Source organism: Miscanthus floridulus, chromosome 3, assembly GCF_019320115.1.
Source record: "Miscanthus floridulus cultivar M001 chromosome 3, ASM1932011v1, whole genome shotgun sequence".
In the NCBI taxonomy this organism is placed as follows: Eukaryota; Viridiplantae; Streptophyta; class Magnoliopsida; order Poales; family Poaceae; genus Miscanthus; species Miscanthus floridulus.
In genome coordinates, this window is record NC_089582.1 from 20,215,592 (window position 1) to 20,286,461 (window position 70,870).

A 70,870-nucleotide genomic window follows, 5' to 3' on the forward strand; every position below is an offset into this window, starting at 1 on the left:
ACGCATGGACGGGTACTCTTCAGACCGGTTGTTCTGGAGTTGGATGCTGGCGCACCCCATCGTCGTGTGTAGCTTTGGTCGACCCTTCTCCCTCTTCTTCTGGAGGTTGACAGTGAAGAATTGCCTCCACAGATTGAAGTGGGGACTGATCCCCAAGAATCCTTCACACAACGTGACAAAAGCCACCATGTGTTGGATCCCATTAGGGTTGAGGTGTTATAGCTCAATGTTGTAGTAGGACAGCAGCCCCTGGAGGAATCGATGGGCGGGGGTCATGAGCCCACGCTCGTGGAAGTACACGAACAACACCGGGCAGCACCCACTCTGCTATCGCACTCCGCACGTAGAGGAGGCCATGGCGGACGAGGACCTCCATGCACCCAGATGAGATGTCAAAGCGACACCATGGATCCATTGGAGGCAGGGGCAGATGAATGCGAGCTCAACGGTGGCGGAGATGCGTAGGCAGGAAACCCTAGCATTGGCATCGGCGGCATGGCTACGGAGGTAAGGATGCAGGCATGCGTATGAAACACGGAGGGCAAACCCTTTGGTTTTATAGAGGCGACGGGTGTGAGGAAACCAACCGCTCTCCTAGATCTCCGTGCCCGTCCTATCACCACGTCTCATCACGGGGCATGCGCACGCAATCTTTGGCCGTCCCCTCAGAAAATGCGTCGGACGTTTCGCCTCCCTGAACAGGCCACGACCTATCACAGGTAAGAGGGATACAGAGTTAAAAACGCTCATACGGCCCATCTAGTCCCAAGAGTTCGAAGGTTAGCCCACCAATGGGTTCGACAACCGCTCCGGATGCCTTTAGAGTGAGGGGGTGGAAAGGAATGGGCCCACTAGCGGCCAGTACCCGGGCGCACGAGCACCATGGGCATCTCGCCCCGCGTTCGAGTCTTAGCCGGATACAATCCATGGTTTTTTCTCGAAGAAAGGCAGAGAGCCCTCGGGACAGGTCGAACGGACCCGAGAACTATTTGGATTGACCACTGAGAATCTAGAGTCGGTCACCAGCTGACCCAAGCTGGACCCCCACAAACGATATGCCAGGGCCCCACTCGGAATCAAGGTTTTTTTTATCTACCGAAATTCATGGAAATTTCCGAAATTTCCTTTCTATCCCCAAGGTCCGATAAAATTTGACATCGGCCAAATTTTTCCCTTCTTTCCTACTTCTATACAGACAACCCAAATTCAGCCGTGGGACAATCCCACACTATAATGTTTTATTCTTGTTTTTATCTGTGAACAAGTGATGTTTAATAGCTTAGGGATAGTTTCAAGTCAAATTCTACGGAATTTTTTCAAAACAATTTGAATTTTTTTTTGAATTTGGTCCGATATTTCCGATATATCTTGCTTATCCTATTTATCCATGACCTCCGATAAATTTTTATTTCTGATAATGAAAACCTTGCTCGGAATAGCCTATTAACAACCCATCGAGCACCATGATTTGTCCATAAAGAAAAATCATGGCATGGCTCTGCCCCTCCGTTTTTATCAGAAAAAATGCTTGAGGGAAGATGATCATAAAGACGAGCTGATCGTCGACCAGACCCCTGCTACATGTAGGGGCTCATGGAAATTTGGAGTCACAAGGAAAACAAACACACGGTCGTAGAACGACGGTAGGTCGATTAGACCCCCGTAGGGGTTGGAATGAGGAGAGACCTTTTCCGACCCATCAAATCTCACGGCTATACCCCCAAGAGGTCCGATCACAACGAAAGGGAATCGCCATCCCCAGGACACGCTATGGGCGACAAAAGAAGGCCATGGCCCTCAGAGTCCTCCCATCCAGAAAAGCCTCCGAAGGAGTATTCTACTCCTCCGTAGGCTCGGAGGCTACACCCACCGGGTCCGCTCGCGCGCACCCACTGGCAAGTCAAAAAATCCCCCGAACGATTCTACCCGAATCACCCGAGGGCTCGGGGGCTACTGTTGGGGACCAATACTAGGGTACCCGAAGAGAAGGAGCTAATGGTCATCAACATTGATTCACCCAAGCAGTCAAGTGCGCGACTACGGCTTCAACCGGCCCCCTAGGTGCACAAGCTCCGCCTCACCCGATCACTGGGGGATGGGCTCCACCTCGCTTGACCTCTGGGTCAGGGGCTTTGCCTCGCCTAACCTCTAGGGGGCAAGCTCCGCCTCGCCCAACCTCTAGGTCAGGGCCTTTGCCTCACCCGGCCTCTGGGTCAGGGGCTCCGCCTCACCCGACCACTAGGGGGATGGGCTCCATCTTGCCCGATCTCTGGGTCAGGGGCTCTGCCTCGCCCAACCACTGGGGGCGGGCTCCGCCTCGCCCGACCCCTTAGGCACGGCTCCCGACAAATGCCCGTACCACCGCCAACCACTACGGGCCAGAAGGTACAACCCAAGGTCAAACTTCTGGCACCATGCAGGGAGCGGGCACATCTCGACATGACCCGTGGGCATGACATGTCACTCCAAGGAATTCACATCACCAACAGTGACGGACGCGTGGTCACTAGGCTGCCTACTGCCCGTACGGCAATTGACCCGCACGCCGGTTTGCCACATCATCCGCTAGGATGGGATGGGATGCCACGATCTGCTGATGACGTTGGGGCATGGCATCAGCAGTGAATAGGAGCCCAACGTGGAGTCATCCCTGTCACCGTCTATTGTATCAGCGGACCCGCCTAAAGGAGAAGAAAGACCCGGCGGTCTGGGAAGCCTTCTTCTCCTTGGCTTGTCTCCCTCTTTCTCTCTGTAACCTGCTCTTCCCCTTTGTCTATAAAAGGTGAAGCCGGACACCCCATGAAAGACAGGGAGATATACAACTAAACACGGCTCTATACACCTTAGACGCCTGAGACATCAGAATACATCTACACGCCTTAGCAGCACACGCACACACCAGAGACTTGGTATCATTTCCCTCTCTCGCTCGTTTGTAACCCCTACTATAAACTTTCAGCGCAGGTAACATGAGCTACAGCGAACTGGATGTAGGGACATTCCGCCCGAACCAGTATAAACCCCAGTGTCTTCCGAGCACACCATTCGAGCCAGACGCGCAATCTAGAAATTTACTAGTTGGTAACTCGAAACACTGACACTTAGCCTATTCATTGATCTAAATTTTTACTTTCAAATTTTAACCTTATTAATTGCAATAGATTTTATCCTCAAGTTATATAACACCCCAGCCTATTAGTAGCCTGTAGTAGTTGGCCCATGTATATTTGAAGGATATTTTTGTTTTGTTTAATAATGATAGAAGTGGTAATTTAGATGTAAATTTAAGAGGTTATGTCAATTATCTATCATAATAACATGTGGTAACAGATGTAAACTTAGGTTTGCATAAATCATGTTTCTTAATGGTATAAGGTGGATAATTTAAATATTGATTCATGGGTAATTATTTGAGGAATAGAATAGACACTACTACATAAAACATAACCGAGGCGGGCAGAGGCAACCGCCTCCGTCAAAAGGTCACGGTTAATCCATTAACAATAGAGGCGGTTGCCTTGCCCACCTCGGTTAATCGATTAACTAAGGCGGATGCCTTGCAAATACCCACCTCGGTTAATGGATTAAAAAAACAAAAAAAACCCAGAGCTCACCCGCGAACCCGTTTCGGAGCCCACCGGCCGCCTGTTCCACGTGGCCCCATCGCCGATACGAGTTGGATTCGGTGTCCCCTTGCTGCCGGAGGGAGGTGGGAGGTGGCTCCCCGCGCCGCCACCGGATGTGGCCAGGGGTGGAGAGCGGATCCACGCCGCCGCCGGAGGGAGGAGTCAGGTGGCTCCCCCACGCTGCCACCGGATCTGGCCAGGGGAGGAGGCTGCGTCCATCGTGCCATCGACGCCGGAACCGGATCTGGGGAGGAGATAGAGGGAGAGGAGGGGGAGGGGCCGCTGGAGATCCATGCCCAAGATCCGCCGGAGAGCGCGCCCTAGATCCCCACATGCCACTGCTGCCAGTGCGGGCCACGCCACTCGCCGCGCTCCTGGGGCCACGTACCGCGCTCACCGTCGCTCCCTTCTCTGTCCGGCTTGTGATGGGCTCCAAAAATGAATTTATGGAGGCGGGCACTTAAAACGCCCGCCTCGGTTAATTTTGATTAACCGAGGCGTTTGTTTCTAGGTGACCTCCTCAGTTAATGTATTAAGCGAGGCGGTTGCGTTAGGACAACCGCCTCGATTAATCAATATTAATCGAGGCGGACGTTTTTAAGGTGTCCGCCTCCGTTAATGATTAACCGAGGCGGTTGCTGAGCCGGCTGCCGGCCACCCATTAACGGAGGCAGGCAACCGGCCGCCCACCTCGGCGACCTTTTGGCAAACGCCTTGGAAAAGTTTTATTGTAGTAGTGAGATTCGATGGCTATTATTATTAGTGGTATTAGTCTACCGAATTGATGTAGAGCAAAGTAAGTAGGCGATTGTCCTCACATCCTGGCAATAGCCTTACATTCATCGCCGATCAACACTGCAGCACCAGTAGCAACATCTCCATGATATCAACACATATAGGGATGGAATGTCGTATACCAATGTGCTAGCATCGTGCACACAACTAGGGTTTCTTGGGGAGGATGAGAGGAGGTTTTGGCTAGGGTTCTATGATGGGACAAACCTAATCTTGCCTCTAGCCCCGCCTCCTCAAACTTATAAACTATATTAATGGGCCTGAAAGACCATTAGGACTCTCACCCATCGTGGGTCAATATCCTATCCTAGCCCATGTATATATCCAATACGTAACATGTAGCGTTGCCTCTTAGTCAAATCATCAACATGATCCATACTGTGTTCACATGTTTCACAGTTCCCATGCAGATGACTGATTAAGCTTTGTTCACAGTAGATCATCACTAGATGGATTATGTCTCTGTTCTTTGGTTGTCTCTTGTTTTGCTTGAAAATCTGTACCTTTTATGTTTTTTATCATTTGTAATCTGCCCTGTATACTATGCATCCTCTGATTCTGCACTAGTGGATTGGTCATTTGCAACATTAATAACAAAGAACGTAGCAGTAGAGAATGCATACTCTGTGGTGTGAAGGGATAAGCAAGTTGATCCGTTGTGTTTCTAAGGTATACACTGCAGACAAATTTCTTTATGACCTCGCTTTCTCTTGCAGATGCAAAGCTGGTCTTGCTTCTCGACTGATGTTAGTGAGGCTTCTCAATTTATGATGGATCCGTGGCAGAATTTGTACGATGATGGCTTCTTTCCAAATCTGTTTGCATGAACTTAGTTTGACAAAAGTTTCAATTTACTGCTGCTTTGGACCTGTAATATTTATTCACATTGAACTGCTGCTGGCTTGTTAGTTTTTCACATTGAACCTGCTGTCATGTTTTCTCTCAAACATTTGCTTGTGTCAGAGTACTGTTTCCTTTTCTCTAAGCTCCCTTCGTGCACTAGTCCCTCCTCATGCCTTGTCAAACTCTCCCACTTGGAACTGCATGTGATTGACATGGATGAGCAGAGCATGCAAACCCTTGGTGGGTTGCCAGAGCTCCGTCACCTTGTGCTACTGCTGACTACGGAGTCCACGGTGGCACGGTCGGTAACAGTGACCAACATAGCCACTGATGGTTGCTTCCAGAAGTTGAGATCCTGCAAAGTTTATTTACTCAAGGGCCCTTTACTCAATGGTTCAGCTCGCGCTCAACGATGACTGCAGTGTTTCATTTACCCTATGGAATGGAAGAGACGATGTAGTGTTTGCCTGTTTGGCTCTAGAAAGGAGGATAAGTGCAGAAGAGCACCACCCGTCATGCCGAACCTTGAAGAGATCTCGTTTGAGGTCCACTCGTAGTGGTGCTTGAGGAAATGCGAAACGGACGCTGAGCTGATTCATGCAATCGATGTTCATCCCAATAACCCTGCTCTTAATTGGACGCTGCTTAATGAAGATGTCCTTAGAAGTTATACGGTACGTACCCTGTCACATGGATTCGAGTTTATAAACCGATTTCCCCTATTTTTTTTGTAACCAAATTTCCATTTCCAGTTGGGCGATACTGATGATGATTTAGCCATAGAAGAACAAGAATATGAGGTCCCCTTCTCCGGTCCAAGATGACACCATATCAACAAGTTGTGCAGGAGACCCAGTGCTTTGTAGCAACTGAATCCATTCCTCTATGCACGTACTGTCTTCCCGGCCTCTTCTCCTTTAGTGTTACACACAGATTTTTCTGTGCTTTTGATTCTTCGGTTGGCTCAGTACTCTGTTCACATGACTGACTGAGATTAAAATTAATTTGTTTCCAGCCGGTTCATGTAATCAAATCAGTTCAAAGTAGATCACTGTTGAATACCATTTCTAGCTGAATTGTATCGGATTCAGTTTCTGGGAGCATTTGCCTATGTTTCTGGGAACAATTTAGAAGGAGGGTTATGACCCAGCTTTGAAGCCCCTTTTCGTAGTAGTGTTTGCCTCCCCGTGCAAGAAAAAGGAGCCTTTTTTCCTGTGTACCATTAAAAAAGATGGCCTTTTTCTACAGGCCACTAAAAAGTTCGGACTTACCTAGGTGCCATGACACTTTATTTCTTTGCCCCCCAAGCCATTTCATCCACGTTCTGTTTGGTTTTGACAGTTTCAAAGCCCTAACAGGTGGGACCAGACAGGAAATTTGTCCATCTTACCCTTCTATGAGGGAGAGGCCATGTTGACCGACCTTGACCGCCATCGTATTCTCACTCTCGCTCTCTCTCATTCTCTTCCCCAAACCCTAGCTGAGGCGGGCGGCGGCGGACGCGGAACCCTAGCGGCGGTGGCGGGTTGAGAAGAAGATCAATCCCCCGTGCTTCTGGCGTCGAATGGGGTAGTCCTGCTTGGAGTTCACCGTGGATCCAGAGGATTGGCCGTGTATGGCGGTGAAGAAGGGTGCAGGCGAGCGACTGAACTTGCGAGCTGCCGGGTGAGTGTTATTCCCCCTAGATTGCATGCTCCTTGGTATGGATCGATTAGGTCGGGTAGTTGTGAATGTGGATGCTTAGGGTCCGTCTTGTTGATTGTGGTGTTGTTCCCCGTTGTTTGCGTTCTCCTTGATTGCGTGCTCCTTGTTGTTCATCTGTAGGATGGACGCAGACAATAGCTTCAACCTAGAAATGCGGATTGTTACTCCCAATTCGCGTGCTCGGTGGTTTTCTTTGAACAAAGTTGTGGATGCTGAGCTTACTAACTTCAAAGATCTGGTTCGTGATGTTGTTGACAAGTATCCACCCGATTTCGGTGAGGTAGCTCGACTGTTTTATTTCTGCAATCAGAGTAAGGTCAACGTTGAAGTAAGGAGTGACCAAGATATGCGTGAAATGTTTGCTAAAAGTAATGAATCAAAGTGCTGTTTCTTGACTGTTGCCTATAATAGGCCAACTAGTGAGCCTCAGATTCCTAATTGGGATTTTAGTCCCCCTGCTAACTCTGTTGAAGCCCCATTCACTCCTTCAGTCCACTGTCCTACCAGAGCAGAAGCAAGCAATGCCTCCCAGAGTGCCACCCAGAGTGAATGTGCTGAACCTGAATATCTGGCTAACCCAAACCCATCCAATGAGCATGTGGGTGTTGATGAGGAAGGGTTGTACATTGACCTTGGCCCCCAACATCCCCCACCTACCAAACCTCACAGTCAAGTTTGCAGTAAGCAAAGGCGGCCTGAAAGTTCTGATGGTTCAGACAGTGATGACTCTGACGATGAATCCTTGTCTGATGATGATAGTGAAGTAGAGGATTTAGATGATATTATTAAAGATAAAGAACCTGAACAAATGCATGATGTTTATTATGACAAGAAGGACCCTCCTATGGCTGTAGGCACTGTTTATTCAGACATTCCTTCCTTTAAGCTGGCTTTAGCTACACATTCTGTGAAACATGAGTACCATTATAACATTGAGGCAAGTGACACAGGAAGGTATAGGGCAACCTGCACTGCCTAGAATGATGGCTGCCCGTGGAGAATCCATGCATCAACTCTGAAGGATGGTGTAACTGTTAAGGTATTGTGTATGTACTTTTTGTAAATACTGATAGTAATTTGGTTCTGTTATTACTTATTGCAAATGCATGCAGTAACTGTGGAATGTATATTTGTTTTGCAGATAAAGAGGAACCCATTTTCCCATCAGTGCCAGAGCGCCAGGAGGCAAGGAGTCTGTGTAGGAGTGACTCAGTTCTGGGTCTGTCATCAAGTGGTTGATTGGCTCAAGGAAGATGGGACTGTGGGTGCCACTGAACTACAAAGGAGATTGAAGGATGAGCACAAGATTGTGGTGCCCTACAAAAGAGTATACAAAGGTAGACTACTTGCCATGGATAAGATTTATGGCCCATGGGACAAAAGTTTTGACAATCTTTTTAGATTTAAGGCCCAGATAGAGGAAACCAGTCCTGGTTCATGGGTTGTGATTGATCACCACACCATCAATAACAAGATAAGGTTTAATAGACTCTTTTTTGCACTTAAACCTTGTGTTGATGGCTTTCTTAGAGGTTGTAGACCATATCTTGCAGTAGATAGCACATTTTTAACTGAGAGGTTTAGGGGCCAGTTGTGCATTTCCTGTGCAGTTGATGGGCACAACTGGATGTACCCAGTAGCAGTAGGTGTCATAGATTCTGAAACCAATGAAAATTAGGTATGGTTCATGGGAAGGTTGAAGGAAGCAATAGGCAGTCCACCTGGGCTTACTTTCTCCACAGATTGTGGCCAGGCAGTGATGAATGGAGTTAGTGAAGTGTTTCCAGAAGCTGAACATAGGAAGTGTATGTACCATCTAGTACAGAATTTCAAGAAGAGATATAGTGGTAAAGTTTTTGATGAGCACTTGTGGGCTTCTGCATATTCTTGGAGTCCATATATGTTTGATAAGCATTATCAGGCAATGGCTGCTGCCAAAGCAGAAGCTATGAAGTACCTTCAAGACACTCACAAGAAGCTATGGACTAGGAGCCAGTTTGGCACTGCCTCAAAAGTTGATTATGTGACTAACAACTTGGTTGAGTCTTTCAATAACTGGATAAAGGGTGAGAAGCAGAAGCATCTGGATGACTTGATGGACACCATCAGACAGAAGATATTGATCAAATGGAACCATAGGAAGAGGGTGGCCAGAAAGTTTGAAGGAAAGATTTTGCCCCATATTGTGCAGAAGCTAAAGGATGACAGTTACAATCTTGATATTGAAGTGATCACAAGCTCTCCTGAAGGTGTTGCAAAAATTTGTGCTAAGGGGGGGTCTGGGTTTAGGTTTGTGGTGGACTTAAGAAATAGGACCTGTTCCTGTAGAGTCTGGCAGGGGTCAGTAATACCCTGCAAGCATGCTATTGCCTACATCACCTCAATTCCAGGTGCAAGACTAGAAGATTATGTAGATGATTTCTTCTCTGTCTAGAAGTTCAAGGATGCCTATGCAGGCTCTATCCCATGCATTCCTGACAATTCCATATGGCCCAAAGCAACACATGGCTTCTTCATGCACCCTCCATGTCTCAAGTCCACTGGTGGTAGGAGGAAGAACAGGATGAAGTCAGCTGTTGAGGGAGGCAGTAAGAAGAAGTCAAAGAAGCATGAGTGTCCTATATGCCATGAGTTAGGCCACCACTGGTACACCTGCAAGAATGGGAACCCAGAAGATATTACTGCAATGGAGACTGAAAGGTAAACATGTACTTTATTTTCATTTGTCCTATAAATTAAATACATGTACTAACTGTAAACTTGTCCTTTGCAGGGGTCTCCCAAAGAAAAGGCAGAAGAAAGTAGCAAGTTATAATACAGAGACTAGCCTTGTTGTGAAAACTCTTGCATCAGGCATGATTTTCCCACACAATGAGGCAGTGGCCAATGCTACACACCAGAAGAGGAAGAGGAAATCATCTTCTTCATCAAAGGGTCCAGCTACCAGTACATCAGCTACCAAGAAAAGTAAGGGCCCAGCTACCAGTACATCAACATGTCATACAAATTCCCAGACTAGTAGGTAAGCATGATCCAATTCTGCATTTGCACTTTTTGATGAAACTGTGTGCTTGACCTTTCCTGGTACTTGACTATAACAGGCCTGGAACTGGTTCCAATGACACTGTTTTGCCCCAGCCTGTGTATCTTGCCCTATTTCGTGAAGAGACTGTGCAGACAGAACCAATGGAGGTTGTTTTGCCCCAACCTTCACCAAGGAAGAAGATAGGGTTGAAGAAGAAGCTTACACCAAAAAAGCTTTCAATTGTGCCAGCCTGCCCAGCCAGCCCAGCCAGCCCAGCTTCTAATACCAGGAGCAAGAAGAAGGTAGGGTTTAAATGAAAACCACCTGTGTTTAGTTGTTATTTTGGTGATTTGGCTGCAAAAACTACTGCTGCTTTGCTATCACTTTATTTTGGCATGACTGTGATATAAGATGAAACTGTGATGTGAGATGAATGCCTATGAGATGGAACTCTATTGGTTAGATGAAACTTTGTGAGATGTTATTTTTTTTAGATGTCAGAATTACTATGTTATCATAAATTAGATCATAACTCTGATGAAAACCATTCATTCATGCATCACTAGTCTTCATTCAAACACACACATACACAGTCTGCATACATAGGGCCTTACTTTTTCATGATAGCATACAAAGCAAGAAAGATGCACACAAACACCAGCTTTTCAATCCACCTAAGCTGCTGAAGAACCCTATCTTCCACTACTGCATAACCTACAATTCTAGCCGACAGGGAATCTTCATGGACGATGGCCAGAGGAGCTGCTGTAGAGATAGGAGCTGGTGCTGCCACTGCCTGCAGAGGAATGGCCTGTAATGGAGCAGGTGCTTTAGGTGGGTGCACAACAGTGTCCTCCATTTCGTCCTCCCATTGATAAAACTGGCACCCTCCGGCCTATAAACAACAGCATCAACAGATTAGCACCAAACAGGGAATAAAGAACAACCTATGAATGAATGAGCAAGGAAGAAAAACGAACTGCAAAGTACGGGCACTTGTGGAAAGTACGATTGTGGTTCTTTGTAGTCATCGATATGAATCGATTAGCTAGCACACTACAGTTGGGGCACATGACCCGCCTGGGCCTCCTCCCATAGCTGCTTGACGCTTGAGACATGGCACTGGCAGCAAGGTAGCAGGAGAGACAAAAAGAAGAAGAATGAGTGGGAAGGGAGGGCTGAGGGACTATTTATAGCACCAAGCGGGGTCTCTTTGGCGCCAAGCCCAGTGCCTTTGGCGCCAAAAAACTTGCCCACGTCAGCCATCTTGGCGCTCAAACGCTTGGTCAGGGAGTGGCACACAGGGCAAACGGCAATTTCACTCATCCTTCCTAGACTGAGGGCACTTCGGTCTTTTCTCCTCGTCGTTACACACCGTTACCAGCGAAAATGGACGGAATGGCTTGGGGGCAAAAAAAATAGAGTGTCATGGCACCTAGGTAAGTCCGAACTTTTTAGTGGCCTATAGGAAAATGCTATCTTTTTTAATGATACACAGGGAAAAGGCTCAAGAAAAAGAGGCAGAACTTGACCTGATCCAACTGGATGAATTTTATATTGAAAAAAATCAAATATAAATATAAACAGGTATGGATAGAATTATCAGAAATGGAACGACGTACTTGCTAAAAATACACTGTTTTTTTTAAATCAAATGTAAATTTAGTTCTGTTCTGAAAGAGTGTGTTCATCAGATGAGCGTACAGTCTTGGACTTGCACGACTAGTGGAGACCATAACTTCTGGAATAGCAGCAGCAGCTAGCATTCGTGTATTGTTGTTGGACTCCTCCGTATCAAATTTCTGTGCAGCAGCCAAATCTGAACCAGCTTCAATATATATGCCATACTGGCTGAACCAGGCAACAAATCTGAGCCACCCTTCCCCTCCATATCTTCAAAACTAACCAATCTAGCACAAACAGAATAACTCCCAATCCCCAAACTTTCCTTAACCAAAGAAGCATCTTCAGCTTGAAGCATTTCGATCTCAACCGGAGTATTGTCCACCTCTTTTTCTTTATCCCCACATGAAGAAACAACAGTACCAGTCCGCACCTGCCTTTCCTCCACGATTTTGTCAGTCAGTTCATTTGAAACGGTGTCAACAGTGACATCCATGATTTCAGCAGCTTTCAGGTTCACTCAGATTTTGTGTAATAGCTATAAAGGATATGATGAGTTGGAAAGGGAACGATAAGCTGTTTTTGGAGACATAAAACTTGTACTAACCATTCCTCCGAACTACATCTCCCTCTCGATTGTCTTTCTGTTCTCGATCGAATCCCTTCCCCATTGCTTACACAAAAGTCCAACTCGCACAAAACCTTGCATTGGTGTTGTATGTTTGTTTGAGATTTAAAACACTTAGCTTCCACACAATCTAGTCTCATGCATGCAAACTGCTTTTTAGAATCTCTGGCTAAAATAAGCAGAGCTATGGCAGCAGTAAGATTAAAAAACCGAAACGAAGCACTATTAGTACTAAGATTTGTTAAACAAAGCAGAGCTATGTACCTGTAGAAATATATGGATGGATCCTTGCATGGAAATGGGGCTCTTCTTAGTCTTTGCTGTTCTCATGTACAATCAAAGGAACACACACATAAACAAGCATGCTCAGCCAGGCCAGGGCCTAGCTCTCTACGTACACACGGTGCGTGCAGTGCATCCCTGATGAAACCAAACCATCAAAGAAATAGTAATCCCGATCGATGCACAATTACATTATATTATGCGACGCTAAAGGAGGCGGCGGCCTTCTCGACGCCCTTCCTGGCGCCCTTGAACCACCTCTTGTCGCCGGCCTGCGCCTTGCAGATGTAGAGCTTGCCGTCGGAGACGGTGGCCGTGATGAGCTGGTGCTTGCCGCCCTCGTCTCCGTCCGCCGTCCTCGTCAGCACCGACACGCTGTAGTACTGCTTGCCGTCCACCACGGGCGTGGAGCTCTCCAGGACGTTGGCGGTGGCCACAGCGCCGGTCTCGAACCCACCCTGCAACAGCATGCGTGTAAGCTAGGCAGGCAAGCAGATCGATGACGATGGCAATAAGCACCAAGCAAGCAAGCAGAGCCAGCCACACAGAGACGACGAGCATGGCCATGGCGGCGGGCGAGGCGAACAACACAAAGTAGCTAGCTAGCAAGGTTGTTACGGACCTCGGAGTCGGTCTTGCCGCCGAAGGCCTGCTTGCCGAGCAGGAAGTCGACCTGGGAGAGGAACTCCTCGGGGGAGCCGTACTCGGTGATGGTCTTGTTGGAGGTGGGCTGGATGATGACGGACACGTTGCTGTTGGCGTCGAAGTTGTCCTCGTAGCGGAGCACCTGCCCCGCGAACTCCCGCTCCTTGCTGGGGTTCCACTTGGACGGGATCAGCAGCTTGAACCCGTCGCCGCTGTACGCGATGTACTCCGTGTTCGTCTTGACCTTGCCGAACACGTTGGCTGCCGATGCCGATCCATCGATGCACGCACGCGGATCAGTCGTCAGGCACTCATCAGGCTAATTAACTAAGGTAAGAGATGAATTAAGGACGCCGGCCGGTGGTTCCGTTAGTTACGTACCTGCTTCTCCGTAGGCGGCGGCGGCGGGGCTCACCTTGGCGCCGACGGCGGCGACGCCGGCGACGAGCGCGAGCGCGGCGCGGCGAGAGACGTCGCTCTGATCCGCGGCGGCGTCCTGCTTCTGGGCCTTGCAGACGAACAGCTGGCTGCTGCGCGGGGCTGCGACGCGCGGCGACGCGCCGAGGCGGGCGGTGGACTGGTGGAGGAAGCAGGAGGTGGACGCCATGGCTACCAAGCTGCTTTCTTTGCTTGCTTTTTGCCGCCTGCCTCCGGACTGGGAGAAGAGTGTGGATGGCACTAGCGCGGGCGGGCGCGGGTGTGTTAGGCCGCGGCGTGTTAACGAGGGGAGGCGGCGGTGGGGTCGCCGGGGCGCGCCTACTTGTGGTGCGCGGCGCCCCAGCGGATGGAGTTTGGATCAGGGGCGACGCCGCGGGATAAGGCTCCGCGACGCGCCACTGGGCCACGTCGGATCGCGATGTTTGGGCCAACACACACTACTGGCTCTCCCCGTTTGGCAGCACTGTCACGGTGTCTCTGCTCTCGTCTACGGCTACCTGCTGGTTGTACCACACGCTAGGGTGATCTAATTTGGCTTAAAATTTCATTACCCTGTCCTGAATGATAAGCAAGCAAATTCTGACTGAAAAAGGGTCACATTTTATGAATTTCGATTCACAAATAGTCAAATTATACACAAGTTTACGAAATAAAACTCGTGTCAATAGATTTGTATTCAAAGTTGCTCCAATAATATATTGATTTTAATTTTTTTTAGCAATTGTCAACAAACTATAAGAGAACTTAAGAGTTCAAATACACTCCGTACGACTTTTCCCACGTCAAAATAAGTTCATCATTCCACCGCACTAAACTATAAGAGAAGTTAAGAGTTCAAATACACTCCGTACGACTTTTCCCACGTCAAAATAAGTTCATCATTCCACTGCACTAAACTATAAGAGAACTTAAGAGTTCAAATACACTCCGTACGACTTTTCCCACGTCAAAATAAGTTCATCATTCCACCGCGCTTTCTAACGACCCATGTGTCGATCGATATGTTTCTTTCATGAAGTCCACCAAGTCAGTGGATTGTTCCATCCATGACAGGTCCAATGCCACTACACACCTAAGATGTTCCATCTTACCTTAAAGTTTTCAAATCTTTTGAATGAATGAAGTACTGAGAAAAAGGGTGGATGCTTTAGAAGGTCCTATGGTCTAGTTGAAGATCAGAAAGGTATGATGATGGACATTGCTTTAGCCTTTTATAAAGACCTGTTTAAAAAGGAAGACAAACTGAAGATTCCCCTATCTCATGATTTTTGGGAACAAGATGAGAGAGTGTTAGTTAGTGAAAATGATTTGTTGATATCTCCTCTTTCTGAGAATGAAATAAAGGATGTAGTTTGGAGTTGATATGCTAAAGGTGCTCTAGGACCAGATGGGCTTTCCTTTATGTTTTATCATAAGTTTTGGGATCTTATTAAGACGGATTTGTTAGCCATGTTTGAGGATTTCTTTAAGGGTAATTTAGACCTATGCAGATTAAATTTTGCAATGCTATCTCTTATTCCAGAGTGGAAGGAGGTTAAGTCTGTGGAGAACTTTAGACCCATTAGTCTTATTAATTGTAGTTTTAAAATCTTCTCCAAAGTTCTTACTCTTAGGTTAGGTAAGATCATAGAAAGATTAGTGTCCCCACACCAAAGTGTTTTTATTCAGGGTACAAATATTCAGGGTGCATAGTTCAAATTCTTCTAAGGAACCTGGTATTATTATAAGACCAAGTTAGCTGAGATTTCATATTTGAGATCTTAGAATTAAGAGGTTTCAGTCCTATTTGGATTAGCTGGATAAGTCAGTTAGGGATGGCTCTATTGGAGTGAACCTAAATGGTGAAGAAAGTAAGTTTTTTAAACCAGGTAAAGGATTAAGACAAGGGGATCCTACCAATACTACACAAATGATTTTGCGAGACACTGCCCTCCTATTAACGGAGGCGGGCACAATAGGGTGTCGCCTCCGTTAATGGCTGGCTGCCCTTGGGGACAAGTGGTTGCCTCCATTAATGGTTAACGGAGGCGGACACTTTATGCCTACCACCTCCAAATAATGTTCAACTGAGACAAGAATGCACTGCAAGTAGTAGCAAAATTGCAATGCTTTTCAACCTGCATATGTTTAGCAAATGAGCAAAGATATATAGACAAATGACAAGAACATAGTCCATCAGATTACACCTTTCCGGCCAGACATCACCCAAACGAAAAGAATCGCAAAATGATCACATTAGAACTCAAAAGCATGGCGAAACTTCTGTTATTAATTTGTAATTGACAGCCTAGATGGCACTGAAGCACTGACATCGAACAAAGATTGGCGTCAGTTTTGCCCGCCGCCGCCGCCGCCGCCGTCACCACCGCCATTGCCGTCGACCATCTTGCTGATGAACTTGGGGATGGGGACCTCGTACCCAAACAGCGAGAAGTTGGGCGGCAGCTGCGGCATCTTAGGCCCCGACGGCATCGGCGGGAACGAGATGTTGGCGAGGCCAGAGAAGTCGGGCATCTTGGGGATCTCCGGGATGTCGGTGGGGAGAGCCGCCGCCCCAGGCTGGCCGGCAGTCTGCTGCTGCGCCGCGACGAGGCTGGCCAGCATCTCGGGCGTGATGTTCGCCGGCAGATGGTTCTGCACCGCCGGGAGCTTGGCCAGCACCTCGGGCGGCAGGTTCGCCGGCAGCTGGCCCTGCACCGCCGGGATGGTGGCCAGGATCTCGCTCGTCTGCAGCTGCCCCTGCGACGCCTCGATGTTGGCCAGCGTCTCCGGCGGGATGCTGGTCAGCAAGTCCGGCGGCACGTTGGCCGGGAGCTTCGCCAGCACCTCCGGTGGAAGGTTGCCGTAAGCTGGGACATTGGCCGGCTTGTTGGCGGGCATGCTCACCGGGAGGTTGGCCCCGATGTTCTCCGGCGACCCGGCGGGAGGAACCGGCGCCGGTGCACCTGCTGCTGCCTGGCCATTCGGAGCCGCCGCAGGACGTTCGGCGAGATGGCGTTGGCCATTTGGAGCCGCCGCGGGACGTTCGGCAAGATGGCGTTGGCCATTTGGAGCCGCCGAGGGACGTTCGGCGAGGAGGCGTGAGGATGCACAAAGATGGAGGTGGAAAGACAAAAAAACGGCCAGGAGAGTCACGGAGCCGAGAGGCCTCATTGTGACTTTCTCCCGTGGAATCGAGATTCCAAACCCAGCAAAATGGAGGGCTGCAAACAGAGATGGAAGATTGCCCAGGATATATATAAGAATCGAAAATAAAACGATGAAGCTAAATTTAGTGATATGCATGTTTAATGGCAGCACGGCAAAATGATCAGCTTGCCGTGAGAAGCTGGGAATAGCTCTAAACAACAGAAATTCAGGCATATATATAGCCAGCTAAATATAGAATTCAAGTTCCACTCATGGTTCATTGGAACAACAGAAAACTTAGACATAGAAGACGCTAGATATATCTTTACACTACATTGGAACGACAGAAAAATGTCCGATATCCATGGCATGTCAGGAGAAACAGACTTGACTACCCCTATTCGCTTGATCGTTTCTGTGGCTTATAAGCCGGCTGATGCTGTTTTGTTGTGAGAGAAAAACACCGTATCATAGCTGATAAGCATGGCTGATACGATCAAGCGAACAGCGTGGTCCACTACTACTTGCAATTCCAGATATAAAAGACGCTAGATATATCTTTACAGTGCATTGGAACAACAGAAAACTTTCAGATATTCATGTCACGTCAGGAGAAAGGAACTCATCATCATATCTCCATGTCTTGACGCTCTGATGCATGACCACTCGTGTTAAGGGCAGCATCCTGTGCCTTGACCTTTCCTTTCAGTTGTGCAAGGCCATCCATCACTGACTCGAACAGTGCATCAGATGTCGCAGCCTTCTCTGCGACATCATAGAACGATTTGCATAACACATCAAAACGCTGTGCAATTGGTGCGTTCACATTCTCATCAGACGAGCACGCAATAGAGGTGTGCCTACGCTCCAAACCCTTTCTCCACCTCTGCAGAACATACTTGGAGGGCACTTCTTTGATCTTCATTAGAGTAAGTACAGAGATGATATGGCAACACAAGATTCCTCGAAATTCAAAATGATGGCATGCGCATTTCACATCACACCCATCTCCGTTAAACCAGACACAGAAGTCCAATGTAAGTTGTTGCTCCCTGATTTTAACATCTTGAGCAACATTGAATGTGTAAGATGTACCTTCTTGTTTCACAAGTTTTGGATAACAGTAAATTTTACCTTTTAACTGCTCCTGAAATTCTTCAAATTTTTTATTTGTGTATACTAACTGGAACTGCTTCTCAATATCATAATGAGTGATGCAAGATGCCACTTCCTGAGAAGACTTAAAATCAGCATCTTTTTCCTTCTCAGCCATATCTCTTAGTGCTTTGCTGTATTTTTCCAGAAACTGGTTTATTGTCGTTCCGGAACTGACATATCCATCAGACAAAGCATATTCACTTTCACGCTCTTTTGTGACAGCCATGCCAGCCCAAAAGGTATCTTTTATATAAGCAGGTGCCCATTTTTGCCAATTAATGCACAGCTGAATAAGCCAGTCATTGCCTTGAAGGCCAAACTTGCTGATCATCTCAATCCAACCTTTCCCAAATTCACCTTTTGTCAGTGATTCATAGATTACATTTGAGAAAGTGAATTTAATGTCTTCTAACTTTGAAAGTCCACGGAGCTTTTCAGGGATTTTCTTCATGATACTCAACAGACACCAGCTATGGTAAGTTTGAGGAAAAACTTGCTCAACAGCAGCCTGCATTTCATCGCACTGATCGGTAATCATGCCTTTTGGTGGTTTGTTAGACATACAAGCTAACCAGGATTTGAACAACCATACAAAAGATTCTGTGTTCTGATTTGACAGTAGGCCGCAGCCCAGAAGAATTGGTTGTCCATGTTGATTTACACCAACGAAAGAGGCAAGAGGCACTTCATACTTGTTTGTTAGGTAGGCCATGTCAAACTTCACAACATCCGAGAAAGATTCATATGCAGCCCTACTTCTTGCGTCTGCCCAGAAAACATTCCTCAGCTGGGAATTTTCGTCAAAGTCCATGGCATAGAAAAAGTTTGGATTCTTGGACTGCATGCGGAAGAAGTATTGATAAAGCACATGTGTATCTTCGGCACTAAACTTCAGCCATGTTTCCTCTTTAGAATTGTCTGTGCACTCATTCTCACCAAGCTGTGGATTTTCAAAGCCTCCACCTTGCGCATTGTTTGCACAAACTTCTGACCTGCCACTTGACTCTAGCCTTCTTCTTTTAGCACTCACCCCAGTTGTCTTGTTCCGGCACACAATGACCCCTGTCTCGCTTGGACTCAAATCATGGTTGTGCTCGAGTATGAGTGAAGTTAAGCAGAACTTGTCAGGGCCATGAAGTCTAAAATTCAGTTTAGCTGGACACTGTGTTTTTGTGGAGGGATTCTGTTTCGATTTATTTCTGGAGCTGGTGCTGCACTGAGCTTTCCCCTGTCTGTTGCAAGCGAGAGTGAAATATTGCAACTTCTCGTCCATGGTTTTGGAGGTCCTCCGTGTTATAGCGAACCCCTTCGCCCGAGCATATCTCTGACTGAACGCGATCGCGTCGTTCTCGCTATCAAATAGCATTCCCTTCACTGGCTCCATGAATCTTATCTCCTCGTTGACAAACTCACCCTCCGCATCAACTGCTTGCAGATCCGCGTTATCTTCCTGCGCCGCATCTGTGGATCCATTGCCTGCTAAGGCGACAAACTCATCCTCACCACCAGACGTCTGTAGGTCTGCATTGCCTCCGTACACTACCACTTTTAGGGGTTCGATTTCGGCCATTACCTAGAAACGCCAGGAAATCAAGAGAACCGCCTATTTAGAGCCCAATCCAGAAAGACGCAGAACAGAACTGGTGTAGTAGAAGCAAAGGTATAGGCATCAACCAACCAGGCAGGTGTTCTGTATCCAATAGAAACGTAGATGGCTTCTGGTTGTGCAGCTTCAGGCCTTCAGAGACATGATTCCAGTGCTCAGTGAACACGAATACAGGATCGGCTACAATGTAAGGCAGAATGTTCAGAAGACGAATAAACAGCGGTAGCAGGACGACCGAAATGGTGAGGCAAGGATCCCAATCGAAATCGGATCTTCTGCTACACGGCACCACGCACAAACGACGAACCCTGCCCCAGATCTAGAGAAACACGCACCTGCAGCACGAGGATCCTCGATTACGCCTCTCCTCGCCGTGAGCGGGGCGGGCCGCACGAATCGCCCCCGCCGCCGTCGCTTCTTCAGCGGCGCGGATATCGGACGGGTTTCCCCAGGGGGCGCAGACGCAGACGCAGGGATCGCCGAGGCGCAGAAATGCTCCCGCGGGTGCGGACCGAGGAGAGGGTGTGCCCGCCCGGGAGGTGCGGCTGCGGCGGCCGGCGGAGCGAGTGGTGGCCGGTGACGGTGAGCGAGCGTTCAGCAAGCCCGGGGAACGAACAGCACGGAACGTTGGTTTTTCAGCCCAAGCAAGTAAAAAATTAAAGAAATGGTTCTATAGCATCCAAAGCCCGTGACATCCGCAAAATTCCATCGCAAGACATGACATCTGCAAAATACCACGATAGTTCGGCGTTAACTAACGTAAAATACCATTGAAAGCAATAATCTATTTCATTCTATCGTCTACCTCACACTCACTCCGTTTCGCTCAGATAGAACGGTCCCACTCGTCATCCTCTCACCAATCCCCTTGGCATGTTGCACGGTCGCTCATTTCAAGCGCCGGCCAAGCCCTCTCCACTCCTCGCTCGACTTCACTCAGACGGAGATGGAGATGGAGATGCCCGGCAGAGAGGTGGTGGCCGATCGAGGACTTGGCTGTGGCGTATTGCTTCGTCTCGCCGCACGCATACGTCGAGCTCGTCGTGCTGAGGCCATCCGTACGTCGAGCTGTGCCAAAGACCCACCAGGCGTGGCTCCTGCTCCCCGGCTGTGGAGGGGAGGCGTGCTAACCCGCAGCAGAGAGGACGCGACAAGCCATGGGCATGGGTGGCACGCGCGCTAGCTTCTGCTCGGCGTCATCCTTCTCCATCACCTGGTGCAGGCGCGATGGGACAGCCCACCATTGTCGGCCACAAGGATGCAAGTGCAGCAACTCGTCACCATATAGCTCTGCCCCTTTTTCCGTGAATGTGGTGACGGACAGGACCTGCAACCGCTGGTTCAATATGGTACCTGTGCGTGGTGAACGGCGGCGAGTACAAAACCGGCTGCAAGCTGCTGTCCAAAGCCCCAGGGCGAGCAGCCCTTGGCATCGCCGTTCAGCAGAAGCAGGTCACCATTACTCACCAGGTCATAAATGACGACCTCTGGCTTGGGGTTGTCACTGACGTTGCGGGATGTTGTTGAGCCAGAGGAGCATGGACATGGCAGACGTGGAGCCATGGAGGTCTCGCGTCAGGTGTGAGGATGGAGATGTAGAATTGGACATGCTACTACCTACTATATATGCTGTGGAGCATGGACACGGCGGCTGCGTGGAGCCATGGAGATCTCATGTGGGCAGAGGAGAATAGAAGTTCACAGCGTTATCTCAAAACTTAATGGAATGGTATTTTCAGATAATGGTTCATTCTTTCGGTGTTATTTTACGAATGAGCATACTTTCAATGATACTTTTCGGATATTGAATTTTCCAAAAAAAAAAAAAGGGTTTTTCAGCCCAACCCACGTTGGGCCGTCGGCAGGCCACGGCCCATGAAGCGTTACGGGCATCACGGGGGCTCGTGTGGGCTTTGGTCCACACTTTCTTGCTAAACGTATGGCTGCAGTGTGTATGTCGACGGTGGAGGAAAATATCACTGACAGGCATGGCCCACGCCAGCGAAACGTATGGCTGCCAGGAGGACGCCGTGAGCCCACACACAGCCCAATCAGGATAGTGGGCCCCGTGGCCCACCTGTCCGGCTGTCCCTGTCGATGAACTAATTGCTCTTCCCCCATCTACCTTTCCTCTCCCGGTCTCCTCCCCCGGCTGCTCTGCCTCGCCATTGGTGAGCAGGAATCCCCGATACCTACTGTCATCGTCCCACAAGAACAGGGCGCCTCAATTCGAGCTCATCGCGTTGAACCGCTGTTCATCCTTCTCCTCCGGTAATTTATACAAGCCTTATCCAATTCGTTTTTGCCGGCTAGTTGGTTGCTTTAGCTTTTCTGCAACCTGGACGGCTGGACCTGAATTAAGAATCCGCCGTGGAGGTGGACAAAGAGGAAGGCTGAGCTGTTCAGGAATTCTTTAGAGTTCCTGAGCTGTTCAGGATTCAGGCTATTAATTCAGAGTTGAGAGTAATACGCCACGTGCGCTTTTTGATCTCTTATTCAACTAATCGCCCCAGCAGCACCAGGGAGCTATTTTTCAAGGGTGTATCTTGCTTTTAGGCCTTTGTGCAGCAGACCTGTCTGTTACTCTGTTTTAGAAAATTTACAGGTAGAAGAAAGAGGCATATGGCTGATTGGCTGTGACTCACGCTGACTGACTGATTCTGCATCTAACCTGTACGTACACGTGTTTCGTGATTCCAGGGCAGGATCGAAGATGGCGGAGCATTCAGAGAACGCGGCTGCGGACCTGATGGGTAACATCATGGAGACCATCGCGGAGAACCTCCCGAAGCAGAAGTCGGTCCGGTTGGACGACGGCGACGGCTCCTCCATCTCCGAGCAGGCCAAGAAGCTGTTCGGCGGCAGCGAGAACAGGAAGAAGTCGGTCCACCACGTGCTGGGCGGCGGGAAATGTACGTATTGCACCCACAAGTAGCAACGTAGTGATGTCATCAAGTGGCTGACTGTCTGTCTGCAAATTAATCCTCGTGATGAATGATGATGACTGACGATGGATGGCTGCAGCCGCCGACGTGCTGCTGTGGCGGAACAAGAAGATCTCGTCCAGCGTGCTGGGCGTGGCGACGCTGGTGTGGGTCTTCTTCGAGTGGCTGGACTACCACTTCCTCACCATCCTCTGCTTCCTGCTCGCGCTCGGCATGGCCGTCCAGTTCGCCTGGGCCACCTTCGCCGCCGTGCTCAGCAAAGGGTACGTATCCATTCGCCTGGGCCACACCACATTCGCCGTCCAGTACGTACTGCTCAACGCTATCCATTCCACGTTATCCATTCCACTAGGTCCCCTTCCAGCGTGCCTCGCGTGCAGCTGCCGGAGGAGCTGTTCGCGAACGCCGGCGCGGCCGCCGGCGCCCAGGTGAACAGGGCGCTGGGCTACCTCCAGGACGTGTCCTGCGGACGAGACCTCAAGCAGTTGCTCATCGTAAGTGATGCCGTCCGTGGTGCTGCTCTGTAGTCGACTCTGCATGCATCTCTCCACTGAACATTTTGCAGAATTGCAGTAGCTATCGTCACACTGTCTGCTGAGCTTGCTTTCCTGTATATATATTGTTTACCATTGGTAATGGTAATTAATATAAGGTTATCGCTGGGTTCTTCGCGGCGGCCATCGTCGGCAGCTTCTGCAACTTCCTGACGGTCATCTACGTCGGTAATGATTTCTGAATTCTGGCAGTGCTTTCAGGGTTACAGTTCTGAAATCTGAATATTCTGTTTGCTGTCTGGCAACTGCTTATAGCTGCTGACGGATGGTGTGGTTGGTTTCAGGGTTCGTGTGCGCGCACACGCTGCCGGTGCTGTACGAGAGGTACCAGGACCAGGTGGACGACTTCCTGTACAACATGCTGGGCGTGGTGCAGAGCCAGTACCGCAAGCTGGACACCAAGGGCATCCTCAAGGGCGGCGTCAGCAAGTTCAGGAAGAGCGACTAGTTCCATCCATCCATTCCCTCCCTGCTTCATCAGCAGGAGCAGGGCGAGCGAGCCAGGTTGCCCTGCTGCCTGCTGTGTAATCAGTAATCTAATCTATGATTGCTTCAGCTTTCATCTCTCCTCTACCGGACAGAGATCGACAGTTGTTCTGTACAGAGAATAACCGCAGCAGCTGCTGCTGCTGCTACATGCTTGTGTAATGATATGATATATTTAGGCTGTGTTTAGTTCGCGAATTTTAGGAATTTGGCTACTGTAGCACTTTCGTTTTTATTTGACAATTATTGTTCAATCATGGACTAATTAGGCTCAAAACGTTCGTCTCGCAATTTCCAACAAAACTGTGCAATTAGTTTTTTTCATCTATATTTAATGCTCCATGCACATATCACAAGATTCGATGTGATGGCTACCGTAGCACTTTTTGGAAAAGTTACTTCCTTTCATGCTCATCTTTCTTCCTTGGAAATTAGTCGGCTGTGTCGCCCTTTTCGAAAACTGCCGTTGCTTGTTTTCCAGAGGAATTCACTTCTTTTTATTTTTTATTTATTTCGGCTGAATCTTTAAAAAATTATAGTAAATCACACAAAAATCATGAAATGAAAACTCCAATTTTGTTGGACTCCACATGAGTAGATCTACACAGTGAACATATAATATGATATGTTTTATTACAAATTTTTTGCTGTAACTTTAGATCTATGTTTTTCTATAATTCATTCATAGCTACAGTTTCTATGGTCCAATTGTGGTGAAATTTTATGGTGGTATAATTATTGTATGCTTGAACTGTAGTAAAAATTTTATACTCATTGGATCATGTATAACTTAGTTATAGAATAATATAAAAAAGTCTAGGGAGGTGGTTTACCGGGTTTTAGCATTCAGCGAGGAAAATCAGACTTTCACAAAAGTTGAGGAAGATAATGTGGACTTTTTTTCCAAACAGATATACCACATCATTTACCGGGCCGAGCGAACGCTCACTTTGCGTGGGCTCTCGGCCCCGCTACCTCTGGGCTGAGGTTTCCTCGTCGGCTGCTCCGCAGAGCCCAGTACGCCCGCCCACTTTTGGGTTGGCACGCACAATGGTCACACTCACACATCCTTGCTGTCCTGTCCTTGGATGTCCACCATGGCGCGGCGGCGTGCACGCGGGGCTGAGGACGGAACGTGCACCGCGCCGCTCCACCACGTGGCGGCCGTGCGCCGCCGGACGCTCGCCATGAGCACCGCCTCAGCCCGGTGGGGCGCCGCGCGCCAACTCGGACGGACAAGCCCCCGCGGTGGCCCACCAGTACTGGGGTGCCGTGATCTCCTGCGCAGTGGCGCAGTGCGCACTGATGCCAAGCTTCATGCATGCAAATATGCAACACACAATGCGTGTGCTTGGTGTGGATTGGATTGCATGCCCAGGCCCCGGCCCCGGCCCCGGCCCCGTTCAAGCGCCAAATTCTCTCTCTTGCGTTTGCCAAAAGGTTCAGTAATGCATGATTATTAGTGATTTAGAGTTTCATTAATTAACGCACTTTGGTGAAATCCATATTGTCAAATTAGATACCCACATATTTGGGCCATGCATCTATGGACATCCAATCCAGCCATGTTATGTTGGGAGGCTGTCACGCCTGGTGTCATTTTTTGTAATCCAATTCTCATTTTGCGCTCTTCTTTCTCTATAATCTTCTCTTTAATTGGCTCATGTCGCCCGGTGTTACTCCATATCAACGTCCATCCATCGTACCAATGTACCACCCTCCACCTGAGTGGGCCACTTAATCGCTGCTACTCTTGCCTCCATGCCGTCAATCGTAGTGGTCATGCATTACCACCCTGACCAACCTATGTCACCATCTATTGTTCCGTGAGCGACGCCACTAATGCTTGATTTCAACCACCCACCGGATCCGTCACCACTCTTGCCCTATACTGGCTCGGCGGGGTGAATCACCTCGTTCTTAGACACCCCAAATGGCTACCCTATGTCGTTAAGGACCAAGCAGCACCGGCGTCACCATCTTGCTGTTCTACCCACCATTCGTCCGTTGTTGAGCCAGCCTTCCTCCCCAACCTTCTATCTATGACCAAGGATTAAAGGAAAGCTCGTCTGAGCTCAAACCCCAAAGACAAACCCTAACCTCCTCTCAGGGTGACAATGAATATATTGTGGACAATGGAAGGGGGAAGAAGGGGATGAAAGCATTCTTGTGTGAGGAGGGTGAAGAAACACTCAGGCTAAGGACATGTTTGGGCCTGTTTGAATAAGGTACGAACGGTTTTTAGCTAGAACTAAAATTTAGCCAAAATTGGAGAGTTGGCTAAAAAATTAACCCACCTATTAGCCCTTTGTTTGCATGGGCTAGTTATTTTAAACATTAGCTGACAACAATTAGCCATATGCATCAAATAGGCTCTGAGTTTAGCGGTCATGTTTTAGCATTTTATAAATGATTTGATAAGGAAATAAGATAACTTATGGAATTAGCTAGAAGACATGTGTGGGCACTTACGTGCAAACACTCTCACATGCACATTGTTTGACTGTGTAACATTTGATTTACTCACAAGATAATAAGACTATACTAGGTGACAATGGCCAAGTGATTCTTAAACTTTTCGAGATCTGTCAGCTGTTAACTAGGTCACTGTCAAGTGTCAACTAAGTACGTCCACGTACCGAGGAGCCAGCGTACCAACAATGCACATGCATATGCCCCTGAACTGTTGAAAAAGAATAGGCGACCTGGCACTCACGCAACCGGTTTTTTTTTTTTTTGTTAACATATAATGGTACTACTACTGTAACTCGCTATATTGGCACAGAAAATCCAACGCCGTGAAGCCACGTCAGATGTCGAGGTGGGCCCAACCGGACATCGCTGTGCATGTGTCCTTGGAAAAAAACTGAAAAGCAAGGGAGAGCCGGGGTATGGGTATCTGTGCTCCTCTGGCTTTACAGAGAGATGAGATCTGTTTGCGGTGCCTTTTGCAATGCTGCACCAGTAATGTCATGGTGTCTTCATCTTTCGTCCATCTTCCCAGATACTGTGAGATCTTTTCTCCACTTGCCGGCCGGCCGGTGATTCCTCCTGGCGATTAACCGAGCTAGCTAGCCATGAAGGCCTGCTCTCTGCGAAGAGGCGCTAGCTCGATCTGGACCTCTCGCTCCGATCTGCAACGTGGCGCACGGACGCCAAGGAGAGACCTCGGCGACAATGGCTATAAATACCCACCTGCTTGCCAACCCTCCTCGAACAACCAAGCAAGCAAGTAGCTAGCTAGCTAGCTAGAGCTTCTGAGCTTCACACTAGTAAGCTACTAGCTCCACAGTACTGCTAGCTCACTCGTCACTGACCACTCTAGCTTCTTCTTGCTCGAGCTAATAGCTAGCTAGGTCGAGGGGGGTGAGAAGTAGGCATGGCGGTTATGGCCAGGTCTGACGATCAGTACTGCGATCGCCTTGTGTGGGCATTGCCCATGGAGGGCAACCTCAGGGGCTGCCGCGGCACCGGCGACGATGACGATGATGACTATGACGTCGCTCCGGCTGCGTAACTAACGGATCTGCAGTATGCAAAGGCATGATGATCTAGGCAGCAGCTAGCAGCAGTGAGAGTGTAAAAGCGATGATGAGTATGTACGTGTGCTGAGGTTTCGAGGTGATGTATATGTCTTGCCTCCGAGGTAATGAATAACTTAATTTACTCGATCTTGTAGTAATATATATAGCTTGCTTAGCTAGTTATACTAGAAATAATAAAGAGGCATCCATGACTGATGAGCACTAATGATGTAGTGGGTAAGTCAGGATATATAATTGCTGTCCAAAGGAGTCCATATGTATTTATATGGATGTTGGTGTAATAAACAGAGGTCAGGAGTTGTGTACTACTTTGACTATCTAAAGGAAATAAGTTAAGGACTTTATTTGGTTTTATTTTGTCTGTGTTTGTCTATTTGAAAAGGACAGCAGGAAGGTCAATTAATTGGATATGGATGAAAGGACCATAAATTAAACAAAGAAGATATATATGAAATTGTATTGGGTTGTATTGGAAGATATTGAATGTTAGCTCAAAAGTTCCATATACCCTGAACTTGTGAGTACGTGCTGGAGGTCGATGAATATGTCTTCTAAACGAAAGGCTTCTAGGGAACAATAATAATATATCAGAAAATAAGGTTTTCCTAGGGCATCATATTAATCTCCTTCCCCCCACTAAATCCTTCACTTTTAGTATTGCCAGAGAAGATTTTGTGGCAGATCCTCTCTACCTTTAATGGACTTATTAAACATGTATTGTCTGAGAGAACTTTGGTGCAAATAAAACAAGCATACTTATTTGTCCTTATGGAGTTGATGCACTTATTTAGATATATAAGTAGAAACAATGCTCATTTCCGATAGATTATATCCCAACACGTGAATAAGTTGATCCAATTATATATTAACCACTCATTTTTGTGCTTTTCTTTAAAAAATGTACATATGGGTCATTTTTTTTCTTCGAATTTAATGAACAACTAAGCTCTTGCCGTTGTTTAAAAAAAATTGAAGATATGTATGGGGCCTATATAACTATTTATCATGCATGAGAAAAGAAAAAACAACTTCGAAAGTCTGATTCTTATAGAATGCAAGCCTTCAACAATTACTCTCTGATGTGCCATATTCTGCATCTCTGTGCTCTAGTAATCAATACAAAAAATATATTATTTATCATATAGTATCTGGTAAGGGCATATAATGATGCACATACTCGACGTACACGTTCACTAAATGAGGATATCTTGGCGGTTTACTTCAACATCCAAGAAATACATATTTCCTTGGAGGTCGATGTTCACAACCAAGGAAACCACATTTTCTTTGTCGGTTTCATTTTGGCACTCAAGAAAATTCTTGGCCCTCAAGGTAATTCAGGATTGTGGTAGTGTTCACTAAATGAGGATTTCTTTTCTTTGAAGGCAAGATGCTCATTTCGGATTTTGCATAATATCGACATGTACTATTAGTTCAGCATATGGATCTTAATTAGGATTTCTATGTGTGTATTCCTAGCCGCAGTGAAGGTGAAGCAAGTAGTGCACCACTTGATTACTACAGTATTTGTTCCCTTTTTTTCAAGTTGTATTTGTTCCCTTTTTATGTATGTATGTGATTCTGTATACTTCTATATATTGTATTGAGTTTTTTTTAAAATTATATATTATGTTAAATTTTGTCAGATCATTTTCTGTCATCTTTTTTTTCCCTTTTGGTTGGTGGTCAGTGATTATAACTTGTAAGTGTATACGTGTGTACGGAGTGCTCGGCTACCCCGTGTGTTGTATCATGTGTTTGAGTTTATTTTTGGTACTTTGTTAATTGCAGAATGACAGTATCTGTATCTCACTGTCACTGGCAGTTTGATATGAAGTGAATTTTGCCACGCAACAGTAAGAAAACCTAAAGTTTGTTCATGTGTAATTGTATTTTATTTGGAAAGAGATGTTGGTCTAAAAATGTTTATATAATGGGTTGGATTTAGTTGGGCTTGGCCCATTTTGTATTCAATCAAATCAAACAAATTTAAGGCCTATAAGTATAATAAAAGGTATAATCATCATATATAGGAAACTAACTAGAGGTTGACTCAGTTTCAATAGATAGTGATTGTGTTTACCCGTTGTAAAGTTGAAAAAGGCACGTGCGTGTGCTTGAGTTAACTGATGTCTTTCTGCACTACCGGAATCCTGCTCTTTGTCGAGTGTTTTTATGTTTGCCGAGTGTATTCCCTCGGACACTCGGCGAATAAGTGATTTGCCGAGTGCTACAATAAAAACACTCGGCAAAAAAAACACTTGGCAAAATAGGGGAATTGCCGAGTGTAAAAAAAACACTCGGCAAAGAGCAGGTTTGCCGAGTGTAAAAAAAACACTCGGCAAAGAAATAAAATATTTTTTCTGGAAAAGAAGGAGAAGAAAAAAATAAAAAAAAATCTTTGCCGAGTGCTAGATCTACGACACTCGGCAAAGAAATAAAATATTTTTCCTAGAAAAGAAGGAGAAGAAAAAAATAAAATAAAAATCTTTGCCGAGTGCGAGATCTACGACACCCGGCAAAGAAATATAAAATATTTTTTTCTAGAAAAGAAGGAGAAGAAAAAAATAAAAAAAATCTTTGCCGAGCGCTAGATCTGTAACATTCGGCAAAGAAATATAAATCTTTTTCTGAAAAAAAGGAGAAGAAAAAAAATAAAAACCCTTTGTCGAGTGCTAGATCTACAACACTCGGCAAAATTTTTTTCCCTGGAAATAAAAGCCGCACACCGCCCCCTCGGTCACCCCGCACACCGCGCCCTCCGTCACCCCCGCACGCCGCGTGCCCCTCCCTCCCTCCCCTCCCAGCTCCCCTCTCCCTCCTCCTCCTCCGGCGCCCTCCCCTCCTCCCTCTCCGGCCCGGATTCGGCATAGCCCCGCCCTCCTCCCTCTCCGACCCTGACGAGCGCGCTCACTTCCTCTCCCACACCGAGCGGCGCGCAGCCTCCACTCCCTCCCCACAACGGTGACGCTCGCCCTCTCTCCCTCCACAGCGGCGGCGCTCGCCCTCTCTGCCCCCACAGCGGCAGTGGGCACCCTGGCAAGGAGGAGGCCCGGCCTCGGTGAGGAGGTGCCCCAGCGGAGAGTGCCCTGGTGAGGAGCCCCGGCCCCACGACGAGGAGCCCCAGCGGGTGCCCTGGCAAGGAGGATCCTCGGCGGCCTCTCCGGCGGCCTAGAGGAGCAGCGCCCCGGCGGCTCAGAGCACCGATCCGGCCTCAGCTCTCTCTCCCTCCCCTCCCTCCCCATAGCGCCGCCCTCCAGCGGTGGATCCAGAGCTCCTGGTGGCTGATCCAGAGCGGTGCCTCCTTCCTCCGGCGGCGGATCCAAGGCGCTGGTGGATCCAACGAGCGGCGGTGGCGGGCCAGCGCCGGTGCGAGCGGGGTGGCCGGATCCGGCGGCGCCCTTTCTTCCTCCGGTGGCACCCTCTCTTCTCTCTCCCTCCGGTGGTGGCGCGGCGCGGGGAGGCTGGATCTGGTGGCGGCGGTGGCGGACCAGCGCCGGTGCTAGCGGGGTGGCAGGATCCGGCGGCGCCCTTTCTTCCTCCGATGGATGATGCTTTTTTTTATTTTTTTTCAAAAAATATTTGCCGTGTGTTTTTGGGGCACTCGGCAAAGTCTTTACCGAGTGCCCAACGAAAAACACTCGGCAAAACAACGTTTGCCGATAAACCAGTTGCCGAGTGTCGTTTGCCGAGTGTAACACTCGGCAAACGGTTTGCCGAGTGTTTTTGGGGCTCTCGGCAAAGTTCGTGAATCCGCTGCCCCTAGGGGCTATTTCCTCAGCCTGTCGTGGGAGCTGGACACTTCTTTCAACACCACTGTTTTCTACTCTCTCTCTCTCTCTATATTCTAAATTATAAGGTATTTTAATTTTTTAGTGAGTCAAAACATTTCGACCAAAATATATGCATATGACGTCGTCCGCCGTGCGCCGTTTCTTAGCGTGTCCATTCACGCAAATGCTTTGCTTGTTCCATGTTCAAAGAGACGATGGAGGGGATGGGCACGTGCTTTTGAAGTTCGTTACTTTTTAGTCCCCTAGCTAGCATGGCGTAATAGCCCTTAGCGCTTTTGGTGAGAAGCGTGCATGGCACCAATACCGACGGCGCCGTGCTTATTGACATTAGCCCAATTCATATGACGTGGTCCGTGGTGACTCGTGAGCCATTCCTTGTCACGTAGTTTGAGCACCTGCCAAAACACTACGCCAATGCGCATGGCACCATGGTGTATACCTACAACACCATGTCCTTTGGCACCGTACGAAGGGCCTATTTCTGCAAGGCTTTCTATCGGGCTCCAAATACGAATGAAATAAGTTAGAAAGTAATGAGTTTTATGCACTAACCAGTATAACCCCAAAAGTTAGGTTGACGAGCAAGACGAACAATTCACTATATATTTTAACACCCTCTCACGTAGGGGCTCCTTTCATACGTGGAATTGAAACAAGCAGCAAGTATTTTTTATTTAATTGTGCTAACTAGGATTTAAATTCAAAATCTCTAGCTATAAGATCATATTGAGTTACATGCACCGATCAGTATAACAAAAAAAAATAAATTAAAAAGAAGGCCGACAATTTGCTTTATTCAAGGAAAAAAATTAGATGCATGTCCGTCAGTGATTGAATTGACGGCATGTGTGTTTGCATCTTGGAGCTTTTGTGAAATTTCTTTTGCAATGGATTATTGTGAATTGAATTAAAATCACACAAGCTCTACCTTCACTAGTTTACTTGCATTATTGACTATTTTTGTACCTAATGTTACAAAACAAATCTGCTGATGTCATGATATATAGTTTAGAAACCAACCAGATATGCAGATATGCGGCACAGCTTAGTGTCAGTGTCCTGCATGTAAGAAGCTGAGCTACCAGAGAAGCATCGTCAAACCGGCCGGTATCCACCACCCTCTCTTAAACAAAAACCGTATGGCTCGGAAGGTGATCAAAACTCAAAAGCTCATCGGTGACGACCAATTTGCACAGGCCGTGGCCTATAATTGACCCCCATTGCGCATGCCCTTTGCATCACTGCTAGTAAACAGAGTTCCTTCCTGTAGCTAGTTTAGCGATTAGCAACTACGGCCTACTATTAACCGGCCGATCAAGAATCAAGATCGCACATGGCATCTGCCGCCTCAGCTCTCTTCGCCACGGCGCTCGTCATGGCGCTCATGCTCGCCGGCAGCAGCACTTGCCATGCTGCACGCTTCCTTGCCGACTCGACTTCGGCAGCCACTCCTGCCGCCGTGCCTGCGGTGCCTGCCGCGGCGGCCTTGCCACCGCTTCCCGTGGTCACCGTGCCACCGATGCCCACGGTGCCGGCGGTCCCCACGGCGACCCTCCCGCCGATGTGTGAGGGACAGGAGTAGGAGATGGAAGAACTGGGAAGAAGAAATCGGAAGAAGAAGAGGAGGGAGAGATAGCGCGGAAGAGTTCTTAGTTTAGGAAAACTGGTTCAGAGTTTACAAAATGTCTGATGATTCTCCCCCTTCCTCATACCGACTGCTATATCTTTACAGAGGCTCAGCCTCAGTCACGCATGCAAGCGCCGAAAAGATCAAACCCATTGCTCGTCGAATACTCGTGGGTTGGGCTTCCTAGGCCTTCTTCCTCTGGGCCGGTTTCCAAGCGCTCCATCTTGGGCCGTGTTGCTACGGTGGCTGATATCCCCTCCTCCTTGGAACACTGCTTGCCCCCAAGCAGTGGCGCGTGGATACTCCTGGCGAACAGCTTCAAAATCTTCCCAGGTAGCCAATGCCCCGCGGATTGTTCCATTTGACAAGTACCTGAGGTATAGTAGAAGGACCACGGGCGACCATACGAGTCTGCAGAACCTGTTCTGGAGCCAAGTGGATGGCAAAGTCAGACGGTAGGGTGGGGATTACTTGATGATTGGCACCAACAGCCTTCTTCAGTTGTGAAACATGAAAAACCGGATGAATCGCCGAGTGAGCGGGCAAGTCAAGCTTATAAGCCACTGAACCGACACGAGCCAGAATACGGAATGGTCTGAAGAAGCGGAAAGCAAGCTTTTGATGGGAGCGAGGTGCCAGGGAAGTTTGGACATACAGCTGTAGCTTGAGGTAGACGAGATCACCCACTGCAAAACTGCGCTCTGATCGATGTTGATCAGACTACCTCTTCATCCGGTGCTTGGCCCAGTTGAGGTGATGTTGGAGAAGCTGGTCCATCCATTGACGGTCTAAAGCCCAACCAACGACGTCCGGATGTGAGACAGCAGAAATGTCAACAGCCAGGAAACGCGAAGGATATCCATATAGCGCCTCAAATGGTGAGTGACCAATGGCTGAATGGAAGCAGGAATTATACCAAAATTCTGCAGAGGGCAACCACTAACTCCATTTGTTGGGGCAAGCATGGACAAAGCACCGCAAATAAGTTTCTAGGCACTGGTTAAGCCGCTCTGTCTGACCATCGGATTGGGGGTGATAAGCAGTGCTGCGGCAAAGGGAGACATCCGCTAGCTTGAACAGTTCTGACCAAAAGTGACTTGTAAAGATGCGGTCATGATCCGAAATGATAGAGCTCGGAAGGCCATGTAATCGATAAACATGCTGAAAGAATGACTTAGCAACTGTGACAGCAGTGAAAGGGTGACGGAGTGGAATGAAATGGCCATACTTGGTCAGTAGATCGACTATTACCAGCACATAGTTGAAGGTTTGAGATAATGGAAGTCCCTCGATGAAATCCATCGATATCACTTGCCATGCCGAATCAGGAACCGGCAAGGGCTGCAAGAGGCCTGGAGATTTGGATCTATCATACTTGGATTGTTGACAGATGGCACAGGACTGCACAAAATGCTTGACTGCAGTTTTCATACCTCTCCATGCAAAACATTGCTTGAGCCTCATATATGTTACTGGTATGCCAGAATGGCCACCCCAGGAACTAGAGTGAAATTGGGAGATAAGTTGTTGTTGGAATGCCGGGTCATCGCCAATCCAGACGCGGCCCTTGTAACGGAGTAAGCCAGACTAAAGGGAATAATGAGGTATAGCCGCTGAGTCCACCGATAACTTGGTCAACAAGGTAGTAGCAAAAGAGTCCTGTCGATAACTGGCAAGCACTGCAGAGATCCAGGAGGGTACCAAGGAGGTGACGGCCGCACACACAGCTAGAGGGGAGGGGTGACGAGACAATGCGTCCGCTGCCCTGTTATCAGAACCGGAGCGGTATACAATGCGGTATTGGAGGCCCAGCAGCTTGGAGAAAACCTTTTGTTGCCAGTGAGTATGCAGCCGCTGATCAGTGAGCTGGGTCAGGCTTTTCTGATCGGTAAGAATCACAAACTTAAAACTGCAGGTAAGGACGCCAGAGTTGTACAGCAAGCAAGATTGCCATGAATTCTTTTTCATATGTTGATAAGCCACGTGACTTGGAGCCCAATGCTTTACTGAGGAATGCCAGGGGGTGACCGTCCTGCATGAGAACCGCACCGACACCCGACTCCGATGCATCAGTTTCAATGGAGAAAGGCTTGGCAAAATTGGGAAGAGCCAGCACTAGAGCTTGACAGAGGGCAGTTTTCAATGTCTGAAAGGCAGAGTCATGATCAGGAGTCCAAATGAACAAGGCCTGCTTCTTCAGGAGATTGGTTAGAGGTTTTGAAATGATGCCAAAGTGGCGAACAAAGCGTCGGTAATAGCCGGCAAGCCCCAGAAAGGAACGGAGTTCTTTGACTGAACCAGGAGTTGGCCAAGAGGAAATAGACTCTAGCTTGGATGGATCAGTATCCACACTAGCCTGACTGATGATATGTCCGAGATAAGAAAGCTTGGTCTGAGCGAAGGAGCATTTGGACATTTTCAGCTTCCATTGATCCGTAGACAACAACTCAAACGACGTGCTCCTCCCATGTTCTGCTATAGACCAGGATATCGTCAAAGAAGACCAAGACAAACTTCCGGAGACAGGGAGCCAGTGTGGTATTCATGGCATCTTGGAAGGTACCCGGGGCTCCTGTGAGTCCAAAGGACATGACCCGAAATTCAAATTGACCAAAGTGTGTTTGGAAGGCGGTTTTGAATTCATCACCCAATTTCATGCGGATTTGGTGGAAGCCGGACTGTAAGTCCAATGTTGTGAAATAGGCTGCCCCTGACAACTCATCCAGCAATTCTTCGATGATAGGAACATGATATTTGCCTTTGACTGTAATTGCATTCAGTTGACAGTAATCGACACAAAACCTCCAGGATTGATCCTTTTTCTTTACTAAGAGAACCGAAGAGGCAAAAGAACTGGTACTCTTCTTAATGATTCCCTACTGAAGCATGTCATTAACTTGCCGCTCAATTTCTGTTTTCAGAATAGGAGCATGTCGGTAAGGCCGCACAAAGACTGGTTGAGCCCCGAGGATCAAAGGAATGGAGTGGTCACAGTGCCGGCTAGGAGGCAATCCTGAAACTGGCTCAAAGAGATGAGCATATTCATCCAACAATGCTGACACAGCCGGATGCAACGATGAAACTGACTGGGAAGACTCAGGAGGCTGTACCAAACAGAGTTGAATGACAGAGCCCACCGGAAGGTCTGCAGTATCCCCAATCAAGATAGTTGTAGCTCCCTCGTAAGGAATGTAGATCCATTTTTAAGCCCAGTGGACTTGCATCGGGCTAAATCTGGCCAGCCAATCAAGACCAAGGATCATATCATAAGATGAAAGAGGCAACAACTTAAGATCGGTGGAGAAGGAGCAGCCCTGCACTGACCAATGAGCACTGGGCAAGAAGGATGTGCATTGTAAAATGGCCCCATTAGCTACTTGCACCTGAACTGGGGACAGAAGGTCCTTGATGCCGGTGAGCGACTGAGCCAATGCAGAGTTCAAGAAAGTATGAGATGAACCAGAATCCACCAAAATAGACAGAGGGTGACCTTGGATGTGTCCAGACAAGCTAAATGTCTGTCGATACGGGACCCATGGGGTTTCCCACGGAGAAGAGAGAAGAAGACCTAGTCCAACTAGGATTCCCTACATGTAATCCTACTAGAACTAGTTACACATAATCCTACTAGGATCTCTACTTTATAACCGACTAGGACTCCCGCCTCTCCTGGACTATATAAAGGAGGGCAGGGGTCCCTAGATCGGCAGCGACAGACATAACCGACAGAACTCACAACCACAACAAATAGCGCAGGGCACAATATACTATCCACCCCACACTGGACGTAGGGCGCCGTGATTTTCCGACGTACCGAACCAGTATAAATCGTTGTCTCCCTGCGTTTACTACCGAGTTCCTACATACGCCGATACCCCTCCGAACAAATCACCGCCCTGGGTACTCCTATGGCGGGTTGCCGGTGGTAAAACATTGACAGCTGGCGCGCCAGGTAGGGGTTCTCGGTGCTTTGCGTTCGAGAGCTCGGTGGACCTTAAGATCAAGACATGCCGCGACTTTCGTCGGCTCCCGTCGACAACTCGCCGCAGCTCTAGTCGATCTTGTCAACAACTCGCCGTGTTCACACTCATCATCACCATCGTTCGAAGAAGAAAGTCGACCGGTCCTACTCTGATCAACACCAGATGCAGGGTTCTCGGCCTCAACGACCACAGATAGATGTGGCACCCGCACGGGAACCTGTCAAGGAACGCAAGCACTGTAAGGCTACGAACAGCAAGCTTGCAACACGCAGAAACAAGGATTTCCTGCAAAAGTCAACCAAGTCACCGTACAAACCAAAAGGGATTAGCAAGCATCAATTATGGAAATAGTTTTTGAGCCGCACTCGGATACGACCACCAAGAGTCCAAGACCGTATACAACTGCGTATACGTATACATTTCAAATTGCTTTGAAGCCACGAGCAAGAGAAGGAAGGAAGCATGCAAGCAAGAAAGCACCACACGGCAAGCAAGTATTCTACCAAAGGAATTACATCACACGTCACCATCCATACGACATGCACATATACAGCTCATCTTCACGCGGATTCAAGTCCAACCCAGAAACAAGTCCTACTCCTACTCGAACAAGCAACAGAAGTTCGTACAAGTCCAGAGCCAATTCTATCCAAGACAAGTACCGAATCAGTGCAGAACAGAGGAATATCAGGTTACGACGTCGTACCAAAAGAACTCGACTACATCAAGCGCGGAAGTAGTCCAAGCCTAAAGCGAGCGATCCGTCCGATGACTCTGATCCAGAAACAAATTGTACTGCTACAACTTCGTATACGAATACATCATGGACATGTAAGAAGCTAACAAAGGAAGCAAGCAAGCAAAGCCAAAGGTGTTTGTGCATTGATTTATACATACGACATGCTCATACGAGAGAAGGTCAAGAAATACAAGCTATACGGTCAATAAAGAGAAGACCACCTACAGCAAGCCGACAAGTCATGAGCAAGCAACCAAATTCTAGGAACCCGGCAACACATTCCGAGTTGTTTCGAGTACTCGACATGACAGTCACTCGTCTGGTTAAACTCATCAGCAAACAACTCGGACGAGCTGTCCAATGACTTCATCATGCTATTCGACTACATCAAGCAAGTTGATGACCCATGAGGGTAGCTAAAAGCTAACACCTGAAACAAAAAGCAAAATGGCTGAAAACATGCCTGAGCATCCCGGCCGAGAGCAAAATAGCTGAAAAGACGCTTGAGCCTGCCGATGAGGGTAGCTAAAAGCTAACACCCGAAACAAAAAGCAAAATGGCTGAAAACATGCCTGAGCATCCCGGCCGAGAGCAAAATAGCTGAAAAGACGCTTGAGCCCGCCGATGAGGGTAGCTAAAAGCTAACACCCGAAACAAAAAGCAAAATGGCTGAAAACATGCCTGAGCATCCCGGCCGAGAGCAAAATAGCTGAAAAGACGCTTGAGCCCGCCGATGAGGGTAGCTAAAAGCTAACACCCGAAACAAAAAGTAAAATGGCTGAAAACATGCCTGAGCATCCCGGCCAAGAGCAAAATAGCTGAAAAGACACTTGAGCCCGCCAATGAGGGTAGCTAAAAGCTAACACCCGAAACAAAAAGCAAAATGACTGAAAACATGCCTGAGCATCCCGGCCGAGAGCAAAATAGCTGAAAAGACGCTTGAGCCCGCCGATGAGGGTAGCTAAAAGCTAACACCCGAAACAAAAAACAAAATGGCTAAAAACATGCCTGAGCATCCCGGCCGAGAGCAAAATAGCTGAAAAGACGCTTGAGCCCGCCGATGAGGGTAGCTAAAAGCTAACACCCGAAACAAAAAGCAAAATGGCTGAAAACATGCCTGAGCATCCCGGCCGAGAGCAAAATAGCTGAAAAGACGCTTAAGCCCGCCGATAAGGGTAGCTAAAAGCTAACACCTAAAACTAGTCGACCGAAATTAAGCTTAAAAAGACCCTCCAGCTCTTCGTTCCGAAAAGCAAGAGGCTCGGGGGCTACATCCAGATAGGAATACTTTTTCCTCAGAAAAGCACAAGCGCCACTCAAAAAAAGCACTCAGATGCCGAAGTTTGTCAAGGCGACATTCTATGCCGAGCCGTTTTTACATAGCGCGGACGAAAGGTTATCAACACAAAGATTTACATCTAACAAGTCATAGCGTGGACAAAGCACTCGACGGATCACAAAAGAGGAAGAAAAGAAAAGTACTCGACAAATCGAGGGGTCTCGTCAGGATAACGCACAGAGTTGTTTTGAGGAGCAGAGACGAAAACGGGACAAAGTACTCAGCAAGACAAAGTCGTTTTACATAGCGCAGACGAAAGGTTGTCAACACAAAGATCTACATCTAACAAGTCATAGCGCGGACAAAGCATTCGACGGATCACAAAAGAGGAAGAAAAGAAAAGTACTCGACAAATTGAGGGATTTCATCAGGATAACGCACAGAGTTGTTTACAGGGTAGAGTACAACCACGACATGCACATATGACGTCCGGGAAGCAATAGCGAGCAAAAGATTAAGATATATGCATATATACACTGAATACACATGCACATACGGATCTACATGCATGCAAATGAGGAAGCCATCAATCATGATGGGATACGAACGATCCAACAAGGTGCAAGCACACATCAAGTCATATACAGGCTGTCATCACATCTACAACTCTGAAATATCAAAGCCAAATCAGAACCAAGCCACGAGCAGCAAGCCGTCCGAGACCAAAGATAGCAACCTATCCGTTCGAGTGTCCGACTACTTCGAACACACGAGATGTCCAACCGTACATCAAGCCAGATAACAAGCAAGCCAAGATTGACTACTCGACCGAGGAGTCCGAGTACTCGGATACGATTTAAGCAAGAAGAACACGCGATCTACATAACAACTCGGATACGGAAGCCAAGCCAAAAAGAGGAAGGCACACAAGAAAACCCAAAGCTGTAGGCTAGACAAAAGTACACCGAGTCTACACGAACGCAAAAAGTTAAGAAGAACTCGGATACGAAGACCTCAGCATGAATGGTACAAAATCAAGATCAACTCGGATACGGAGGACTGGCCATGAATCAAGACGAACGACCAAAGAAGTAGGCAAGGCCAAGGCGTTTGTGCACTATTTATGTATGTGCATGCACGTACATATCAAGGCTCGTACATGATGCGTACATTCGTGTCGACAAGCTATTCTAGCTGGCCAACAAGCAAGCCATCCGACTGGAAGCAAGCAGGCCACTACAACAACCCGCTGACTCTGCCGCGATGCTCAATGACTACCTCGACTACTACTCAGAACCAACAAACTAGTCGGTGACGAGTTCTGGATGCTCGACGTGTCTACAACCAACTGCTCGGACGTGGTATCCAACTACTCGTCTGAAATACCCAGCAACTCGGCTGCGGCGATCAACAACGCGGCCACGAACCAAGGGAGCTACATCTATACCATGAGATCGGGAAAAACACGCTCTTGAGAGCTATTTTACTCAGACAAGTCCAGAAACAACCTGGTTTGATCAAAAAAGAACGCCGATGAGGTACGGCAAGAACCAAGACAAGCTCAGAAAGAACCCGGATTGATCAAAAAAGAACCCCAACAAGGTACGGCAAGTACCAAGACAAATCCAGAAAGAACCCGGATCGATCATAAAACAACCTGGAAGAGGTACATCAAGAACCAGAGAAGTCTAGAAAATGACCTGGATGAATAAAAACAACTCGGAAGAGCATCACGACTTAGTCAAATCAGAAAACAACCTGGATAAGGTACATACAAGTTCAGAAAGAACCTGGACGAAGTGCAAACAACCTGGAAGAGGTACATCAAGAACCAGAGAAGTCTAGAAAATGACCTGGATGAATAAAAACAACTCGGAAGAGCATCACGACTTAGTCAAATCAGAAAACAACCCGGATAAGGTACATACAAGTTCAGAAAGAACCTGGACGAAGTGCAAACAACCTGGAAGAGGTACATCAAGAACCAGAGAAGTCTAGAAATGACCTGGATGAATAAAAACAACTCGGAAGAGCATCACGGCTTAGTCAAACACTAAGCTCGGGGGCTCGGCATTCGCTTCAACTACGCTCGGGGGCTCGAATTCAAGGATGAAAGACCAAGAATACAAGTACTCAAGACTACAACAAAGACAACACATCAAGACCCTTCATCCGATTTCTATTCTAAAGAAAAGTACTCGGAGAAGGCTCGGGGGCTGCGGGATACATAACCCCAAAAAATTTTTGAAGACAAGAATCTGGACCCCCTCCAACTTTTGCAAGCAAAAGCAAGAGGCTCGGGGGCTACACTCAGTGAGTGCAATTTTTACGAAAAATTGCACCCACCGAAAAAGAACTCGGAGCAACCAAAAAGACTAAAGGGACCCTCTGACTTCTTGTCCCAACAAGCAAGAGGCTCGGGGGCTACACTCACTGAGTGCACTTTTATCCAAAAGTGCACATCAGCTGAAGAAAAGACAAAGAGCGGGATACATAACCCCAAAAATTTTTTGAAGACAAGAATCTGGACCCTCCAACTTTTGCAAGCAAAAGCAAGAGGCTCGGGGGCTACACTCAGTGAGTGCAATTTTTACGAAAAATTGCACCCACCGAAAAAGAACTCGGAGCAACCAAGAAGACTAAAGGGACCCTCTGGCTTCTTCTCCCAACAAGCAAGAGGCTCGGGGGCTACACTCACTGAGTGCACTTTTATCCAAAAGTGCACATCAGCCGAAGAAAAGACAAAGAAGACCATCTCAAGGTTTCACTTCAAGAAGAACCTGGAACGGATTTACAACAACTCAACGAAGACCAAGAAGAACAAGAAGGCTTCCGAAGCTCATCCATGAGATGCTCGGGGGCTTGTCGATACGGGACCCATGGGGTTTCCCACGGAGAAGAGAGAAGAAGACCTAGTCCAACTAGGATTCCCTACATGTAATCCTACTAGAACTAGTTACACATAATCCTACTAGGATCTCTACTTTATAACCGACTAGGACTCCCGCCTCTCCTGGACTATATAAAGGAGGGCAGGGGTCCCTAGATCGGCAGTGACAGACATAACCGACAGAACTCACAACCACAACAAATAGCGCAGGGCGCAATATACTATTCACCCCACACTGGACGTAGGGCGCCGTGATTTTCCGGCGTACCGAACCAGTATAAATCGTTGTCTCCCTGCGTTTACTACCGAGTTCCTGCATACGCCGATACCCCTCCGAACAAATCACCGCCCCGGGTACTCCCGTGGCAGGTTGCCGGTGGTAAAACATCGATAATGTCTTAGGGGAAGCTGAGCCCACTGCTGCTGCCACCGAGAGGTGCATCATGATCTGATCGTCCGGTGATGAATCCTCAGAACACTCGGCTGCATCAGACTCCGGAAATAAATCCATCAATTCTTGCACCAGATGCAACTGCACCATGTCTGAACACTTGTGTTCACGGCTCCACTTTGTGCCACACTGGATGCACAGACCCTGGGCACGGCGAGAGGCTCGTAAGGCTTTGAACTTGTCTTCCGCCGAGGTTGGCAGAGCTTGGGCCAGCCGCTTACTCTCGCCATCAGCAAGCTTCGGTGGCGGTGGAGGCAGCGCTAGGCACTAGGCCACGCCGGCTTATATGCAGGGGATATATCCAAACGCCGAATAGGCCTCTTGTTGAGTCCCAGCGCCTCTTCCTATAATTGAGCAAGAACACAAGCAGTATCCAAAGTAGATGGATGTTGAACAAGAAGAACAGCTTTGATTTCATCACGCAAGCCATCCAGAAAACATTGGGTATAGTAGAGTGGGTCTGGGTGTTTGGTATAGGCTTTCAGATCATCTACTAGAGCAACAAACTGATTGATGTATTCATTGACAGGGCCGGTTTGTCGAATCTAGAACAAGCGACGTAGCAGGAGCTTGTGCTCATCCCTAGCAAAGCGCAAAAGCAATTGGGAACAGAATTCAGACCAAGGGATTGTCGTAAGCTGATCCTCAATAGAAGATAGCCAACGTTTGGCTACACCATGAAAGTGCATAGTGGCCGCCTGCACCCAAACCACGGACTCAACACGATAGAGTTCAAAATAGTGAATGGCTTGCTTGATCCACAGCTTAGGATGATCCCCCTCGAGCCTGGGGAAATCAAACTTGGGAAGCTTGTCGGTATGGCCGCCCCCAGAACCCCCTTGATAGCTGGACTCGTAAGAACCCCCTGGGTGTGGCTGAGGTGGACGCAGTGGTGATGGGCGGGGAGGAGGGCTTGGTAATGGATGCGGTGAAAAAGGAGGGCAAGGAAACGTACCCTTGCCAGGAGGTGGAATCAGAGTGGTAACCACTCCAAATGCACCTTTCCGGTTCATGATGTCGACGCGGTGCCCGCTGGGCCGAGGGGCTACGGATCCCACAGATGGGCGCGGGGCAGCCAGAATGTCACCGAAGCCGGCGGATCTGAAGTGCGGAGTGACGACGGGCTTGGCGTCGCGGAGCGAGGCGTAGGGCGACGCAGGAGCCGAAGCAGACTTGGTGGCGGGCACTACTGCGATCACCCCGGGAGTCGCTGACGGACCGTCTACCATGGAGCGTTCCATGTACTTGGAGATCTTCCCCACTTCCAGCTTGAGAGTTGCGAGCTTGTTGACTTCGAGGCGAAGGTCGTCGATGACTCCGTCGACCCCCGGGCACCATTCGTCGAGCACCTTGGCTGCAGACTCCAAGGCATCTAGACGGGTGGAAGAAGACGCCGCAGTTGAATCGAGCTTCCGCTCTAGACCATCGAATCGCTTGTCCTAGGCAGCGAAACGCTTGTCGAGCTCAGCCAGCAGGGCCTTCTGGTCGGGACCCATGGCACCACGGTGACGTTGAAGATGGGTGTAGTGGTCGTGAGTGGGAATGAGGGCAGGATCCAGATCGGCGGAACACACCACAAATTGCGACTCCGGGACTGGAATTACGGAATCCCCAAAGGGAACTGCAGCTCACAGCTCCGATTCAGGGTTAGACCAACCAAATCCGGTGAAGTGCGAGCAATCGATGGAGAGAGTGCGCCGAACCCGACTGGAGCCGAGAATCGGTGTCTCTGATACCACTTGTGAGCGACAGGAGTAGGAGATGGAAGAACTGGGAAGAAGAAATCGGAAGAAGAAGAAGAGGGAACCAGAGATAGTGCGGAAGAGTTCTTAGTTTAGGAAAACTGGTTCAGAGTTTACAAAATGTCTGATGATTCTCCCCCTTCCTCATACCGACTGCTATATCTTTACAGAGGCTCAGCCTCAGTCACGCATGCAAGCGCCGAAGAGATCAAACCCATTGCTCGCCGAATACTCGCGGGTTGGGCTTCCTGGGCCTTCTTCCTCTGGGCCGGTTTCCGGGCGCTCCATCTTGGGCCGTGTTGCTACGGTGGCTGACACGATGCCCGCGGTGCCCACAGTACCAAACGCCGCGCTGCCCCCTATGTCGGCCGTCCCCGCCGTGCCCAAGGTGACACTGCCGCCGATGCCCGCCGTGCCTAAAGTGACACTGCCACCAATGCCCTCCATCCCGGGCGTGCCGAAGCCATTCTTGGCGCCACCTCCTTCGGCATAACCAAGCATCCTTCCGTGGCGATGCATGTGTAACTGTGTTATGTAGAGACGTGGAGTGCCAGTCTGTCGTCTGATTGTCCATCGAGCTCATCACTCGATCCTGTGTTTGCTGGGTATGCATGGTGTCTGCTCATGAGCAGATTTGGTTGGAGAAATTCTTCTTTTTTTGTTTCCAGTCCTTTTTATGTTTGTTGTATATATACTTATACGTATACTCCCTCCATTCTAAATTCTAGTTCACTTTGACATTATCTGAAGTAAAAAAATTTCTGATACTTGGTCGTTTGATTTCAGTGTTTGTACTTGTACATTGTACACATATCACCCCGGCTATTTCGTGCTGTTGTAAGTATACGAGTTTAATTTTAGCCACTTTGCGTTCATTGCATATGGAAAAGTTATTCCGCGACCGTCGCGACATCGCGCGACGGCATGACCTCCCTCCTGTGCGTCTCCTCTCCCTCTCCCTCTCCCTCCAACGCGTCTCCCTCTCCCACGCGCCCACGCCCGCGGCCGCGCCGGTGAGTTCCTCCCCCTCTCCTTCCCAACTCCGGCGGGCATGGAAGGGCCTGGCCGGGGGGAGGCAGGCTGGTCAGGCAGTGGGGAAGGAGGCGGGGCGGCTTAGGGGCCTTGACGGCAGCGGTGGCGGCCGGTCCAGGGAGGGGCAGGGGTGCCATGGCCACGGAGGTCGTCGTCCCAGAAAGGTGGAGGGGAAGAAGGCGGCCGCAGGCGCGCTAGGGTTCGCCGGAACGCGCCCGCGGCAGGGCAGTGGTCGGCCGTGGGGTCAAGGACGAGGAGGATGGCGACGTCATGGACGACGGCCGGTGCTCGACGGCAGCGGGGAGGGTGCGATGGAGGAAGGGTGCGTGAGGAAGAAGAAAGTCGGAGACGATGCGTCACGGCGAAGACGACGGGTTGCGCAACCGGTCGCGGCTTATATCCGTGTCCCATTGCATAATGTCAGTACCCGCATCTTCTTGGTAGTTCATAGACTGAATTTTGCTCTTCCAAAGGAAAGAAAAAGGTTTTCATTAAACAACATATGTAATTAGTTTTAGAAGACATGTGCAAAAAATTGGTTTAAAATAAGTCAGTGTTCAAATGCCTATATAATCAGGGGCGGGCCTAGTTCACTTCAAGGAATATCCATTATTTTTTTCCCAATTAGTACTTCTATATGTTGAACACTTCTAAGTTGTGACTTAGAAATCCCACTCTAAGCTCAGCGTCACTAATGAACAAAAGGCCTCTTCAGTCAAAAAAAAGAAAAGAACAGTAGGCCTCGGGACTCGGGAGGAAGCAAAGAGAAAGCGAGGATAAGGAAAGGAGATAGGAGAAAGGTGGTGTGAAATACAAGGAAGTGATCCAGGAGATGATGACAAACAAACAAGAAAATGGAATCTAAGAGAAAAGTGGAGAAGGTACAGATGTGGACCGATGACATGAATACACTACCCAAAACCGTATTTCCCTGGCGGAGTCAAGTACTCCCTTCAGTTGGCATCCTCCAACAGGAGCGCCCCCACTTTCCCTATGTACCGAGGGGAATATAACTCGACACCGCAAGTGCGTGCAAGATGCAGGATTCTAAGCTCAGCGCACGCTCAAATCCCCTGTCTGGCTCACGTACCAGAGACAAGGGCCAAAAAATACACGGACGGCGCTCAAGTGCAAAGCACGCGAGATAATTTTTTTTCCTCAACCACCTTATCCTCTCCTGCACTCGAGAGGCCGTGACTTCTTTGGTTCTCCCCTAAATCTTTTCGTCTCCATGCTATCTTTGTCCTCACAAAATCACCGGTTGCCTCTTGTTCTTCACCGCAGGCGCTAACAGGGAAGATTTCCGTGTCGAAAAAGGAAAAAATTGGAGCGGAAACCCTTCACTGGCAACTAGAACCGTTAGGTATCATTCGATGACGGTTTTTCATCAGGGGAGATGGATTTTCCCTGTCAGCGTATCCCTGATGGTTACCGTCATGGAAGACTTTCCTTGGTATTAGGCATTTTCCCTGACTGTACCATCCGTCAAGAAAAAAACTGTTCGGGGTAGTGATAGCAAGGAGCAAGAGTATGATGCTAAGATCATGTTCATGGACGCAAGAGGCCTTGACGACACAGAGGATGTATGTGTAGGCAATACATGCTCAAATCTTTGTACGAGTCATTGGAGAGGGCAGTGGGAGTGAGAGTAGGGGGTATGTGATTCTCTATGTTTCATGCATTTGACTCTAGGTGTATTTTGTGCATTCAAACCTATATTTTGTTTAAATTTAAATTTTGAATTTAAATTAGACTTCTAAATTATGGATTTGAAATGATGTTCAATTGTGCATGCAGCAAAATCATAAAAAAATCCAGAAATAAGGTTTCTACAACATGATATATGTAGAAGAGATGAAAGATGGGGGAAAGGTAATATTGGGGACGCGGTTTTTCTCAATCTAGTGGCCCAATCATCTTCTTTTACCAAGATAAAAAAAAAGAATCTTGTTTTCTCAATCTCCTTTAACTAGTTATATAGGGAATTATTTTTTCTCAATCCGGTGAACATGCTCAAGTTGCATACCAAACGATTTATCATGTGATACGTGTAGCCATGAGTTCTACTACTTAATTATTGGCCAAATATTTTCAAAACAAATGTTGTCCTATATATATTGACTAGAGAAAAAAAAAGCCGTGGGCGAACACTAGAGAAAAAAAGCATTTCGGCCAAGACCCTCTGTCATACTAGAATTTGCATTATAAATTTTGAAATTGAACCAAACTTTGAAAAAAAAAATGGTACTATTTGCCTCCTCTAAAAAGGTGAAAAAAGTCAAATTTCTGGCTCCACCTCTAGCATTGCTCAGGCCAACACACCATACCATCATATATCCAAATCCAACTCATTTATAACTAGGAGATCAACAAATGGCTTAAACAACTGACATATGTCAAATGTTTTAGGGTTGATTGTTGGATTCGGCATAAGAACTACTTTATGACTTTGGTGTTCAATAAGTCTCTGTTCATCTAGAACTATCGGCTGGATCCTCGGGAAAAGACATCAGGGAAGAAGACGATAGAAAAATCTGGATAGAATATTTTCTTTTTATTTTAGTTTGTTACGTATAATTTATGAATGTATTATGTCGAGTTTTAATATAATTCCCCTTTTCATTCGCAAAAAAAAAATCAAATCACCTGCTTGTAACTTGTAACGGAGTTGCTTTGTATAAACGAATTGGATGTAAAGCATTTCCCTAATTCCCTTGTTCAACTCGTCAAAAGCATAACGCTGTGGACCTGTGGTAGGCAGGCGAGGTGAGAAGCGAGAACAACCACCAGCCTTTTCTACACATCTTGCATTGTTGTCTGTTTGTTCTACCTAATGTCCTAATAATGTTTAACAGATCACAGGAGGACCATGTACGTGGTGTATAAAAAAACTATTGTGCTGATGTGAATATGTGATCATCATAGCTCTGAAACCAACCAGCAGCTTAACTATATGTGCATGCAGACGCACAGCGCTCGCTTGAGCATCTCCTGCATGTTTGACAGTTTGAGCTCAAGAGATGCATGTGTCAATGCCATCCAAGAAGGTGAGCTAACCAGAGAAAATAATGTATTGTTACATGCAATCGGCCGGTGTCAGCCTCGATCGCCGCAGCTGTACGTGCGTGGCCTATAAATTGGCATGCATTACCCATGTCTTTGCATCACAAGAGCTTCAGTACGTACGTGTTCAGTCTCTTGCTAGCAGCTGCTACTAGCTAGTAAGGTGAGAACATCAAGAATCGAACACCCATGGCGGCCTCTGCATCGGACCTCCTCGCCACGGCGGCGCTCGTCGTGGCGCTCATGCTCACCGGCACGACGACCCACGCGGCGCGCTATCTCGCCGACACAACCCCGGCGGCCGCGCCCGCCGCCGTCGTCCCAGGCATCCCCGCCGTGCCGAAGCCGCCCGTCGTGCCCACTGTGCCTGCGGTGGGCGCCCTGCCACCGATGCCCGCCGTGCCGACGACGGTGCCTGCGGTGGGCACCGTCCCATCGATCCCCGCGGTGCCGGCAGTCGTCCCTGCCGCGACGACCTTGCCGCCCATGCCATCGGTGCCAGCGGTCCCTGCGGCGACCTTGCCGCCGATGCCCAAGGTGCCCGCCGTGTTAACGCCGCCGCGTTGCCTCTGACACTGCCGCCGATTCCCTCCATCCCCGGTGTGCCGACGCCGTTCTTGGCGCCATCTCCTTCAGCGTGAAGCGCTTGTGCGGCATCTGCCGATGTCTGAATTCTTGTGGATGATTGGGTCATTCGATGGTGTGTTTAATTTAATTTGCTGGACATGCTGTTCTTCGATGAGCAGATATGATTATATACTTGTTTATGTATTCTGTTGCATACATGAGTGTATTAGTTGATGTATTCCGTTGTATACATATACATATCATCGCAATTTTCACATACTCATTTTTTATTTTCCATATTTTTTAGAAAATGAAATATATTAATATCGCAGCTTCTGCATCGACCAATGAATATGGCTGTCCTTATTACAATCAAGAGGAAACGGTCCAAGGAATCTCAAAAACAAAGTTTTGAGCCATAATGACATCAAAGAAAGTTTCTAAGACCACAACTAAAAAGCAAGCCTGTTGCTAAATCTCCAGTCATGTCTTGCAAACACCTTCATCGCGACTGTCTCAATAGTTATACATCCCATCTTCATCATATGGCGATCCTCCTCCTTCTGTAGTAGGGATTAGGACCTAGTCCAGTAAGTCCCCCCGAAGATAACCTTAAGTTTCCTCGAGATTCTTGACAACGACTCTTTTTTCTGCCTTCTCAAGAGAGTCTACATCAGCCACGTTCACATTCCGCTTGCTACGCCGCACTGGGTAAGCTCTCCATCTGACAGAACCGCCATTGTCACGACGCTCCCTGGTTCTTTTTTTTTTTGACCCACCATCGGCTGACACTTCGGCTTCTATCATGGCATCAAGAAGAGCCCCAAGGTGTTGAGCACCATCTGCGATCCCTCCTTCTGCTGCCCAATCGGACTGCATCACTGAAACCTCCACTTGTTCCTCCTCATTCATGAAAGACGGCTGCTCGAAATTTTTCTGTGAATCCAGAGCTGCACCCGCGGTCTGTACCACTAGCCCCTTTGTGGGCTGCTGCGTTTGGCCCACGGCGCTGTCCGGAGTCAATCCCTCCTGCTGTAGCTTCGGCTGGTTCACCATGATCTGCTTCCCGCCCGACCTAACCGGCTGCGAAGGCCGCTGCAGCAAGCGTGCTGGCGCCGACGATATCCCGAAAGAGCTTGAAGCTGCCAGTGATGCTGCACTCCTTACATTCACCAAGTGACCCATTTTCACTCCCACAAAATCACATGCCGCCTCACTAATTTCATTCTCCTCGCCTAGCAAATCATCCTCCGAAAAATCTATGTCCATCTATGTAACACACCTGGTGTTACGAGCTTGTTTAGCGTCAAGATTTAGGCCTAAGAAAATCACCGAAACGAGATTCTCAGATTTTTTATTTAAAAACACATTTGAAATGATATACAAATCTTACGTGGCTCACTTCTCTGTGAGAGAGTGAGAGTCAAATAAATTTAGTGAGTTAGTTTACTTAAATGCATATATGTGTTAATGAAAAATCCTAACGCGAAGAGTATAATAAGTAGCTCTAAACATTGGCACGGAAGTAATTTTTATAAACAAAAATTAAATATAATTTGTATGTAGTACTTGAATAAAGTTTAGAGTGTAAGTGCAGTAGATGGAAATGCAACATTAATTTTTGAAGAATAAATACTATTAGTTAGTAGTTTGGGAAGTGCAAAAACCAAACTTGGGATTTAAGAAGGGTCATTTTATTGTCGGCAAACACTTGAACTTGTGTTTAAAAGTATCATTCTTTGGCGAACTATATTGGACAAACTAATTAGGAAGTGCTTAGATATTTTGGTTCTAAGAATTAGTATGTAGTATGGGCTAGGTCATGGTATAATTGTTAGTTGAATCCGACAAGGTTTAGACCTTTTAAAAATTCAATCAAAAGTGTTAGGAGAGGTTAGTACTAATCAAACATTGAATTCTTGTAAGTCTGAAATGATAATAGACAATGCTATTTTGTCATTTAAATTTTAACAAAAATGGCTAAACATTAGTTTCATGTTTTGGTACCATTGGTTGCATCAAAGTCAGTACTTTTCAACGGTATAGGGGTTGGTTTAGTTGGTATGTGTTTTGATCATCAATTAATTGATACAAAAAGCTAGAAAATGATGTTTGGACAGCTAGTCTAGGGTCTTGGGTGCCGATTGGCGGCACCAACTTGTCATGCCCATATTTTCTTCCCTAGTCTGCCTTAGTCCAAGTATTTTGCTCCATCTAGTAGCCTTAGGCACCATCTTCAGCTTGGCCGAGTTGGTTGAGTCATAACCGAGCTAGATGGGTCGTAGTTGAAGCTTTAAAATTTGTGCATGTCATAGTTCGAGCGGTCTGCCGCTGTGGGCGCGGTCACCGCGTGGCCACCCTGCGTCGTGCACTTGGTCACGTCTCACATGCTGCGCCGTTTTGATTGGGTCGGTCGAGCCGCCTTGGCTTGGCCGAGGCCGGTCGCAGGGGGCCACTAACCCCATCCCATGCCCAATGCCCTGCCTCGCGTTACCGTTTTGGATGCCGCCACGGCCGCCCTACTGTTGCCCTCCGTGCCGCGTCACAGCGCAGCCACTGCCGCTATCATCACATCACCATGATGTGATGTTGCTGCTGCTGCCCTCACGGTCTCCCATCGTGACGCTGCTGCCCGTCGCGAGCACGTGGGTTTGCCCCTAGCTGTCTCGCATCGTCGCCTTGCCATTAACGGTGCCGTGGCCGCGCATGCCACGCTACCCTACCGCCTGCACGCGCACATTTTGGCTTTGGCTCCTAAGCACGTGTCGCCCTGGTAGTATCGACCGCACCCCCACCAAGGCAAGGACGTACCGAGCCGGACCTACCTCTTCCCCCTCCTTAGCATTTTCTCCCCGGTCGCCATGGCTGACATAGCCGCTTCCTTAAATTCGGCAGATACAGGTCACCTCATGTTGATTCACTGCCTCTATGGCTCCGCCTGTGAGTCGTCTAGCCACCTGACCCTACCTCGCCTTGACTCGCGTCACGACAGACTCCAATTTTGGAGTCGATCATCGTCGGGCCTCTAAGGCCACATCGGCAAATGCCGAGAGCATTCATCCACCCCAGAGCCTCTCACGTTCAGCCAATCTCATCACAAGCTGAAAGCTCTAGTTTGGTTTTGGTTAATTGATGAAACCCTAAGTGCTAATCTAGTTTATCAAGATGATTATGAGATAGGTAGCACTACTCCAAGTGATGAAGCAATGGCGAAGATCATGACAATGGTGATGGCATGGTGATGGTCAAATGCTTAAACTTGGAAAAGAAGAAAGAGAAAAACAAAAGGCTCAAGCCAAAGGTATAAAATGTAGGAGCCATTTTGTTTTGGTGATCAAGACACTTAGCGAGTGTGATCACATTTAGGATTGATAGCCGTACTATTAAGAGGGGTGAAACGCGTATCGGAATGCGGTTATCAAAGTGCCACTAGATGCTCTAACTCATTGCATATGCATTTAGGATCTAGTGAAGTGCTAACACCCTTGAAAATGTTTGTGAAAATATGCTAACACATGTGCACAAGGTGATACACTTGGTGGTTGGCACATTTGATCAAGGGTGGTGAAGTTTGGGAGCAAGAGTAAGGAACTCCACCGGCGGAGTGTCTGCCCGTAGAGTGCGGACAGTCCGACGGTGCCACCGGCGCCCTAGACAGAAAAGTTGGAGGTCACTGCAAGTGACCGGACGCTGGCCTCGGTTGGACCGGTGCGTCCGGTCAGTGGCAGCAGAGGGTGCCCATGTCGGTCTATTGACCGGACGCTGGGTCACTCAGCGACCGGACGCTGATTGGCTGCGTCCGATCAAACTGACGGGTCTGCACAGTACCTAGGGTATTGCACCGGACGCTGGTCTGTGTCCGGTCAAGGTGGACCAGACACGTCCGGTCGAAAAAATACGCCTTGGGGAGCTTACTGGAAACGACCGGACGCTGGGGCTTCAGCGTCCGGTCAGTTTTGCCAGAGCGTCCGGTCAGCTTCGTAGCCGTTGAGATCTGACGAATAGCGTTTGAAGCTAGTGACGCATGGTGTCCATCGGGCGACCGAACACTGAGGGCCAGCGTTCGATCAAGTCTGACCAGAGCGTCCGGTCAGCCCGCAGTGTGCCCAGTGAAGGGGTACAACGGCTCTATTTCGTGGGGGCTTCTATTTAAGCCCCATGGCCGGCTCAAGCTCACTCTCTTGCATATTTTCATTGACATAGCAACCTTGTGAGCTTAGCCAAAGTCCTCACACTCATCTCTATCATTGATTCATCATCTTTGTGAGATTGGGAGAGAATCCAAGTGCATTGCTTGAGTGATTGCATCTAGAGGCACTTGGTATTCGTGTTGCGCTGTGGATTTCGCTTGTTACTCTTGGTGGTTGCCACCACCTAGATGGCTCGGTGCAGCGGTGGAGGATTGACACGAGTTGGTGATTGTTCGTGGCCGTCTCCAGTGATTGTGAGGGGAGTTGTACCTTCCCCGGTGGAGCGCCGAAAGGTAACTCTAGTAAATTGCTCGTGTCATTGAGTTACCTCACTTGTGGGTCGGTTCTTGTGGTGTCCAATCATGTGGACGAGGTTTGTGAAACACCTCTTAGCCGCCGAACCACCAAGTGTTGGTCGACACAACGAGGACGTAGCGTGTTGGCAAGCACGTGAACCTCGGGAGAAAATCGTTTGTCTCTTGTCTTTGGCATCCTCCCGGTGTTTGGCTATATATTCATCTTGTGATTGGTTCATCCCCTACATGTCGGTATAATCACCCTACTCACTTATTTACATTCTTGCAAACTAGTTGATACAAGCTCTTTAGTATAATTAGAATTGAGAGCTTGCTTTATTATTAACATTCATCTAGTTGAGCTTTTTAGAGTAGCAAGATTGAGAGCTCTTAGTGAGTAATTACATAGTAAGTTTGTGTGCCTAAGTAATCATTGCAACTAGAATTGTTGGATAGGTGGCTTGCAACCCTTGTAGAGCTAGAGCAAGTTTGCATTACGCTATTTATCATACTAATCAAATTGCTCTAGTTGATTTGTAGATTTTTAAATAGGCTATTTACCCCCCCCCTAGCCATATTAGGACCTTTCAAGTGGTATCGGAGCCATGGTCACCGTTTGATTGAAGGCTTAACAACCTCGGTGTCAAATTATGGCTCAAGTTGTGTTCAACCATATGGAGGGCAAACCACCGTTCTTTGATGGCACATGCTATGATTATTGGAAGAGAAAGATGAGGATGTATCTTGGTTCAATCAATGATCAAGTGTGGGAAGTGACCGAGAATGACTATGCTATCATTGATCCCGATGATCCCACCAACCAAGACAAGACTAACAAGCAATGCAACACAATGGCTCTCAACACCATATATAATGCCATTGATTCCAAGGTGTTTGAGCAAATCAAGGATTGTAAAAGAGCTAATGAGGTGTGGACAAGATTGGAGGAAACTTATGAGGGCACACCGGAGGTGAAGAGTGCCAAGTTGTATATTCTCAAGGATAAGTTGACAAGCTTCAAGATGAAAGATAATGAGAGCATTCCAGAAATGTTTCATCGGTTACAAGTAATTGTCAATGACTTGAAGGCTTTGGGAGAAAAGATCAAGAATGATGATGTCTCTCACCGGTTTTTGATGTGCCTACCTCCAAGGTTTGAAATGTTGAGGTTGCTCATCATTAGAGGAGGATTGAAGGAGATCACCCCTAACCAAGTACTAGGTGATGTCATGACACAAGAGACATACCATGTGGAAAGGGAGGGGGATGACAAGGAAGACAAGAAGGAAGAAGAAGACAAGAAGAAGAAAAGCATAGCATTCAAGGCTAGCTCCTCATCATACAAGAACAAGGACAAGTCCAAGAAAGAATCAAGTGATGATGAGGATCTTAGTGATATTGATGATGAAGCTATGGCTCTCTTTGTGCGCAAGATGGGCAAGTTCATGAAGAAGAAGGGCTATGGTGCCAGAAAGAGAAGAGATCACACCAAGAAGAAAGAGTATGTGAGAAGATGCTACAATTGCAAAAGCCCCGATCATGTAGTAGCAAATTATCCATACAATAGTGACAATGATGAGGATGAGAAGAAGAAGCACAACAAGGATAAGAAAGAAAAGAAGGAGAAGAAGGAAAAGAAGATGACCTTTCAAAAGAAGAAGAAAGGTGGAGGCTATGTGGTCACATGGGATAGTGATGGCTCTTCGGATGATGATAGCTCTAGTGATGATGACAAAAAACATCTCAAGAGAGCATTAGCAAGCATCGCCATCAACAAGAAGCTATCCATCTTCGACACTCCATCAACATGCCTCATAGCAAAGCCTACCAAGGTAAAATATGATGAGAGTGATGATGAATATGAAAGTGATTCGTGTAGGGATGATGATGACGATGATGAGGAGTACACCAAGGAGGAGCTCTTGGACATGTGTGAGCAAGTGCACACTTGCAATGAGATGAAGAGAAAGGAGTGCAAGGAATTGAACAAGAAAGTTAAATTTCTTGAGCAATCCCTTGATGAGCTCAATGCAACTCATGAGAGGCTAATGGAAGCCCATGAGAAGCTTGGCAAAGCTCACTCTAAGCTTGAAAAGGCTTACTCCTCTCTCATTGAGCAAGTCAAAGTGGAGGAAGCCAAGAAGGAGCAAGTGATCATAACATGTGATGTGGGACTAACATGTGATCTTATTGATGAATCTTTTCATGAACCCATTATTGTTGCTCCTACTAACACTTCTTGTAGCACTACTACTTCCACTTCACCCTTGAGTGATGGTCTCACTTGTGATGCCTCACTTATGGTGGAAAATGAAACCCTCAAGAAGGAGGTGAATGAGCTCACTCGTGCCTTAGGCAATGCCTATGGTGGAGAAGCCCACTTGCTAAAGTGCTTGGGTAGCCAAAGATTTTCTCTCAACAAAGAGGGATTAGGCTATACCCCCAAGAAAGGCAAGGTGGCCTTTGTCACTCCTAAAGCTAGCTTTGTGAAGGGCAATGGTCGGTTTTGCAATAGATGCAAGCAAGTTGGGCATATAAAGCAAAATTGCATGACTAACAAGAACAAGCTACCTAATGTATCCTCAATCAAATTTGATTCTTGTTACATGCTTTATAAGGGTGCCAATGGTGTGAAGGCTAAGTTCATTGGTACACCAATTGTGGGCCCAAAGAAGAAGGCCATTTGGGTACCAAAGACCTTGGTGACTAACCACAAGGACCTAAGCAAGTTTGGGTACCTAAAAGGAATTGATCTTCTTTTGTAGGTAAATTATAAAGCCGGAGGAAGGCATTGGGTGCTTGATAGTGGGTGCACACAACACATGACCGGTGATTCAAGAATGTTCAATTCAATCAATGAAAGCAAGAGCAATGGGATTGATAGTATAACATTTGGTGACAATGGCAAAGGCAAGGTCAAAGGGCTTGGTAAGATTGCAATATCCAATGATTTGAGCATTTCCAATGTGCTACTAGTAGAGAGCTTGAACTTCAACCTATTGTCGGTAGCTCAATTGTATGATCTTGGTTTCAAGTGCATATTTGGTGTGGATGATGTAGAGATCATAAGTGTAGGTGGCTCTAACTTGATATTCAAAGGATTTAGATATGAGAATCTATACTTAGTTGATTTCAATGCTAGAGAAGCTCAATTGTCAACATGTTTGATCACTAAGTCTAGCATGGGTTGGTTATGGCATAGAAGGCTTGGTCATGTTGGAATGAAACAATTAAACAAGTTAATCAAGCATGACTTAGTTAGAGGCTTGAAAGATGTCATATTTGAAAAGGATAAGCTATGTAGTGCATGTCAAGCCGGAAAATAAGTAGGTAATACACATCCTAAGAAGAGCATGATGAGCACATCTAAGGCATTTGAGTTGATGCATATGGACTTGTTTGGACCAACCACATACACTATCATTGGTGGAAACAAATATGGATTTGTGATTGTGGATGATTTCACTAGATACACATGGGTATTCTTTCTTGTTGACAAGAGTGATGTGTTTGCAACATTCAAATCATTTGTCAAGGGCATTCACAATGAGTTTGAAACAACAATCAAGAAAGTTAGAAGTGACAATGGAAGTGAGTTCAAGAATACTAGAATTGATGAGTTATGTGATGAATTTGGAATTAGACATCAATTCTCGGCCAAGTACACTCCTCAATCAAATGGGCTAGTTGAAAGAAAGAATAGAACCTTGATTGATATGGCAAGATCAATGTTGAGTGAGTACAATGTGAGTCATTCTTTTTGGGCCGAAGAAATCAACACGGCTTGCTACTATAGCAACCGACTCTATTGTCACCCTATGATGGAAAAGACACCTTATGAGCTATTGAATGGAAGAAAGCCCAACATAGCATACTTCCGGGTTTTTGGTTGTAAATGCTATATATTGAAGAAAGGCACTAGATTAAGCAAGTTTGAAAAGAAATGTGATGAAGGTTTCTTGCTTGGTTACTCCACTACTAGCAAGACTTATAGAGTTTGGAATTTGGCTAGTGGTACTCTTGAGGAGGTTCATGATGTGGAATTTGATGAAACAAATGGTTCCCAAGAGGAAGATGAGAACCTAGATGATGTAAAAGGCACTCAATTGGTCAATGCAATGAAGAACATGGACATTGGTGAGTTAAGGCCTAGAAAAGTGATTGATGTTGAAGATGACAAGAATCAAGTGCTCTCTAACTCAAATGTGCAAGCTAGTGGTTCTCATGATCAAATCTAAGCAAGCACTAGTAATGGCAATATGCAAGATTAACAAATGGCTAGTTCATCATCTCAACCAAGTGATCAATCTAATGTAAGCAATCAAGTGCAAGTGCTTCAACCAACCAATGTTGCAAGAGATCATCCATTGGACACTATCATTGGTGATATTTCAAGAGGTGTGCAAACAAGATCAAGATTGGCTTTATTTTGTGAGCATTTCTCATTTGTGTCATCCATTGAACCTAAGAAGATAGATGAAGCTTTGAGGGATGTTGATTGGATCAATGCTATGCATGAAGAGCTAAACAACTTCACAAGAAACCAAGTATGGGATTTAGTTGAGAGGCCTAAGGATCATAATGTGATTGGAACTAAGTGGGTCTTTCGGAACAAGCAAGATCAAGATGGGATAGTAATAAGGAACAAAGCAAGATTAGTGGCTCAAGGTTACACTCAAGTTGAAGGTCTTGACTTTGGAGAAACATATGCCCCAGTTGCAAGATTGGAAGCAATTAGGATCTTGCTAGCTTATGCGTGTGCCCACAACATCAAGTTGTACCAAATGGATGTGAAAAGTGCATTTCTAAATGGGTACATCAATGAGCTTGTGTATGTTGAGCAACCTCCCAGTTTTGAAGATGAGAAGAAACCCAACCATGTCTACAAGTTGAGAAAAGTTTTGTATGGATTGAAACAAGCACCTAGAGCATGGTATGAGAGATTGGGGATTTCCTACTCTCTAAGGGATTCAAGATGGGAAAGGTTGACACCACTCTCTTCACCAAGAAGCTTGAAAATGACTTGTTTGTAATGCAAATCTATGTTGATGATATCATCTTTGGATCAACAAATCAAGAATTTTGTGAGGAGTTTGGCAAGATGATGGCAAGTGAGTTTGAGATGTCTATGATTGGAGAACTTAGTTACTTCCTTGGTCTTCAAATCAAGCAAATGAAGAATAGCACATTTGTGAGTCAAGGCAAGTATATCAAGGACATGCTCAAGAAGTTTGAAATGGATGAGAGTAAAGCTATTAGTACACCAATGGGGACAAGTGGAAGCTTAGATAGTGATGCTAGTGGCAACATGGTGAATCAAAAGATGTATCGGTCTATGATTGGAAGTCTACTCTATGTGACCGCATCAAGACCGGATGTGATGTTTAGTGTATGTATGTGTGCTAGATTTCAAGCCTCACCAAGAGAAAGTCATTTGAAGGCAACTAAGAGAATATTGAGGTACTTGAAGCATACACAACATGTTGGATTATGGTATCCCAAAGGAGCAAGATTTGAGTTGATTGGATATTCGGACTCCGATTATGCGGGATGCAAAGTTGAGAGAAAGAGCACATCGGGCGCATGTCAACTATTGGGAAGATCACTTGTGTCTTGGTCATCAAAGAAGCAAAATAGTGTAGCACTTTCAACCACCGAAGCGGAGTACATTTCGGCCGGTAGTTGTTGTGCTCAATTACTTTGGATGAAGGCTACCTTGAGTGATTTTGGAATCAAGTTCAAGCAAGTGCCATTGCTATGTGACAATGAAAGTGCCGTAAAGCTCACCAACAACCCGGTTCAACACTCAAGAACAAAGCATATAGATGTCCGTCATCATTTCATAAGAGATTATCAACAAAAAGGGGACATTTGCATAGAGAGTGTGGGCACCGAAGATCAACTTGCCGATATATTCACCAAGCCACTTGATGAGAAGAGGTTTTGCAAGCTAAGGAACGAATTGAACATACTTGACTTCTCCAATATGTGTTGATGCACCCCCATTATATGACATGTCTCTCCTTCGAGCAATCCAAGGTAAAAGTTGATTGGCATGGCATACATCCTTGCTAAGGACATGATTAGTGCATCTAGACATATTTCATATTTGAATAGGCTCATTCATGAAAATCAAATAAATTTGATGCTTGTATGGTACCACTATTACTTGTATGTTTGAAATGATCTAGTGGTAGCATATGACATGTTTGTGGGCTTGTAAACCTAGTGTTTGATTTAGAAAATGAGCTATAAGTGTTTAACTCAACATGGTACAAGATAACCCTTATTTAGAGGTGTGAAGAAGCTTGTCCTTGGATCAAACCGAGTTAAATATCTTTTGCAAGTAATCTAGATTGAACCAAATTGGAAAAATGATCCTCATTTCACATGGTTTCACCCCAACATATCTATAATTTGAGGTCACCTTTTGTGCAAATTGTTGACATTAATAATCCTACCCTATCTATAATTTAAGCCTTTGTGGTCATTGATGCCAAAGGGGGAGAAATAGTGTACAAAGATAGTGAAACAAAGGGGGAGAGATAATAGATGACAAAAGAAGGGGATCAATTAAAATTTTGAGTATACAAATAGGGGGAGCAAACTCATAAACTTGTATGGTGCATTTGAATGAGCATTACATATGTTTGCTTACATGGCATAAGTTTTAATTTCAAATATCCATGTTTGTGTGGTGTATGCTAGTTGTAGGTTTGAATGTTGAAATGAAAAACTAGCATGCATAGGCTAAGTAACTAGACTTATGTTCATTCTATGGAAACTAGACCCTTGCATGTAATGTTGATCTCACGGGGTATTCTAGTTCTTGTATATGTCTAGTTACTAATGGTGCTAAGGATGGTATATTGGTGTACTCCGATTGGTATCACGCTTCAAATGTCCATCTCTTATACCTTAGCATCATTTGGTAGAAATTGACTCCTATATTTCCTATCTAATCATATGTGCAAAGCTTTAATCCAAACTCTTAGCACATATGTAGGGGGAGCAATTGCTATCATAAGGAGTTCATGAAACTTGCCCATATCCTTTACACATGGTAAATATGCTTGGGCAAGCAACATGGATTCAAATGAACTTTAATTCATATCTTTGTATAAGGGTTGTCATCAATTACCAAAAAGGGGGAGATTGAAAGCTCTAGTTTGGTTTTGGTTAATTGATGAAACCCTAAGTGCTAATCTAGTTTATCAAGATGATTATGAGATAGGTAGCACTACTCCAAGTGATGAAGCAATGGCGAAGATCATGACAATGGTGATGGCATGGTGATGGTCAAATTCTTAAACTTGGAAAAGAAGAAAGAGAAAAACAAAAGGCTCAAGCCAAAGGTATAAAATATAGGAGCCAATTTGTTTTGGTGATCAAGACACTTAGCGAGTGTGATCACATTTAGGATTGATAGTCGTACTATTAAGAGGGGTGAAACGCGTATCGAAATGCGGTTATCAGAGTGCCACTAGATGCTCTAACTCATTGCATATGCATTTAGGATCTAGTGAAGTGCTAACACCCTTGAAAATGTTTGTGAAAATATGCTAACACATGTGCACAAGGTGATACACTTGGTGGTTGGCACATTTGATCAAGGGTGGTGAAGTTTGGGAGCAAGAGTAAGAAACTCCACCGGCGGAGTGTCCGCCCGTAGAGTGCGGACAGTCCGACGGTGCCACCAGCGCCCTAGATAGAAAAGGTGGAGGTCACTGCAAGTGATTGGACGCTGGCCTTGGCTGGACCGATGCGTCCGGTCAGTGGCAGCAGAGGGTGCGCGCGTCGGTCTATTGACCGGATGCTGGGTCACTCAGCGACCGGACGCTGATAGGCTGCGTCCGGTCAAACTAACGGGTCTGCACAGTACCTAGGGTATTGCACCGGACGCTGGTCTATGTCCGGTCAAGGTGGACCAGACGCGTCCGATCGAAAAAATAGGCCTCGGGGAGCTTACTGGAAACGACCGGACGCTGGGGCTTCAGCGTCCGGTCAGTTTTACCGGAGCGTCCGGTCAGCTTCGTAGCCGTTGAAATCTGACGAACAGCGTTTGAAGCTAGTGACGCATGGAGTCCATCGGGCGACCGGACACTAAGGGCCAGCGTCTGGTCAAGTCTGACCGAAGCGTCCGGTCAGCTCGCAGTGTGCCCAATAAAGGGGTACAACGGCTCTATTTCGTGGGGGCTTCTATTTAAGCCCCTTGGTCAGCTCAAGCTCACTCTCTTGCACATTTTCATTGACATAGCAACCTTGTGAGCTTAGCCAAAGTCCTCCCACTCATCTTCATCATTGATTCATCATCTTTGTGAGATTGGGAGAGAATCCAAGTGCATTGCTTGAGTGATTGCATCTAGAGGCACTTGGTATTCGTGTTGCGCTATGGATTTCTCTTGTTACTCTTGGTGGTTGCCACCACCTAGACGGCTAGGTGCAGCGGTGGAGGATCGACACGAGTTGGTGATTGTTCGTGGCCGTCTCCAGTGATTGTGAGGAGAGTTGTACCTTCCCCGGTGGAGCGCCGAAAGGTAACTCTAGTAAATTGCTCGTGTCATTGAGTTACCTCACTTGTGGGTCGGTTCTTGCGGTGTCCAATCGTGTGGACGAGGTTTGTGAAACACCTCTTAGCCGCCGAACCACCAAGTGTTGGTCGACACAATGGGGACGTAGCGTGTTGGCAAGCACGTGAACCTCGGGAGAAAATCGTTTGTCTCTTGTCTTTGGCATCCTCCCGGTGTTTGGCTATATATTCATCTTGTGATTGGTTCATCCCCTACACGTTGGTATAATCACCCTACTCACTTATTTATATTCTTGCAAACTAGTTGATACAAGCTCTTTAGTGTAATTAGAATTGAGAGCTTGCTTTATTATTAACATTCATCTAGTTGAGCTTTTTAGAGTAGCAAGATTGAGAGCTCTTAGTGAGTAATTACATAGCAAGTTTGTGTGCCTAAGTAATCATTGCAACTAGAATGGTTGGATATGTGGCTTGCAACCCTTGTAGAGCTAGAGCAAGTTTGCATTACGCTATTTGTCATACTAATCAAATTGCTCTAGTTGATTTATAGATTTTTAAATAGGCTATTCACCCCCCTCTAGCCATATTAGGACCTTTCACAAGCTTCGCCTTCCTCTCCACTTGACCAAACACACCACTACCTAACCTTTACTGCCTTCACGCTGCAGCTGACGTGGCGGTGCCATCGCGGAGCACCGCCGCACCCCTCTGGTCGCACGCGGCCAGCCTTCTCCGCCACCCCCTGGCTCCAACGAACGCTGTGGCCGAGTCCAGGGTAAGCTAAGGATTCTCTCTCAATAGCTATATAGCTGTGTGGTGGTCTAGGGTGGCCGGGATAGCCGTGCCACAATCACGAGCGACCGCTCGCCGTGGCCACCGTTTCCGAGAGCTCTGTTGCTCCCGTACCCCCACTTAGCGTAGGCGCTAGGACCGTAGATGGAGGTCGGCCCACTTGCTGGGCCGGTGAGAACCTTAGGTGGCCGGCGTGGCTGACCAGTGCCCGTGTTCACCGTGCCGGCGAGCGCGGGGGCGCCTAGGACGTCCCCGATGCAAAGGTGAATTCTTATAGGGTCATTAGTGTATGATTGTTGAGTGCGTGAATAGCGCGCATAGTGGACGTGTGATTTCGTTAAAGTGCGGGGACTTTTGTGCAAATGCGTCAGCGTGCGCGTAGGCTCCCCCGCGCGTGGGCCGCGCCTCATTGGACCACGAGGCCAAAATTGCTTTTTCTTTTTCCTGAGAAATTAGAAATAGTTATATCATTTTATTTCTGGGCTGACCTTTGATAATTAATATCAATTCATATAAGTGTCCAAATATTGTGAAATAATTTTTTTGAGTTCCTAAAAATGTTGTCTATCCGATAGTATGGTTAGTTTATACGTGTTTGTGTTGATGCTAAGGTCCATTAAATCATTAGAAAGTGTTTAATGTTATTTAGATTGATAATTGTAGGAATTTTTGTGACAAATTGGTAACAGCTTTGGCTATGAATTTTTTACAGTAGATTCCTAAGATTATTAGGTGCTCAATGTAATTTTTGTAGCTCCATAATAATTAGTTTCCTAAGGTAGCTAAATGAGCCCTAGTTCGAAAATATATGTTTAAATCAATAAAATGCCGAAACACCTAGGGATTTTATAACAAAAACATTGTGGGAAATTAGTGCCTACTTCAACAACCTAGATATGTAGCCTAGCACGTTAGAGATATCTCATTATCTTGTGAGACATAATCGAATTTCTAAGAGTTTTGGTTGTCGTTGATTATTTACATATATGTGTTGCATCCACGTATATTATAATAGGAACAACGATGGGTCATGGAGATGCTCGAAGTAGCGGAAAAGATGGTGCCTGATGATCGTGTCACCATGATGGAATGCTAACTTTTGGTTATATCTTACCCAGGCAAGCCCCGGTGCATAACCCCTATTATTCTGCACTTTCTTTTATGCTTGTGCATTAAGTTTTAAGGAGTTGAATGAAAACCACTTGCATAAATATATCCTTATCCTATGAGTCATACTAGTATGTTAGGATCGTGTAGATTGCTATGCTATAGGACCCGGTAGAAGTCGAGTGATTACCTGTCACTCGCGAGAGATAGGAAAGATATTATTGTTGTTATTATATTACTATCACCTGGAATATATATATATATATATGAATGATAATTGGAGACCGGGCGGAAAGGTACTTTGGATCTGGACTTGGTTAGGCATTTGAGCGAGGCTCGGATTGCACTTGTTCCGCCTATGTCGGTTAAGGACCGGCCGTTGCATTGGATTCTAGTCAGATCACAGACTTATTATCCTGAGCACATACTTGCTTATGGGGGCGGGAAGGCTCGTTGCTCTCTTGTCGTGGGTTCCGGCTCTTTTCGGACCGACTAATTAGAGGCAGGGATGGTGGAGGTCTAAGCACCACACTGAGTCCGGGACTCAGGTGTGGGGGCTTAGATTCCAAGTTTGGACGGGGACCTGGACCCCTTGATAGGAGAGTGGTGGGTTGGTCCTGCTTGTGCCTGGGGTACAAGCGGGACGTGTGTTTCGGGGTACCCAGCTGGGATACATTGGTATCGCGAATCGCCAGTGTAATACTGGTAATGACTTATCTACGATCTAGCACCAGTAGTAAGAACTATAATATGAAAGATGGTAAAATGGTTCTGATTGCTTACCACCTGCTTGAAAGTAGCACAGGTGCTTACATAGAATGGTTAGAAAATGAACTAATGATGACTGCTATAAAATTGAATATAAGGAATGCACGCTTAGTAATGCTTTCCTACAGATGTAATAACCCACAAGCCAGATAGCCTTGCATATCCTTGAAGTCTTTCAATTTTCCTCCTAGTCGGGTAAGCCTTATTGAGTACAATCGAGTACTCAGGGTTTGTTCTACCCTGTTGCAGGTGATAGGAACATGTGGAGCTGACACTTGTGTGTGGAAACCTCCTGGTGGGCTCAGCGAGGATTTCCTTAACGTTGCGGACATAGAGTTTATTTGAAACTTCCACCCAAAAATGTTTTACAATAGGAAAAACTTATAACCTGTTATGATGTATATAACGGATCATCATGTTAATGTTTAACTTGTCATTAAATGATTTTATTTCCACTGAAACTCTAACAACATGGTTATATTCCGTTGTTATAAACAATAATATTATACTCTGATGATGCATGGAAAGTGATGTAAGAAATGGCTAAAATGTTGTAAGTTTTATTCTCCCATTTATGATCCTGTTGAAAAATGTGGATTTTTGGGTTCTCCCATGGGGTGTGCTCGACAGAACTGTTTAAATTAGCTCACTCTTGGGGTGTTTAGTGTCTAATAGAAGACAAGCACCTCTGGAAGTGAGTTATTTTAGGCGGTTCTACCATAATCTATGCCTCAGGAGCATTAACTTCCTTTCCGTTTATGCCGCTAATCCCAGCAATTCCTACACTTGCATCTAAAATAACATTGCCTCCATTATTTTGTCTCCCTCATCTCAGTGTCCTTTGCTGCCCCATTTTCAAGATCTTCATTCCCAGCATTCTGGGTGTTCCAAATGCTCCAAAGCCCAATATTTGGCAGATAAGGTTCAACCTCAAAAATTAACAAGTATCTATTGCCAATGATGACATCTAGCTTGGTCAGAATTGCTTCGAGTTCTAGCATTGCCACTGCAAACTTCCCAAAGTTGCATCCTGAGTTACACCAAAAAGAGTTCCTAGTGCCCACAGAATGACATATTCCTTTAGAATTGTTGGTAGGTTCATAACTCGCATCCAGACCACTAGTAGAGCATGTCCAAAATACTCTTCCTCTTCCTTAAATTCTTGAAACTTGAGAGTCACTCCTTCCTTCATTTCTGCATTGAACCTTATCATCTTTGTAAGATCTCCTTTTGTAGGAAAAAGAACCTTGAATTCAAAACCACTGTGCCGTTTCACTTCCCAAGCGAAAGTGTCAGAAACCAACACACATAAAAATGCAGCAACATCCTCCTCTGTTAGGTTTTTGCCAGAAGTCAAGATTAGAGCCATTCTAGAATCTCTCTTTGTTGGCTAGATTGGTGCATGCAGAATATGAAAACCAGCAAGTGCATCGGCAGCATGACCAACCAATTGGGCTACTGGTTTTGGCTGCTTGAGAATCGGGCATCAACTCATGGCATGGTCAGTGCTTCTGCAAATTTCACAAAACACTGTCGCCGTGCACTCGAACATCAGGTGTCCCTTCACTCCACACTGCCTGCACATTTTAGTAGTAATTGTCTTCTGAATTGCACCCATAGCCCTAGCACCAGTTGTTCCAATCACCGAGTTCTCAACCTGCACATCACCTGCTCCAGCAGCCGAAGAGGAGCCCTGCAAAATTTGAGACTCTTGCATCTTGTCGGGCTTGACCACACCATGTTTAGTCCCTATTGTTCCCTTCCCTGCTAGCTGCTGCTGCTCCACATTGGTGCCTTGATGCTGCTCCAATCCCAGCCCTAGTTGTGTTGTTGATGGCTGAGCCACCGTGCCCAAAGATGCCGGAGGAGCCTGAGATATGTGTCGCTGCTGATTTATTGGCGGCACCTGAGGGGCAGTCGGCACATGCTGCGGCACATGTTGTTCCACTACATGCTATTGCTGGACATGGTGTGGCACATGCTGCTACAGCACATGCTGCGGCATATGTTGTTGTGGTGGCCCTTGAGGCAGCATTCGCTGCCGCTAATAGCTGTGACCCTGTCGGTACCCGCTGTTCCATCCACGAGCTCCATTGCCTCCATATCGTCCTCTTCGTCACCGCGCATACTCCCACCCGGGGCCATAATTTGGCAGATGAACCCCGAGATTAGGGTTGAAGTGAGGACCGTTGAAGTGCGCGCAATCGTCGTTGTGGTGGTTGTAGCCGTACCCGGCGTCATAGCCATGGCAACCGCCGCGCGCACCGCCACCACCACCTGTGCGTCCTCCACCACACCCAGCTATGTATCCCCTTCCTCCGCCGCCACCACCATCAGTGCCGATGCCACCGTTCCCCACACCACCTGCGCCCGCTGCCGCCATGCCTGCACGCAAAACTTGGACGTACGATGGCGAAACCGAGTAGGGAGTGGCAGATAGGGTTTTTTTGTTGATTGCGTCGAGATCACAAGTGCCGAGTAGGAAACGCTTCTCCAGTTTTCCACCGTGGCACTTCCTGCGTCCGAGCCCGATCAGTGCACAAGGCCCACGTTGAACCTCATCAGAAGGCCCACCCGTCCCTGTGACTAACTCGGATCGAGAGAGCAACGCAGAAGCCGGATCAGATCCATTTTGAATTTGAACCATAGCTCGCTGGCCACCGAGGGTCTCTGGCGTTTCCCACATCGCTGGCGACGGTGAAGACCGTAGGGCCTTGGCGAGAGTGCCTCCTATCATCTGCTGTCTACCGCGCTTGTCCTTAACCGCGCAATCGCTGAGGGTCATCGCTGGTGAATCCCTTTGCCGCGGTAGCTTGCCCGACCATGGTTTCATGGTCGTCCGACGAACATCTATCAAGGCTTTCATGATATTACGCACAAGCTCAACCTTCATGTTCGTCGGCACCGGAGTTATTGTTTCTTCTACCTGCCGGCGAACCGACGAGTCCTGTAGCGCTAACTCTGCCTTCATACAATTGATCTTTGGTGAAACCATGGACGGCTGCATGTCGTACCAAGTCCGGCGTATAGGGCGACTGAGATACGATCTCTTCATCGGAATCGTCGTCATCCGTCAACGCCTAGAACTTGGATTTTACTCCTATGGGACGGAGGTCCACCGTAGGATCGGGTTTAATCCGGTCACCACGGTCACCGATGAATTTCCATCCGCCGTCCTTATCCACCTGTCCCATTTCCTTCTCCCGAATCCCCCGAAATGCTTACCTTAGCCTCGCTCACCTGCTCCACCGCTCGCCGGCGAAGATCCTAGAACCACTGGGACACGAGGTCGCCATTGGAGCGGTCTCCACCGCCCTCTCCCACTCATGCCAAGTTTTAATCGTGTTAGCATAGCTGAGAAGGAAAGATGGTTCCGATCCCTATACTTCCAGAAGGCATGTGAAATCTGTCTTTCTACATAAACTATGCTCCAATGGTTTATAGGAAAAATGGACATCAACGCTTAGGGCGTCCTCAACAAGCAAAAGCAAAATCGCTGGCGGATAGAAATAAAAGAAAAAGAAAAAAATTGTGAGCCCCACAGCGTAGGTAAGAGTGGGTCTTGGGCAGTAGTGAGAGTAGATTTATAGGGACCCGTGCGAGCTAGGCGAGGAACTCGTCGCTAGCTATTCAGTTTTTATGTTATCTTTCCTCCACAGTCATGAAATAGCTAGCAAAAAGTACCTTGTTGGAGACGCCCTTAATAGAGATGCTCAATTGAGAAGAGAAACTCCATGGTAATTATTTAATTTCACTATCTTATTTGGGGAACAATGCCAGCACAGATGGATTTATAATTAATTAGGCATAAAAATGCCTAAAAAGATATGCCCCTATGGTTTCTCCAAACGCGCACACACTAGATAGCGGACCTAATTTCTCATTGCCCTCATAGGTGATGGCATTAGTGCCTAAAAACTTCCTTGCAACTTACAATAATATATATACTAAAACATCTGCTCCTCCATTTCAAATTATAAGACATTTCGGCTTTTCTAGATACATATTTTTTATTACACACTTAGATACACACGCTATGTCTAAATACATTGTAAAAATAATATATTGAAAAAAGCCAAAAACATCTTATAATTTGGAATAGAGGGAGTATTAAGCTCGTAAAATTGATTAACTTATTGTGCGCTCTATAGGTCAGACCAATTTTTCTATGTGTTTCCATCAGATTTATATAATATTAACTTTTCTTATTTAGGAATAAACACCCCCATATAATTGACAAGGTACAGAACTGAATGAAAAAAAATGAACTGATGGCCTGTCTATAAAAAAATCTCAAAAAGGCTGTGCAGTTCTCCTAGTACTTATGCAACAAACAAGCAATATTTTAACTCCCAAAGAAGTGCTTTATGAAGCTTCTAGTGATTCATTGATCTATTCCTTTCTTTTCTTCTACAAGCAGAGAAAGAGGGCATTTGTTTCAAAGAAAATAAAAAAACTGGTTTATTCCGCCCCTTTCGACCTTTGAATTCCCTAATCTAAAGTAAAACAAAAAAAAAGGAATACGAGTACCATTTAATTTTATTTTTCCTTGGCTCATAAGTAGTGCAGCTTAAATAGATATTGGATTGATTCATATTTTTTATATAAAAAAGAAATAGGGCGAAAATCCCACCGTGCTAATAAATTCTCACACACATATGAGTTCCACAGGAAATTCCAATAAATTCGGTAGCCGCACATTTGAAAAGTGCCTTTATTTTTTCGCCCTATATATACCATCTGCTTAGCTACTTGCCAGAAATATATAAATTGGTAGCTAGGCAGGGGAGAAGACAACTACCCAGGACTCAGCTCAGCCTGAAGAATGATATAAAAGGCTGAAGCTTTTGTTGACTTTGACTGATGTCGTTTCACCTAATCAAGTGTTAGCGACAGAACTCCCCTGGCGTACAGATTATATACTTTTTTATGCTCTGATGTGATCATATATACTAGCAGTTCAGTAACCAACCGGATGTACAATGCAGAAAGGTCAACAACCAACCGAACGCCCGGCCTTTTCTTTCTTTCTTTTCTGATAAAAGAATAAACGTCAGGCCATGACGACCAACTTCTTCTACTCTGACGTGCACATATATGCCTCAGTGCATCTGGCTTCTTGGTATGGTTTACTAATCCTCAGCAACAACAGGCCAGATGATGGCCTTGAGAAACTGCCCAAGATGAATTTGCTGCTTCCATCATAAACTGGAAACTGCCAAGCAATTAATAACGGACTGTTTGGGAATACGGATACAGAGTCTACTTTGGTTATGTCAGATATAGTTAAAGAATGTGAGGGTAGGTTTGTGTGCACTTGGTTGTTTATCCAGGGCATTGTTCACCACTTTGAGTGAATGCCCATGCTTATGACTTAGTGTAGGTGTAGATTTGTACAAATTACATTGTCTTTATTAAAATATTTTAATGTAAAAGTTGGGTGATCATTCGTGGATGTGCTTAAATGAGATTTAGCTTTATTGTTTAGTTAATAACTCGGATTTGTGAATTTGCAAGTTGAATCATTATGCTTGGAACCATGGGCCCAAACTTCATTTTCATGTGGGCTATATACTTTTTCATGACGATCTTCTATCCTCATGAAAATTATGTGACCCTTGTGGTATTGTTATGTACTCTCATGAAAATATTTTCATGGTGGTACAAATGCATTTTCATGATGGTTTTTAACTCACACAAATTATTTTTGTGGAGATAACACTGCCATGAAAATAATGTTTCCACAAACCTAACGATGCCCTAATTTTTATGGAGGGCACCATGATGAAAAAAGGTTTGTGGCGGTCAACCTCCACAAAAATGTGATTTCCCTGGCGTTTGATTCGTGAGGGTTATTACATGACGGCTGAATGTCATGCATTATTTTCATGACGGTATTTATACTTTCATGGTGTTTATTTCTTATTTTCTTTTACTCTCATGAAATCTTCATTTTCTAGTAGTAGTACGTGTGCATTTCCAGACATTGTGACAAATTAAGACCCACGGTGCTGGCTCTTTTCGCCTTCCAAAATGCGCCGACTAAAAAGGGAGATGAACCAAAAGCCACCTCACGATACTTGTGCATAAAATATGCACTAAATTACAAAAAAAATCATTTTTACGTGCACCTCTAAGCTTTTTGCTGGAGGTTCATAATTGGTTCTGCTTGTGCTATAAGCCACACGAGTTGACTGCCTACAAGTCTACAACCCATGAACCATCCTCCACTTGAAATTGGTATTTCTAGAGGAGGTTGCTGGTTAAGAGAATTGCCATCGGAAAAGGCCTTATTTTTCTTGAGGTGGTTGTCTTAAAACGATCATCACTAGAAATCTATTTCTACAGGACGTGTATATAAATTTATAACATTTTCATATGAAGTTAGATATAAATTGACTGTATACCAAAATTATAGAGTTCAATGAGATCTACATCTTTGCACTTGAAGGTTTTTATTTGAAATTATTTAGGGGCCAAAATATTCCTTACAATTTTCATATATGTTTTAAAAGAATTTTTTGAACGACTTTCATAGGCAGTTACTTATGAAAACCACCTCTAAAATTATTTCTAGGAGTAGTTAGCTTAAGAAAACTGCCACTAAAAGTTTTTTCCATTAAAAGTTTAAAAGAAATGGTTCTTATGTTGCTACCAACAATAGCAGCTATGTAGTAGAACGGTAAGGAAGGCTCACACGAAGGAAGAGGATGTAGGTTCAAATTCTCAAAAATCTATACAATTTAGTTTGAATCCTAGAAAACATATTTGCTCGTATTGTCACGCAAAAATCATGTTTCATGCTGGACAAAAGAAATATCCTCAGAAACAGAAAAACTATAATGTCTTTGAACGAAAATCATAAGAGAAAACATACTGATTTCATGAGAGAAATGTTCTAGCCTATAATGTTTTAGTTTAAATAAAAAATAATTATAATAACTTAAAATAAAAGAAAATCTAACTTCAGAGGAAAAGGTAGCACCTA

General features: G+C 46.6%; 5 protein-coding genes and 2 pseudogenes across 5 annotated transcripts; 3 read left to right on the forward strand and 4 right to left on the reverse strand.

The window, feature by feature from the left end:
• Positions 1 to 12,532: 12,532 nt before the first annotated feature.
• Positions 12,533 to 13,897, reverse strand: LOC136545158 (oxygen-evolving enhancer protein 2, chloroplastic-like). The gene is made up of 3 exons (XM_066537186.1): positions 13,553 to 13,897; positions 13,149 to 13,432; positions 12,533 to 12,984 (listed from the first exon to the last, which is right to left on the reverse strand). Exons 1-3 carry the CDS (start codon positions 13,776 to 13,778, stop codon positions 12,724 to 12,726), a joined length of 771 nt encoding a protein of 256 aa, XP_066393283.1. The 5' UTR covers positions 13,779 to 13,897; the 3' UTR covers positions 12,533 to 12,723.
• A 1,859-nt stretch (positions 13,898 to 15,756) lies between these two features.
• LOC136545160 (uncharacterized) lies at positions 15,757 to 16,857 on the reverse strand. The gene has a single exon (XM_066537188.1). It carries the CDS (start codon positions 16,760 to 16,762, stop codon positions 15,938 to 15,940), a length of 825 nt encoding a protein of 274 aa, XP_066393285.1. The 5' UTR covers positions 16,763 to 16,857; the 3' UTR covers positions 15,757 to 15,937.
• Positions 16,858 to 16,963: 106 nt separating this feature from the next.
• On the reverse strand, positions 16,964 to 20,220 carry LOC136545159 (protein FAR-RED IMPAIRED RESPONSE 1-like). Its single transcript, XM_066537187.1, has 3 exons — positions 19,838 to 20,220; positions 19,575 to 19,682; positions 16,964 to 19,469 (listed from the first exon to the last, which is right to left on the reverse strand). The coding sequence occupies exon 3, from the start codon at positions 19,464 to 19,466 to the stop codon at positions 17,367 to 17,369; it is 2,100 nt and encodes a 699-aa protein (XP_066393284.1). The 5' UTR covers positions 19,467 to 19,469; positions 19,575 to 19,682; positions 19,838 to 20,220; the 3' UTR covers positions 16,964 to 17,366.
• A 1,395-nt stretch (positions 20,221 to 21,615) lies between these two features.
• On the forward strand, positions 21,616 to 23,685 carry LOC136545161 (reticulon-like protein B8). The gene is made up of 6 exons (XM_066537189.1): positions 21,616 to 21,773; positions 22,203 to 22,414; positions 22,527 to 22,710; positions 22,800 to 22,941; positions 23,100 to 23,169; positions 23,286 to 23,685. Exons 2-6 carry the CDS (start codon positions 22,216 to 22,218, stop codon positions 23,447 to 23,449), a joined length of 759 nt encoding a protein of 252 aa, XP_066393286.1. The 5' UTR covers positions 21,616 to 21,773; positions 22,203 to 22,215; the 3' UTR covers positions 23,450 to 23,685.
• An 8,474-nt stretch (positions 23,686 to 32,159) lies between these two features.
• LOC136545163 (protein PELPK1-like) lies at positions 32,160 to 44,030 on the forward strand. The gene is made up of 2 exons (XM_066537190.1): positions 32,160 to 32,385; positions 43,855 to 44,030. The coding sequence occupies exons 1-2, from the start codon at positions 32,160 to 32,162 to the stop codon at positions 44,028 to 44,030; spliced, it is 402 nt and encodes a 133-aa protein (XP_066393287.1).
• Positions 35,330 to 43,024, reverse strand: LOC136542873 (uncharacterized; annotated as a pseudogene).
• A 3,791-nt stretch (positions 44,031 to 47,821) lies between the features above and the next one.
• On the forward strand, positions 47,822 to 48,273 carry LOC136545162 (protein app1-like; annotated as a pseudogene).
• The last annotated feature ends 22,597 nt before the right edge of the window (positions 48,274 to 70,870 follow it).

Coding starts and splice junctions, on each gene's coding strand:
- LOC136545163 (XM_066537190.1), top strand. CDS start 32,160: ATGGCATCTGCCGCCTCAGCTCTCTTCGCCACGGCGCTCGTCATGGCG. Junction 32,386..43,854: donor CCCCACGGCGACCCTCCCGC/CGATGTGTGAGG, acceptor CGGTGGCTGACA/CGATGCCCGCGGTGCCCACA.
- LOC136545160 (XM_066537188.1), bottom strand. CDS start 16,762: ATGAGGCCTCTCGGCTCCGTGACTCTCCTGGCCGTTTTTTTGTCTTTC.
- LOC136545161 (XM_066537189.1), top strand. CDS start 22,216: ATGGCGGAGCATTCAGAGAACGCGGCTGCGGACCTGATGGGTAACATC. Junction 22,711..22,799: donor GCCGCCGTGCTCAGCAAAGG/GTACGTATCCAT, acceptor CCATTCCACTAG/GTCCCCTTCCAGCGTGCCTC. Junction 23,170..23,285: donor CCTGACGGTCATCTACGTCG/GTAATGATTTCT, acceptor GGTTGGTTTCAG/GGTTCGTGTGCGCGCACACG.
- LOC136545159 (XM_066537187.1), bottom strand. CDS start 19,466: ATGGCCGAAATCGAACCCCTAAAAGTGGTAGTGTACGGAGGCAATGCA.
- LOC136545158 (XM_066537186.1), bottom strand. CDS start 13,778: ATGGCGTCCACCTCCTGCTTCCTCCACCAGTCCACCGCCCGCCTCGGC. Junction 13,433..13,552: donor CGCCGCCTACGGAGAAGCAG/GTACGTAACTAA, acceptor CGGCATCGGCAG/CCAACGTGTTCGGCAAGGTC. Junction 12,985..13,148: donor GCGGCAAGACCGACTCCGAG/GTCCGTAACAAC, acceptor ATGCTGTTGCAG/GGTGGGTTCGAGACCGGCGC.